We start from the raw sequence: 72,089 nt of genomic DNA on the forward strand, positions 1-72,089 counted from the left end.
ATGTTTAGGTTATGGTTATGTTTATGGGTATTAATGTATGTTCATAAACAATGTGGATGCTTGATGTGTTGTAGATGGGGCTTATGATGGTTTGAGGCCCCTAGGAACATGTATGCTTGTGTATGTGTGTTGTAGAATAGGTTTGAGGCATGTTTGGAAGGTTGGGAGGCGAAATGTGCAAAAGGAGCCAAGTTTCTGCCCTTTGGCAGAAACCAGGTTCGGCAGCCGAAGGACTTTCGGCCGCCGAACATGGCTGGGGAGGCAGCCTTTCGGCTGCCGAAGCCTGCCCCCGAAAGGAGACTTTCGTCTCTGTCTGGCAGTTTCGGCCGCCGAAAGTGCCGCCGAACATGCATGAGTTTCGTCTCTGTCTGGGAGTTTCGGCCGCCGAAGGTGCCGCCGAACCTGCCTGACTTTCGACTCTGGAGGGACTTTCGGCCGCTGAACCTGCCGCCGAAAGTGCCCTGTCCAGGCCTTCTTTTCATGTTTTTCTATGGTTGTTTCATGATGTTTTAGGGGGGTTTTTGGGGAGTAGTTTATAGTTATGTTCAGGTGTGTTTGGTCCCTCATTTGAGTCCACCTGTGTAGGTTCGGACCCGAGGAACCGAGGACCCTAGCAGTGAGTTCAGCTGCTTCGGTGTTGTCAGAGTCAGCCAGAGGTGAGTGGAACTAAACTTAATCTTTTAAATTGAGAAATTAAATATTTTATCATGTTTCATGCATCATGATTATGCAATAGGATGATTGCATTAGTTTTCACGAATATGCCGCATTGCATCGATTGTTGTTGATGTGGGTGAATATTGGATGACCCAATTAGTCCATGACAGGAAGACCAGGACCCCATTCTACGGCCTGGCACAGAGTAAGAAAAGACCAGGACCCCATTCTACGGCCTGGCATGGTTATGGGACTCGAAGACCAGGAGCCCAGAGGAGGCCCTAGGGCAATGGTAAGTAATGTATGTTATGACAGGAAGACCAGGACCCCATGCTACGGCCTGGCACAGAGTTAGCTTGGACTAATTGGTGACAAGTTCACCCAACCCTTATGTGAATTGTCTGTGTTATGATGCATTTCATAGAGCATAGTGTTAATATGTTTTATGGTTCTACTCACTGGGCTTTTAGCTCACCCCTCTTCCTTTACCCCCAGGCTTGCAGGTACAGGATAGAGCAGAAGTCCGGATAGAGTAAAGAAGTCATGTTTATGTAATAGTTAGCAATGGACATGATCAAATTGTAATGTAATGTTTTAATCAGTATAGATGATGTTTATGGATGTTAGAGGTGTGCTTGACCATAGATTGTTGTTATCCCTTTTTATACATGATCTTAGAGATTTTTATGATGTTTATGTAAACCAACTCAGCATATGTTATGCCATGGGGGCACTGATGATGTAATACCCGGCTAGATTCAGACATCGGAATTCCTACCGTCCAGGGGAGTTCGAGGATGATAGTCCAGTGTAGGTAAAAAGGGATCAAAAGAGAAGAAGCCAGTATAGTAAAGAAGAAGAAAAGCGGGCAAGGATCAGAGTGCGCAGCAAAATCGTAGAATAGTTTAGAGAAACAGAGAAGCATGCCCGTTATCTACGAAATGTTGTAGATTTTCAGAGAACATGGCATAGAGGTCAAGTTCTGTAAGCTGAGTGCAATTTCAGGGCATGTCTGTTTCATTGTGATGTGTCACAATATAACATCGAAAGTAAGTAGAGAGAGAGAACGTGATAGCCAAGTCATCTAGCATTTCCGTAGAGTTATAAAGCCGAGAAGCATCAAAGAGAAAGGAAGATCCGTAGTCAGATGAAAGATTCAAGTCAGTTGTTGTGTACTGACAGAAGTGATAAGTAAAGAGAAGTAAAGGTTAGTATAACCAGAAGAGTGTGAATAAGCTGAGAAAAGGCAAAGAAAAGAAAAGTTAGTAGTCATATGAAAGAGTCAGGTCGTTTGTGTACAAGCAAGAGTGGTAAACACTCAGTGTAGACACAGCTTAAGCAGTGAAGGGTCAGCAAAGTCAGACAGTATAGCCAACCCGGGAGTTTTACTCCAGGGGTATCTGTGTCTCTTCGTAGAGACCGATGGTAGGCTTTCTTCTTGTTTCCCTGTATGTTTATTGTTGTTGTTTTAACATTCGAGGACGAATGTTTTTAAAGGAGGGAAGAATGTAATACCCGGCTAGATTCAGACATCGGAATTCCTACCGTCCGGGGGAGTTCGAGGATGTCAGAGGTCTCTGGAAGGGTAAGAGAAAGTTTTCTAACATATTTTCAAGTGTTTTAAAGGTTTAGCGTAGAAAAGGATTGAGTTTTGAAGAGATATGGCCAAGGAGGCATTTTGCCATGTTCGGCCCCCTAAGGTTAAGTTCGACCGCCTAAAGTTCCCTAGTTTCGGCCCCCGAAGGTTAAGTTCGGCCGCCGAAGGTTGCATAGTTTTGCATGCGATTCGGCAGCCGAACCTGAGGCGGTTGCTCATCTATAAGGGCACCGAGTGGCAGAAAAAGGAGGAGGTTTCTTCTCTCCTTCTGACCTAGGTGAGGTCTTGATCTCCTTAAAGTATTTTCATGGTTTTTCTTCAAATCTTTCACGGTTGTAATGAGTTTTACCCTTGTTTTGAAGAGTTGTGAGCTTTAAACGAGGTTTTGGAGTTTGAAGCTTTTGAAGCTTGGTTTCTCCATATCTTTGAGTTTGGATCATCTTAGCCTTTGTTCTTCAAGAGGTAAGTGTTGATCCATGGTTCTTATGATGTTTTTATGAGTTTTGTAAAGGGAAAAGGGAGCTAGGCATGAGTTTGCATGAGATGTGCATCATAGGGTTTATGAATCCTTTATGTTTGATGTGTGTCTTGTGAGCTTGTTTGTTGGAGTTTAAAGTTATTTGAAGCTCCCTTAGGCTTGTTGAAGTGTTTATGCATGTTTTAGAAGGGTTAAATGCATGTGTTGAGGTCTGAACAGGTGATGGAGGGACTGACAGGCGTCCTTGTGCACGAAACTGAGTTCTGGCTAAACTCAGGTTCGGCCCCCGAAAGTCCAAGTTAGGCCGCCGAACATGCCTGACTTTCGTCTCTGGAGGAGACATTCGGCCGCCGAAAGTGCTGCCGAAGGTGCCCTGTCCAGCCTTCCTTTGCTTGTTTTGCATGCATGTTTTGTGATGTTTTAGAGGGTTTTTGGAGAGATGTTCATAGTTATGTTAGAGTATGTTTGGTACCTCATTTGAGTCCTCCACTGTAGGATTGGACCCGAGGAACCAAGGTGTTTAGCAGTAGTAGCTGTTTCAGAGGTAGAGATAGCCCAGAGTTAGCCAAGCAGTGGCTACAGGTGAGTGGAACTAAACTGAATATTTTATTTTGAGAAATGACACGATTCTAGCATGATCCATGCATCATAAACTGCCATGTTATGTATTAGGTTGTGTTGCATTAGAATTCACGAATATGATGCATTGCATATGTTGTTGTTCCTGTGGATGAATGTTGGATGATCCTTAGCCCTTGACAGAGAGCAGATACAGAGTTATGGCATGAGATAGCCATACCAGGTCGCCCCTGGATAGTCCAGGTCGCTCCTGGTACTATGAGTGAGACAGCTGGGCTGTCAAATCAGAGTTAAGTGTAGACCAGGTGAGACCTCGTCTCCTTGGCACAGTTGGTCATGTTATGATATCAGAGAGATAAGTGTAGACCAGGTGATGACATAGTCTCCTTGGCACAGTTGGCATTATTATAACATGTAGTTAAGGGTTATTGGTGACAAATTCATCCTTGAGATGATATGTTTGTGATGTGATGCATTTCATGAGAGCATGTAATGAATGAACTGTTTTTATTGTCCCTCCTCACTGGGCTCTAGAGCTCATCCCACTCCCTTAACCCCAGTTTTGCAGGTTCTGAGATAACTATGGGAAGTCAAAGTCAGCAAGAGTACAGAGGAAAGTTATGCATGAATGTATGTTTGTAATAGCATAGTGGACATGATGTAATTAAAAGATTAGTTGTAATGTAATGTATAGATATGTACTATCGTATACTGGATAGACTTGTGCTTTTCCTAGTATTATTGCTATAGTGTGATGTATGATTAATCCCTTGTACATGAATCCTGTTTTACGTTTCTTGTTGAGAAATGTGTGAGTTAGGCTTAATGTATAGCTTTGATGTGATACCAGTGGATTGTGTTACAGAGTAAAAGGGTTTCACTCCCTTGATCCACAGCAGATAGTAGTCCCTGGTATAGGCCCTGAGGGCCATTTCAGATTGATATATCTGAGTAGCAGTAGTTAAGCCTACAAAGTTTTACAGGATTGTTGAGTATCGTTGTATCATGTATGGGATTTATCAGGTACACAGAGAGTATAGTCGGCTTGCTACGGGTCCCGGCGGCCTTAAGCCGATCTGGATCCTAGTGCCAGTAATGGTTCGGGCCGTTACAGAGGGGTACCGGTTTCCGGGTCGTTACAGATGAGATCCCACAGAGGGATCAATGTTATGATTATGTTATGTATAGTGCATGCACAGGTTGAGTTGGTGTATGAATGGAAAGAAAAGTTTTAATTTTTATGTATGTTGGCGATCATGTATGGGATTATACAGGTTTACAGGTTACATGTCAAGCTTGCTACGGGTCCCGGCGGCCTTAAGCCGATCTGGATCCTAGCGCCGGTAGCGGTCCGATTTTCGGGTCGTTACAGCAGTCAACAAGCACAAGTTCAATAGCTGAACCTGGATTGTTCTGCAAAAGGAACTCCATTTGCCATACTCCTACAGCCTCCAAAACTCAATCAAACCCATACATGGAAACCAAAAATATGCAACATCAACTTGGAAGGCTCAAAACAACTCAAACAACTCCAGAACATCAACATGCATCCCTAAAACACAAGATCTCATTCTCATATAAAAGAATCAACTCAAATTCTAAAACCAACACATTATTATCAAAGAAAATTCTTAACCTCCACATGTAATACCAAAAATAGTCTCATATCTAAACATTCTTCTTTAAAAAGCTAAGATTCAATTGTTTTAAACTCCACCTTTGAAAGATCCAAAAGAAAACTTATAGAAGTTATGGATGAAGGGCTTGAACTTTTTAAATATGAATCGAATCTCCAAATCTTCAAAAGAAACAAGTTTTAAATTCTTAAATATAGTTGATTATTCATAAATAGAGATTGTAAAAATTTGAATAAAGTGACACGACTTATAGAAGTTGTCATAAATATAGTTGATTATTCCCCTTTCCTTATTTATTGGCTCTAAGATTTCGGATTTTCATAAAGATTCCGTTGAAAATTAAGCTAGTATTACACTACAGTTGATCATAATTTGTATTTTGCGCCCAAAAAATGTTATTGATGGTATGAATGATGTACTATTGAAACTGTATATTAGAAATGAGCTTTTAATTGTTATGACATATGTGCACCCTTCAAAGGTGCTTAGGCCTGATGGGTTACCACTCTTGTTTAATTAAAAAGAGAAATTAACTATTTAGTTCCTGTAGTATAGCAAAACTCACTAATTGGTCCTTCTATTTTAAGAAATGCATTAAAATGTCTCCGACGTTTTAAATCAACGTTTTAAAAATTCTACTAATTAGTTACTCCATTAATTTTAGCAGTTAAATAATGCAAAAAAGTCTAAAATACCCCTGATACGAAGGGACTAATTAGTAAACTTTTTAAAAACATGAGAAACTAACTAATAAATTTTTCAAAACTATAGGGACTAAACAGTAAAATATTTAATAGATAAAATTAATAAAGTAATTAATTAATAAATTTTTTAAAATGTCAGGATATTTTAATGTATTTTTTAAAATAGAATGATTAACTAATGAATTTTATCATATTATAGGAACTAAGTAATAATATTTTTTTATAAAAAATATAGGCAAGTGGTTGATTCTAATGTGGTGTCTCTGGTGTGTAATATCCTCGAAGGCGGTCGAATTTCAGAAGGTTTGAATGATACTCATATTTACTTAGATTCCCAAGATGAAGCATTTTCAAGTAGTGAGTGATTATAGAACAATTAGCCTTTGTAGTGTTGTGTTATTGGAAATCGTTTGAAAGGGACGTTTGGCCTTATCGAGGATGAAGCATAAGGAACTTTTGCTCCACATAAACTAAATACGGACAATGTATTGATTACTTTTGAGGTTTCCATACATGAAGACAATAGGCCTTACTTGTAAATTGTTAATGTCTTTGAAATTGGATATGGTTAGAGCCTATGGTAGGGTGGAATGGTCTTTGGTGGAAGCAATATTGCTTAAGCTGGGTTTTGCTACTTTGTGGTTTTCTGTAGTAATGAAGTGTAGTACAATCTCGTATTCCATTTTAATCAATGCCAACCCGTTGGACCTTTTAATCCTACTAGAGGTTTAAGGTAGGGATCCCCCATCCCTTTGTTTATTTCTGTTGTGTACTAAAGTTTTTTCTGGCTTATTACACGAGGCTATCTGGTCAAGGTTAGTGCATGGTGTGACGATTTGTAGGGGAGCCCAAAAATTTCTCAACTTGTGTTTACCGGCGAAAATATTTTTTTAATTCAAGCTTCCACTTCTAAGTTTGCTATTTTTCTTCTAATCTTCAACGAAATGAATCACATTCTAGGTAAAGGGTAAATTTGCGTATCAGCGGTATGTTTCAATGCAAATGTATATGAGGAGCTAAAATCGTCTATAGCAGGCTTACTGGATGTGAAAGTAATGAATAAGTATATATAATCCCTCCGTTTGGAATCAAGAATTTTATAAGAATTTAATTGAATTCTTTTTTTATAAAATTTTTATTTGAAATAAAAGAGTTCAGAATTTTTTATTTTAAAAAATTTTTATCACGCATAGAGATAAAATTATGAATGATTTTGTAACAATTCATTTGAATTCATTTTTTCTTTACAAAATTATTCGTACCAAGTGAGAAAAATATGTATTTAGATCTACCTATTAGAGGGAAGCCTAAGAAAGCGGTTTTTAATAAAATTAAAGACAAGCTTTGAGCTTGGCTGTAGGGTCTGAAGGAAAAGTTGTTCACAGATGCTGATGATGATCTTCTAATTAAAATTATTTCTCAAGCAATTCCTACTTATGTGATGCAGTATTTTCAGTTATCTTCTTCTTCTTGTGATGAATTGAGACGTAGGACAACAACCTATGGAGAAGAAAATGCATTTGCGTTCCTAGTAGCAGTTGTGTCGTTTTAAAGTGGAAGAATGATTGGGTCTTTGGGACTTTGAGATTTTTAATAAAGTATTGTTAGCTAAGCAGGGTAGAAGGCTTATTCAATACCTTTGTTCCTTGCTTGCTAAATTGCTCTAAGCCCGCTATTATCCTCATTCACATTTTTTAGAGGCAACACTGGGGTCTATCCTAAATGGTTTGCATTGTTTTGATCTGTTCAGAGTGGCTATGTCCTTGAATAATGATCATGGTGTTGGCTCTTCTTCACCTCCTTCTATAGATGTACGAGTGAGGAGATCAATTTGGAATTGCCATGGGTTTTGCATGTTACAGGTTTCTCTTTTAAAAGTTGGTGGTAATAAATTATTGAGAGAGGCTTGATGACAGACATGGTTTGCATGGCTTTGATCTGTTAGAATATATGGAGGGCGTGAAACGGTTCAGTTTTTGGTAGCTAACCTTTTAATTTGTATGCTGTAATTTGTCATGTCTGGTCAACTAGCCACGTGCCATCAACATTTGGGTGAGGCAGTGAACAGTAGCATGCAATCTCCATAGCTTTCTCCTATGGCTTGGGAACTTCCCTTAAAGCTTACTAATGAATACTGATGCAGGTGTAGTTCGTGCTGGTTTGATTGGTCTGAGTGTGGTGTGGCAGAGCAGTGATAGTTCGTGCTGGTTTCATTCTTATGGATTGTTTTAATTGGCTTGTTCCTTATCTAGTTTGTCTTGGCGTTTTACTCGTAGAATTGCTAATTCTGTGGCTCACGCTCTTGTTAAAGGATGTTCACATAGGAGGGTGGTGTACTATTTGGATTGAAGAGGTTCCAGCTGATGATGTTTGCCTCGTTAGTCCTTCATGATGGAACTTTCTCTTCTCGATTTTAATGAAACTCTCTTTTATCAAAAAAAAAAAAAAAAAGAAAAAATCTCATCATTTTTTACTTTGTTAATTGTTTGAATTTTTATAATATCTCTATTTTTTTAATTAAAATTCTATTTATTTTATTAAAAAATATTTTTTTATAATTTTTTATGTTTGAAATACTAAAAAAATTAGCTATTAAAAAATATTTGAAATGCACTTTTTCATGCAATTAAATATATCTATTAGTATGTGCTAATAGAAAATAAGGAAAAACAATTAAAAATATTAATCTCTCTATTCTATAATTTTTATCACTTTATTTTTTATATGAATTAAAAAATAATTATTTTCATTAAAAATAAAATTTTTTTAATAATTTTCTAATTGTACTCATATTTAATATAAAATAAAGAAATTAAATTTATTGAAATAATAAGATCATTATTAATATTATATGATTTGAATTAAATACTAAAAAATATTTAAATTTTCATTTAGAAAAAAAATAATTAACGATGGATTGTGTTAAAAGTAAAATAAAATTAAATAGAGTTATAATAGTTTATTTATATGTTAAATATAATATTAAAAAATAAAATAGAGAATATTTTAAAATAATTAAAAATAAAAAATAGATAAAAATTATGAAATGAAGAGAGTATTAAATTAAATCTCTAAACATTCTCATTTATCTATAAAACAATAGTTTGTCTTGTTAAAAATGCTAAATTTGCTTTAAATTGTTCAAAAATGTTAAAATTTATTTTTTTATTTAAATTTATCTTTAAATTATTATTAAAAATCTCAATAAAATAGTTAGAATTTTAATATGTGAATTTTTTCAGTTTGTTTTATTTTAATTTAATTTATTTAAATTTTTAATGATAATTTAGATGTTTAATTGAAAATTTAAATTTAATATTTTTGACTCTTATATATAATTGAGAGAAAAATTTTAGTTTTTTGCATAGCACCTAATGGTGCAATAAACATCCATTAATTTTTTTGTGCATATTTCAAAAAATAAAAGTATGCATGTCCTCTTTAATTAGTCATGATATTTTCTCATAATAAATATAATTAATTAATTTAAAAATAAAAAAATATTATTTAATATGTTAAAACTATTTAAATATTTAAAATTTAAAAAAATATCTGACTTAATATTTCAATATATAATCTATTAGTTAATATTTCTTTATCACAAATGTCCCGATCTAACATTACACACATAGTTGTAATCCGACGAAACATTCAGTTTTAAATTGTTTCAAAAAATAAAAAATTAAATTTACTTTTCATAAATCAAATAAAAATAAAATAATTATTAAATTAAACCGAACAAAATTAAAATATTTTTTCTAATTTGATTCAGTTAACTGGATATTTTAATTTTATATATATATATTTTTTTACAAAATCTCAAATTTTAGATGGACTATCCAACAAGCATTAGTAAAAGAAATTGTACATAATCATTGTTGAAACAACCTAAACAATCAAAGTTTGTACACCCATGTTTCTAATTTTCTATAACCAAATGCAAATTAACCACATTAAATATGTAATTTATACCTAAATCAATGTTTTCAGATTCAGTACGATCATTAAACCTCTAAAAATAGAGAATTAAAAATTTATAAATTAAAAATTTAAGATTTAACCGTGATCGAATTGAGATTGAGCGAGGCGGTACTTAGATGGCTTTCCTTCCATGAGTGGAATGAAGCGGTGACTTTGCTTTTTGTTTGGGTTGCATTTCACTTTCTAGTACCCTAGGTGAGGTAGTCATCCCTATCTAAAAGGATCGTCTTCTCATTTCTTTTCGTTAGCTCCTCCCAGCTAAGGGTAGATTTGCTTGTGTTTGGAACTCACCATTTAGTCTCTTCCCTCGCCTTCTACAGTTGCATGTTACCTCCCTTAACTCTAGATGCAATCATCGTCTCGAACCAAAGAACGAATCCTCACTTCTCTTTGATGGTGCTTTCTCTATTTTAATTTAATTTTTATTTTTATTTTACTAGTTTTGAAGCTTTGGTGGTTGAATTTTTTTTTTTGGGTCAGTTGGTAGTTGCAGATAGAGTTGTAATATTAATTATTGTTTAAACGTCTGTGTATTTTCATTTTAATTTAATTTTTTTATTTTAATTTAATTGATTTAATTTTTATATTTTGATATAATTTTAATTAATTTATAAATTTAATAGACATGCCATGTATTATTATTATCATTTTAATTATAAACTAATGACACTTAAAAAGAAAATATTTTTGAACCTGTAATAATCATCGTTCTATATATATATATATATATATATGTATTGCGTTAAAGTCCTTCAAATTCAGTAAAATCTATAACTTCATCCCTATTTTTTAACAGTAAATAATTTAGTTTCTAAATTTTTATTAATTAAAAAATGTCTTACTAAATTTATTGTTATTCAATTAATTTAGATTAGCAAGGTGCAAGGTGGATAAGGGGCTATGGACAACACAAATGAGAGGCGTTAGTTTATTAGTGTTGCAGTGGGTTTGTCGTGGGTTTCTTGCCATGGGTTGCAACAGCCTGAGATTGAAATATCTCATGGTATGTGATTTTTGATAGTTGTAAAATTTAGAATGAATAATGGGTTACATACATCTGCATCTGATGATAAGATTTTCTTTTCTTCAAGTATTAATATTTCTTATTTATTATATAGAGGATGGAAGACAATTAATCCATTCTAAGGGTATTTTTTACAACCTTCGGTCAACTAACGGCAATCTATCACTTCTCTTAACTAAAGAAGGAATTTATTGGATGAAAATTAAATTTTAAAACTAATTTGTTATCGAAACTTTAATGAAGAACCGATCACAGTGATTTTTCTGTAAATTATCCAAAAAACAAATCCTATATTTTGGACAAATGCCTTAAGAAGTGAGCATTATCTATCAATAATTCAAGCATCTAGCTTCCATCAAATGAATCCTAGATCTATTTTGATATGTAAATAACTACATAATGAAACTCTCATAAATTATTTTTCTTTTTATATGATATCTCATAAATTTACCATCACATTATAGTCTTAACAGTTCACCAGCGCTTTTCATCTAGCTTGATTTAACCTAAAAATAAAGAGAATCAAGAAATTAAACTTCTTAATTTTTTATCTAAATAAAAAAAATAAAGCAAAAAAATCACTAAATTGAGCCTTTTCTATTTTTGATATAAATCAAGAAATCAAGAAATGTAGCAATTTTTTGACCAACTGTCCTTAAGTTGAAACTTTTGAATTAACTTGGACAAAAAATAAAATAAAATAAAACGAGTTAAATGAACATCCATAATTAGTGCGTAAATGAGATTAAACATTTAGCAAAAAAAAAAAAAAAATGAAATGATTAGATATGGGAACAAGCATACAGCTTTAACTTGAAAATGGGTAAAAATCTAAACTATCCATAAACCCCACCATACTAACCATACAGGAGAAAAATCGAGAATAAAATGGAGATTTATCTTGAAACTCTTACAATAAAGCCAGTCAAAAACCCCTGACAAAATTGGAAATGCACAAGCATGAATGATGGGTATACCTCAACCCTACTAAATTAATATGGTAGTTGTTTGTTAATTCATTAATGATGGGTATTTATCAACCCTACTAACCTAATAAATACGGTAGTTGTTTGTTAAATTTTGAACCAATACCGCAAGCAATTAAAGACTACTCCGAATTCACAGCTTTTGTAGTTCAATGAATGTCATGCACAAGACACGTCCCAAACTTGAGGAACCATTCGGGTTACATGCTATGCACAGAGAAATCAAACTGAAGACATCATTCGTTACCCCAGCAGCAGCACATAGATTCTTATTCATGTAACATCTGTCCCACCTGACACCTAGTATTCAAGTGAGCAAACCAGTAACGGTTGAGGAAATTAAAATGGTTGATAATGTAGAGAATGTGTTGCTATTCAACCTTTGTTGAAAAGTCTATATATAGAGCACAAGCCACTAGCTTTTTCTTCCATGTAAAGCTAATATTTTGGCTCTTTTATATCACTATAATTTGCTTGTTTTCTATTTCGGGTTGAGAGTTCAAATGGAGTTTCATCTCCCAGACATCCTTGTTTTTCTCGCTGTAAGCATCTGAATCTTCCTCTAGATTAATACAGGATAAGATCATTTCTCGTTTCTTAAGTATGTTTTGATAGTAATACAATCCTACTTATTTATCATACAAGAATATTATAAGAAAGTTCATACTTACCTCTTCCTGCAGATTGCGCTAGTGACATGTCATGCCGCCTCACCACCTGAGGAATACTGGAACTCAGTTCTGCCTAACACGCCAATGCCAAAAGCTGTCAAAGATCTTCTACAGCCAGGTCAGTACTCAAGATCTCAGACTATTCTTTACTCGGTTTCATCAGAAACAGAACTCCTATCAAGTATGCTTCACAGTCCATAATCAATACAGAATAAACATTTGGAGACGTTGGATTGGTCTCTTGAAGATGTCAACTTAACTCACTGAATATCACTTTAATTTCTAAATATTCATAAAGTATGTACATGTTTGTAAGGATGATGATGTCTGTCAAGTTACAAGCACAACAATATTACAGCAACAGCAATAATTGTGTCGTTTCATCGAGTTCAAAGATCTTGATCAACACACAAGTTGATTAATATCCTAGCTGCAAAAATGAATCTAGTCTCTTTTTCTAAGCTCCTCTAACTAACGTAGCTAATCGCAGACTTCATGGACCAAAAAGGCACTTCCGTCATTGTAGGGAAGGGAGGGGTAAATGTTGATGCAGGGAAGGGAAAGCCGGGAGGAACTACTGTTAATGTAGGGAAGGGCGGAGTAAATGTTAATTCAGGAAAAGGAAAACCCAGCGGCACTTCTGTAAACGTTGGGAAGGGTGGAGTAAATGTAAACACAGGGAAAGGAAAACCGGGTACTACTGTTAATGTGGGAGGTAAAGGCGTTGGTGTTAACACTGGAAAGCCTGGGAAGAGAACCAATGTAAGTGTTGGCAAAGGTGGAGTAACTGTTAACACTGGACACAAGGGAAAGCCTGTATATGTTGGAGTAAAACCAGGGCCAGACCCATTCGCCTACAATTATGCTGCCACCGAAAATCAACTTCATGATGACCCAAACGTGGCTCTATTTTTCATGGAAAAGGACATGTATCCCGGCAAAACCATGAACTTGCACTTTACCAAAAACACAAACCCAACAACTTTCTTACCACGTCAAATTGCCAATTCACTACCCTTTTCATCGAACAAGTTACCAGAAATTTTTAACCAGTTTTCAGTAAAAGAGGGATCAATGGAAGCTGAGATAATGAAGAATACAATCAGAGAGTGTGAAGAACCTGGAATTAAAGGAGAGGAGAAACATTGTGCAACTTCACTAGAGTCAATGATTGACTTCAGCACTCACATGCTTGGAAAGAATGTTCAGGCAATATCCACAGAGGTGGAAAACCAAACTCAGTTGCAGAAATATATAATTACAGCTGGAGCAAAGAAGATGGCGGGTGACAAATCTGTGGTGTGCCACAGGCAGAACTATGCGTATGCTGTCTTTTATTGCCATTCAACACAAACCACAAAGGCTTACATGGTTTCCTTAGAGGGTGCTGACGGAACAAAGGCTCAAGCAGTAGCAATCTGCCATACAGATACATCAGCTTGGAACCCAAAGCATTTGGCCTTCCAGGTGCTCAAAGTAAAGCCAGGAACAGTTCCTGTTTGCCATTTCCTTCCTCAGGACCACGTTGTTTGGGTTCCCAACTAGACGCCTGCAGAAATATTATACAGTTAGTCCCATCTTCAGTCATGACAGTTTATTGTAACTAAATGCCCACTGTATTTGGTTCTACATACTTCAGAACTTTTTACATAGCAGTGTTCGGTAATAAATAAAATCTCCTGTTCCATCTTCCTAAGCTCAACTATAGGATGGGAATTTGACCAGAGTCCCTACCCACAAAAAGATTACATGAGATGTAATGGTGAAAACACTAACCATATGAAAGAATAACCAGCAGAAATTGCCCTCCGTGATCTAAATGATCAACTAATGGTGAAACACACAAGGATTACCATGGGATCATATGTGCTGTTCCTTTTGGAAACAAAAATTGAACCCCCTAACAACGGAAGATATATAAATTCAGACATATATAGAGAGAGAGAGCATTAACACCGATTTACTATTTAAAGTCCTAAAGTAGGCTCTGAAAGATTATCAAACCCGTAACATCACTGACCTTTAAACTCTTCATTCAAGGACCATCTTCCTTAAGAATCAAGCACAAGAACTTCCATTTTACATTGACCGACCTCGAAAGGCTTCAAAGAACCCCATGTTCTTCCAACCTTTAGTTTGACTTGCAAAGGAACTGGAAAACATATAGTACAATACATGTTAACACGTACCATCAAAATATAGGGATATGTAAGTACACAATAATACATACCAAGAAGAGATGCAGCACTTTCCATGCTAATTTGTAACAATGATGCAGCTTCCTCTATCACAGAGGGATCTGTTTCCAAGACTAATTCATCATGTACCTGGACATTAATCAGAAAGAGTAACCATAAATTTCAGTCAAAAGATATTATTCAGAGATTACAGTCAGCATCAAACTTAGCTGCACTAGAAGGCTACACAAATAAGAGCAACAAGTATGTATCATATTTCTAATGTAGTATTTATTTAATTCCACAAGTTTTTGAGTTGTCCAACCAGAAAAGAATAAGACTAAGAATTAAAGCAATTTTCTCAGGTAACCTGCAGAAGAATTCGGCACCGCTGCTTCAGCATGTGAAACTTAGTTGCAAGTGAAGAGCTAGATTCAGGGCAATCAACTCCGACAATCACAGAGTATATATTTATCATTGCAATCTTAATTATATCAGCAGCAGATCCCTGCCAAAAAACAACTGTCAGAGCAAAAGTTTTACTCCCTCAGTCCCATAATTTGTCTACTTTACTTTTTCACACATATTAAGAAAGACAATTTTTTTTATTAACTTTCCAAATATACAAATCTTAAACACATTAATTTATATTAAATTTTATTAAATATTAAGAGATGTTTTGAGAGATCTCTTGAAAATAAAATAAAATTAAATAGGATTATAATAATCAATTTATATGTGATCATAGTATAAAAAAAGAAAGTGGACAATAATTTTAGAACAACTAAAAAAGAAAAGGTGGATAAAAATTATGGGACGGAGGGAGTATTACTTATGTGGACCTCTTACCAACCAAAACTAATTATACCTGACAGATAGAATTAACTGCTTGTCTTTGAGCTTTTGATTTTTCTTTACTGTTGCCATATTTTATTTTTGACAAGAAGCGCTTTCTTCCCATGAGGGTCTCCACATAACTGGATCAGAACAAATTAGATACAGCAGGAGTTCAGAACAAAATTGAACAGTCCACATCATTATCAAGTTAATTGACATTAATTAACATGTAGTCTAAACCCTCTTAGGTTCTGAAGAAGTTAGCTTCCACGAATCATAAAACATCAAAAGAAACTATGATTTGAGAAAAAGGGCAACATCCATGTTGAAAATAGATAAAAATATATATTCAATAATATAGAATGGAAGAACATCTTAACACATTTCATATTAACAATACATCACTTGTTCCAAAGAGAGAATAAGAGTGTGATAATGTCGTAATACAGAACAAGTAAAGAAGGAAAGACAATATAATGAACCAAGAATGTAAGTTCTAGGATATTATGCAATCAATAAGAACCAAGAAATAATGTATTAATAAAAGAAAACCAACAAAAAAACAATGTAAAACTTTTTGAAGAAAATACAAATTAAACCACTGATACAAAAAAATGAAAAAAAAAAAAAAAGGATACATAATCTGGATTAAAGTTTATAATTTAGCAAGGGAAATTTGTGAATGTCAAATACCCCTGATTCTATTTATGATACTTCCAATTCTAATGCTAATCAAATTTAATAAAAGAAGTAAAAATAGTGCAAATTTTAAGTTCTAGCCACCAAAATACAGTTTTAAGTACAAGAAAAATAAAATTAGGCTGATTACTTTAACAAAGTTCCACCAAAACTCTAATTTGGTTTCCTGTCACAACCAACAGTGCGAAACCAAGAAAAAGAAACTGATTCACAGTGTGTGAAAATTTTCATTTGGTTCTGTAAAATTAGAAGGAAGATTGGATAAATTAGCTTAATTACTCTCAAGCTTGTGATGGGTTAAACACAGATTACAGGAAAAAAAAACTAAATAGAAGAATCTAAACTAGATAGGATAGTTATTTTACGGGCAATATTTAGGCATATAACAAATATTTCTAATTACTAAGTGATTTCCTAATCTTTTGTAATTTCCTAATTAAGTCATATTACTGTTTATAGTGCTTAATTCAATAGGTTCAATTCTTTTATTTTGTTCTCTTTAAACATTATCTTTTTCAAATTAAAGCAATAATTAAAAAGATATTCTGAAAAAACATGTGACCTTTTTATGATTATCTATTATACTATCCATTCATCATGGTTGTGGTCGCAAAGCAACATATACTGCTAATGGTGGCACCACTGCCACATTGGATAGTTATTTCTTGTAATAAAAAAGAAAAGTACAATTTTCTTAACAGTTTTTTTAAATTTTAAGTTAATAGAAAGTAAAAATTGGTTTTGTATTCTAAAAGAGCTCAAATGGATGAGCAATAATGGCGAGCCATACAACAGAAGATAGCCTTCTTCTTGTAACAATTCTCACCATGGAAGTGATTCCACTATCAGTCAATAGAAAAATTCAAACTCAAGACTTATTTTCATAGACAAAAAATTAGTGCTCAAGATAAAGTTTGTTTTTTATTTTTCCAACCATCACCCATTACAATTCTAATCTCTCTATTAGTAAATTTTACTCAAAATCATCCACCAATTAAGATAAGATTATTTTCTTATTTTTCTTGTCAAGATAAAAGGTAGAGTTACCTTAAGTTTTATTATTATTATTATAAACTAACAATGATTTTATTTAACTAATCTATATAATGTACACTTACCATAAAATTCAATAGATACTTTTATAAAATCATATAAATCACAATTTAGAAAAAATAAACCTATAATAGAAAAAATAAACCTATAATTTTATTAATACAAATAAAATTTTTATTCTTAATACAGTTGTATAAAATCTTAAACCATGATCCTGTGGATAAGATTTTGAATTCTAACTTTATATTATAAAATATATAAAAGAGCCTAATATATTTTAAATTCATTTGTACAAAACGAAGTTTACTTATATATATATATATAGTTTTACATTCTTGGACAAAAAAGAATAGAAATTTTGTTTCTTGTTAAATTCTGTATATAATCTAGAATATATTTATAATAAATAAATACATATGTTTTTGCATTCCTTTAAAAAATTAATTTAAGAGTTCAGCAAAACTCTAAGCACTTGCACAAAAAGAGGGGAAAAAAAAAGTCATCTCAATTTCAAAGGAGGCTACACCTTGAGCTTAGTGTCCTTGATGTCTTTATAATTATACTTCTGTTTTAAATTTTTTTAAAAAAAAGAACAGAAACACACGTATATATACACAATTGCATAAGCTTTCAAATTTCAAATAATTATTAACAAGATAAATATTATTCATTAAAAAATGCAAAAGAAAAGTGTACTCTATTAGGCTTCATTCAAATATGCTTATGTTTAAAATGGTCGAGCATTTGAATTTGTGTTTCAACTGAAAAATTATAAAATTTCAACATGATATTAAACTCAAGTACCTCATCATTTGAAAAATCACAGCTTTGTAAATATAGCCTCAATGTCATGTCATAATTAATCACCACAACAATATTCGTATGAAATGAATTCAATTTAAAATAAAAATAATAATAAAGTATCATTGTTACTGAGTTGACAACGCATGAAATTACAATTTTTTTCTTCTAATTTTATTTCTAATTATCAAGCTTGGCCACAAGCATTGCTGGTAATCTTATAGCTTATAGCTTATTTTGGAGAGGTAAACTTATTAGATAGGTACATAGATAATTTAACTATCTAAATTTATTTAATAAAAAAATATTGACATTGTTGATGCATATAGTTTAATTGAATTCTTCGTAACATATTCTTCGTCTTTGATTAATATATAACAATAATAAATCTATCTAAATCTATCCTCTATATTTTCTACAACGTGTGTGTGTTCACCTAAAAACCCATATACACTCCTATTCTGCACTATAATCAATTTAAAATTTTCAAATAAGCCCCATTAATAAAAACAATCACAAACCTAAACCTACAAGGAAATTTTAGCCTTAAAAATCATCATAGTACAAGTAAATCTCAATCCTAAACATAAAATGATATTAATATTGTTGAATCCCACATCGATTGTGGAAAGGGTAATGTGCCCCTTATATGAGCCATAGGCACTCCTCCCTTTGAGCTAGCTTTTGGACTGAGTTAGACCTAACACAAATTTAACATGACATCAGAGTCTCTCCATCCGATGTTGGCCGTTCTATAAATATGTCACGTACCAGTAGCTATCTTTTCAAGTGAGTTAGACCTAACCCAAATTTAGCACGGTATCAGAGTCTCTCCATTCGATGTTGGGCCTCCAATAAATATGTCACGCACCAGTAAAATTATGAGCGTGAGGGGATGTGTTGAATCCCACATCGATTGTGGAAAGGGTAATGTACCCCTTGTATGGGGGCATAGACACTCCTCCCCTTGAGAGTTAGGTCTGACCCAAATTTAACAAATATAAAATACTCCCGTGGCATATGAGTCCTTTTAGCTTTTACAACAACAACGAAGCCCTAACTAGTTTGAGTTATGTATATCCTTTTTGCCATCTAGCTCTATTTGAAACTAAATCAGCATCAATATCCACAAACTGTATACCTTTCAATACTACTTCCCTCCGTTTCTTTTAGGTCTCCATTTTTCCCTTCTCACTCATTCCACCTTTAACTTATCACATTTCTGCACTAAGGCATTCAATTCTTGAACATGACAAAACCATCTCAATCAACATTATCTTCTTGTTTTTCTCCAATTTGTCCTACATTGCACCCTCCAAAGAATGTGGTCACTCCTAATCTTATCCATTTTGCTTTTTTTTTTTTAATTTAGCTGATAAAAAATTTTGATTTAATAAAGTATCTCATATTTTCTCATTTTTATAAGCATGTTCAATAAATACATTTTATTACTAAATATAGCCAAGACTTTGAGCAAATATTTAAAAAGGAACGGACGTTATAAATTATTATTAGCATATAATATAACAACAACAACAACAATGATGATAATAAATAATATGACATAAGTATAAGAGAAAAAATACAAGATGCAAGTGCAACACATGCTTCAAAAACTAGTACCAAACTACCAATAGAAGTAAGTAAAGGGTAATTCAATAAGACACATATAGCCTTAGTGCCTTACCCATTTCTACGGCAGGAACCAACTGCTTCAAGGAGCCACAAAGCAACGCCAGGAAAAGAACCTTTGAAGCTTTTAATTTTTTCTGCAGCTTCCTCTGAACTGCAATTCAGCTGTTCTGCAAGAGTGTTGGCACCCATTCCATAAAGGATTCCGTACACCAATCTTTTCGTCTGATCTCTCTCATCTGATGCAACAGAATCTTCTGGCTTCCCAGTCCATCTTGCTGCCATCATGGTGAAAACATCACCATGTGGATTACTGAGGAGTTCAATTAATGAGGCATCTTTAGAGAAGTGAGCCATCAGGCGCAATTCTATTTGAGAATAATCTGCTGTTAACAGTAGCCAATTGTCCTACAATGAGAATTAGGGCAACTTAGACTATTCGATTTCCTCCAAAAAAGGGGGGAAAAAAAGATGCTAATGTACAGAACAGATAATCCACGAAAGGCTCACAAGGTTAATCTTAAATGAAGAAATGCTATTCTAGCTTGCAGTCTCTAGAGACCTTAGAAAAGGCACTATCCAATAATTCCTGTTTTTCCAGATACAATCGGTTTTCTTTTCGATTTGAAATTGAGATATATAGTATGTGCTTAAACAAATAAATTCATGTCAAAACCATCTAGCAAGTCACAAGACAAATGACCATTACCTGAGTAGGAACAAAGAAGTCACGAGCATTTATTTTATAATGATTACAATCATCATCACGTCCATTTTCATCCACACCCATGCTGAATTCAACCATATGCTCAACACACTGCATAAATCGAAAAATAGTATACAACACTGAAAAACTAGAAAACACTATAAGAATAATAATTTAACATTAGAAAGAAAAGTAGTAGACATAACAGCAACCTGAAGATTAGGTTCTTCCATTGAAAGCCGTCCAGTTGATGTAGATGTCTGGAGCCAGTGACCATGTAGTGTGTACTTCTGTGTCCTCATAGATATCCTAGCCAGTGAGCATATCGAACCCAGTGTACAGTTTAAAAGCTTTGCTAATGTCCGGTGCTCTTTAATGACTTGAATAATAGGATGCTCATTTCTGAAAAGAACCAAATTCTCTTAATGTACTCAGATTACAGTTACCATGAACTGTTAAGACACAATATTATATTGACATTGCAAAATACATAAACAAACTGTGGGAAAGAGGCAACAATGAACCCAGTAGGTATCTTTTAAACAAGGTCCAAGGGCTTGCAAATGACATTACATCAAGAAAAAACGCGCTGGACAACATTCCATCAAACTGTAGAATCAAGTAAATGCAAAAGCATAACATCAACTCCACTAGCTGCACCTCCATTACATATAACATGTATAAATTTAAATACAACACATCTCATACAGTAACATTCTGTAAGATATGAAATATACCGAGTCAACAAGCAAACTCCATAAACATTTAAGCATTCAGATGTTAGCAATTGAATGAATTTTGATGTTAAGGGTGCATTTGGAGGAGGCATAATGATTGCATCCTACTCTGGTTGATTAATCCTGTGTCAAAGACTCCTTCCAAGTTAACATTTCCTCATTTGACAATTAGCAAAATTTTGCATAAAGAAATTTCATTCATTCACTTCAGCGAACGAAATTGCAAGATGTATTTTGGTATAGATTTCAAGTTAAGTTAATTACAAAAGGAGGAAAGATACCGTCTATACCTTAACAAATCCAAACAATGTTTGTCAGTACTTGGATGCAGTTTCCCTTTACCATGCCCTTCTGGTATGGGCAGCTTCAAGTGCCCATACAGCACATTTGCAATATCTGCTGCTGTATACAGTGAGAATGTCATGCCAGCCAGTTCATAGGCCTTCTTCTCGAGACTCCTTAGCTTTCTCCCCAGCACTTTACGAGCTTGAAGGCATCCTTCCATGTCAACACCTATCCCGCAAAGCTCCATTTCAGCAAGAACATTAACCTAACACACACATATGAACAATAATGTAGCAGTCAAAATATCAAGTCTCCAAGGAATTATGTAGCAAAACTAGAGCTGGACCAGTATAATTATTAGGGATGATAGAATTTCAAGTGTCCAGTTCTAAATATAGGAGGAAGAATGAGAAATATTACCAATGGGATCTCAATATTGTTAAGCGGTTCAAAAAGTCCCTCAGAAACAAGTAACTTCCAAAGAACAGCGCACAGAGCTCGTGTTTGTGCAACACGACGACAGCAACCATTATGAGCAGCTCTACGCATCTGATTCTTCCACCTTCCATTCCGATTAGCAGCTGCAACAGCCTCACTGGGTAACCTTCTCTTGACTTCCTGCACCATCATTATAACAACTTAAGCAATCCAATCAATGCCAATACCTAAAAATGATGGACAATGATTTAAAAATTTGATCACTTGACCTTACAAAAATGGCATACTAAAATTTCAAGTTTTTTGTAAGGACTTTTAGACTACCTTCTCCAAGTTTGGATTAGAGCTTCTCTCCTCATCAGGCCAAAGAACCCATGCCACAACACACATGTCAATTCCTTCTTTAATATTAATTGGGGACAACAAGAAGTGTGAACTATCCAGGAGTTCAAGATCCAAACTTTTAGAAAGATTCATGCAGCCAAAACTCTGAATGGAAACTGCAGCTTTCTTGAGCACCTGAATCTGAATTTTCAGATTCCAAGTGAATTTTTTGACCTCTCTCTTCCCCATTATTTCACCAATCCGGATCCATCTATGCCTAACTATCTCTAACCAATTCTCATCGAGTAGAGCATTCCTATGGTTCTCAGTCCACAGGAGATCTTTCGGAAGATTGACATAGTACACAGGAGAGTTTTCCCAACAGATGGCCATACCATGTATTTCAAAGGGTGTGATGGAATTTACTTCAGATCTTTTATTGTAATGGAGGTCAAAATAGAATTCTTGGGCAGTGTCCCAGAGAGCCAAGAAAGAATCAAATCCACCAGGAGTATTACTTGCATTAATAGGGCCCTTCTCCCAGGCGCTATCCATGTTGCCACCACATAAACTCTCTCTACTACACTGTTCATGTACATCAGAATGAATATTTATGCCATGTATTTCAGTGCCATCACCATCTTGTCCTGACTTTACAGATAGGACCACAACTTCATTTGGGTTATGGTCGCTAGTAGTATGGTTGTGGTTATGGTTACTAGTAGAATCCAGCTCAGTACCAAGGGTCAAAGACTTTTCAAAGGGCATTATAGAATTTGCAAAACCACAGTTCTGTTGCACCAGATCAGAGGATTTTACCTCTACTGGAGCCACCAAGTCAACATCTTTTGTTTCCATCAACTTGATCCCACTTTCCAAAGTGACTTTAGCAGAATTCTTTCCACCTTCTATGCACAGGACAGGTGAAACATGGTCTCTTTGTTCTAAACAAAGAAAGCTATTAGTGGTGTCATCTCCAGATAATTTACTTGTATTACCTTGCTCAACCACATTTATAGAAGCATTCAGTAATGAGGGTTGAGAAAACTGTGGGACACTGAGCCCAAGAGATCTAAAAGCTGAGAAAGCAGCAGCCCTTGCCTCTTCAGCTTTATCAAGGACAATTTTTCGAGCTCCATTCTTAATTTTCTTCGCAACTCCCAATTGTATGCGTCTCTGCGCTGAACCCTCTACAATCATTTTATTGAAATGTTAATTTGATGATTAAATTTCAAATCTTTCATACATGCAGTACATAGAAAAAGTACATGTGAAAGGCAATACGGAGGGAAATGCAGGACAAAGAACCATCACATAGAAGCCATAGGATATGAACTATGAACCCTAAGACTTGATGTGGAGTTGGGACCATAATGAACAAACAGCATGGGTATACCAAGCAAATCCACCATATTAAATAAGAAACAAAAATTTATTACGTTCCTAGCAATTCTTCAGATATGAAATTTAAGCAGTCATAATATAGCATTCATCTACCACTGGGATCAACACAACTGAAGCTATATGCCTAAAATTCTAACAAAAGTCACCTTGAGCAGCCCATGATGTGGATTCAAAAAGTGCTCTAACTATTTCAGAAATAGAAGCTTCAGCAATCGCGAGGGGTGTACGCAACCCTGCTTTATACAATGATCTTGCTCGAGAACCCTAAAAAAGAGCATATGGACATAGAAAGTAAAGACAAACATCAATGTCAATGGCATGTCATGCAACCACTCGGACTTTTAGCAAAGCCAAACAGTAAAAGAGGAGATGCACTTAGTTACCTTAACATATGGAATAGTGGTAAGCTCCACAATCTCTGCTCTCACTCCAAAAGAAACACGATTTTGGAACTTTGCAACCAAGCCTTCCAAATCATACCATCCAAGTCTTTCACAAAACAAAGAAACCATGGAAGCAAACCTTCCAGAATTTTCTTGTAAGGCTTGAACCATGCCTCTAGCAACCTTGAAAGCTTCACAAACCTCAGCTACAGGTGTTTCCTTTATCCAAGTATTTGACATGTATTAAGCAATGCAGGGAAAACAAGAACTCAAATCTATAGCAATAACAGGTAGCTGTAGTACCGAAGACATCAAGAATAATATTTAAATTATCATGTGGATATATAAGATGACATAGAACCACAAAGAACAACCATAATAAACTCTCAAATTTAATTAATTCCTTAATTATCAATGATACTAACAATAATAATTTCTACTAAAATACCTAAATTACATAGGTCATAGTAGACTATTAAAAGTTCCAAAATTGAAATATGTAATTGGGAATAAGAACCAACACTAACTAGGAAATTCTAAACAAAAGGATCCATAAGTAACTAAAATATTGTTTCCTAATTAAATTTCCTAAATAAGAGAAACCTAAACTTCCTAATCATAACTAAAGATTAAAAATCAAATAAAAATAATTTTTAAATATGAGTTTCCTTAATTGCATCAACGTCCTCCGATTGGAGAGAACTCAACCTCCACTTTTATAGCATAGAAGAATCATGAACTAAATTTGGAGATCTAGTAGCTATCTTTTTCGTTAGTAGCAATAAGATTGAAAAATGAATTGTTTCTTTCCTTCGCATCTCCAAGAACATTTTTCTGATGGAAAGGTTCTTCACTCCATTATGAAAAAAACAAATTGATGAATTTACACTTTCCATTGTCTTCTTATGGGTTTTTTTTCTATTTTCCTAGAATAGCTTCCTCAAACATTTCTGGCTCCATCTTATCAGGTTCTTTCTCTAGAATAGGTACATTAAAATTTCCCAACTCAATCTTATTTTCTTGGATTCAAGATAGTCTCAACTATCAAAAATTGGATTCTTCATGTAGAAAGATAAGGAAGAACTAGTGCTGCCTGAAATTGAAACAAAAATGAGCAGAATTTTTTAGTGGGAAGAAGGAAAGGAAGCCCAGTATTTTAAGGCACTGACACCATGTTAAAAGATAAGGAAGAAATTGCTGAAGCAGAAGCTTAACAATTTCTTCCTTATCTTTTAACATGGTATCAAAGCCATAAAATGTTGGGCTTCCTTTCTTCCCACTCAAAAATTCTGCTAATTTTTGTTTCAATTTCAGGTGGCACTAGCAGTATCTTCCTTCTTATTCTTTGTTAGTGGTGCTGTTTCTACTTGAAACTGCACCTCATCCTTGTTTTCTTCAAATCACTGTAACCAGCTGCAGCTCTCTTCAAATCAAAGCCTTAAAAATTCTGGGTTGTCTTAAAAAATCTGGGTTGTCTTTTCCTACTTTATGTTTCTCGTCAAAGCTATGGGGTTTGAGTCCCAAAAGCTATTTCACTTCTTCTGGGTTTGAGTCTCCAATTGTCGGTTTTAGACCCAAGCTATTCATCTTCTTATCATTCTTATGATTTGAGAACCAGGGGTTGAAGTTCCATTCCTCTCCTTCATTAGGGCCAAGGCAACTGTTGAAGTCCATACTCTCTCCTCTTTCTCCCTCATTAAAGCCAAGAATCAAAATCCTACTATAGAACAAATGATTGAAATGTCTACTATTTTTACCATTTTTCTCCTCCGTTTCTCAAGAAAAGAAACAGATCCAAGTTATAAAAAAAATTTTAAAAAAAGAATAATGGAACAGACATGAAAAAAAGACTCAAGAAGACCACTTCCATCTTCCAGAAGATGTTTTTGCAATTGGAAGACCAGCAGCTTTTTGACTTTACTTGCTTAACCTGTTGAAGTGTTTTTGAGGATGTTCTTTAGGTCTTGTATGTGCTGGAAATTGACCCTTACGGTGTATTTGTCTTTAAATTTCGGCTGACATAAAATCAGGTGGTTAAGGGAATGGTGTGATTTTCAAAGGCAAAAAGAATAGATATAGCACCAGATTATTTTTCTACAAATTCCACCACTATAGGAAAGAAAAGCTAATGTTGCTCGCAAATTACAGTGTTGTGGGACAGAAAATGTGGTACTGCTTGTTGACCTTGCCCTTCTATTTCTCATTCCTGCAAGAGTTACCCCTTTTTTGTTTGTGTCCTTGTTAGAAATGGCTGCCCAACTTAAGATTCAAGGTAAGTTGGTTCAGGGGTTGTCTTAAATGTGGTAATTGCAAAGCGACTGTACTTCACTATAAAAGTTGTTTCCATGAAAACTATAAACACTAATTCATAACTCTAAAACCGTGTTGCAGGACTCCAAGAAATCATCAAGACACGATCAGTTGAATGCATTTGGTGGATGAAAAATAGCCACGTGTCCAAGAGAGATTGAGAGGGAATAAGAAATCTCAGTTGAGCTATCTCTGATAACAAATTGGTATTGAACTGCAAAGAACAATTTAAGGGACATAATATACTTTACAATCTAAATTGATTCAGCATTTATAGACTATAACTAGTCCTTCTACTACTAGGGTTGACAATCTTGATATAGAAAAATACTAAACTAACCTAATTAGGAATATACAACCAACGCTAAGTAGGAAATTCCTAAATAATTAAAATACCACTGCCGAATTAAATTTTTTAAATAAGCAAACTTGAAAAATTCCTAATTAGAATACAAAATATGAACGAAAGATGCTCATTTTACAAAATAAAAATTAAATAAAAATAATTCCTGATTTTGAATTTCCTTGCTGCATCATAAGCATTATATGAGTTAAATTTATCTCTTTTGGACGGAAAAAAAAGCCATAAGCACTCGTGTTAAAATATGGACATAATGGCATTACAAATTGATGCATATACTTCAAATAAATGTGCAAAAAAAATTCTCTAAAGCACAAATAAGACGTTAAGTTGTAAATTTTCAGTACTGATCAAAAAAGAAGAAAGGAAGAAAAGCAAAAAAGTGTGAAACCTGGACCAGTCTTGATAGGATAAGAGCAACATAAAATCGTCTGCAAACTCGAAGTGATTGCTCCTCTGAAATCACATTGTTGTTTGAATTCCTATGTCGAGTTTCTAACTTTCCATGCAACTCTTTCATATTCTTGGTAGGCCTGTTCAATGTGCGCATAGGTGCTCCATGTGCCATACGCATCAAAAATGGTTCCAAAACTCCAACTCGATTTCCAACAGACTTCCATCCAGAAAAATGTGAAATGAAAAATACAAGTGAGATTCTTTTAACAAAGACACAAACCATTAAAACTATATACGACAGCCCGACATAAGAATCAAAAGAAAAATGTGAATAAGGGAAGAGAGAGATATGATCTCAATATTGTAGTATTTTGTAGTTTGGTCCAATATTCCTTTCTTCTTTTCTTTTTGAGGGGAAGAGAAGGGGCTAGGACATGTTCAACCATACCAATAATAGCTAGGCATACAGCAAGGCAACATTAATTGTGTCTATAATTTTTAATATATGATTTTTTTCTCTTTTAAAATACTATTGCTAATCTAAATTTTAACAAGTTGATATACCAAAAAGTCCAAAAATTTATTGATGCGAAAAAGTTGTATATATATTCAATCAAAGGATTGAGCTCTTTTGGCATCTAAACCTTTTTATAACTGTGATAATTTGATGAGTCATGAGATAGGTTGCCGTTGAACAACATCCATGTGACAGAAAGTTGAAATTTTGTAGGATGTTGGAGCAGACTTCGGGAATTCTAGAAGAAACTCAGTTTCAAATGCTAAACACACTTCATTTGGTATACAAGACTACAAGCCTAGATGTATCTCTTATGGACCGCAATGCATTATTTGCAGTAAACAGACCCTAAAAGGTCAGCACTCCACACACATGTGTGTGCACGTATACATACAAACACACACACAAGGATAATTGAATTTGGGAAATATGTTGATTTAACTTTAATTGCAAAATTAGGAAGATTATATTTCCACCATATAGAAAATATTAGTAGTAATTCAATCACTAGAAGCTCTATTAGGAATTAATATTTTATTTTATTTGGAAATTTTCATTTTTTAGGATTCTTAAATTTTACTATAAATACAAGTGTTATGTACATATTATAGTAACTTGAATTATTATGATATTAATGAAAATTGAGAATTAATAGAGTTTCTAGACAATTTGTTTCCCTTCCTTCTTGTTCTACAAATATTTTACCTTATCAAGAGGAGACAGCTCCATGAACCTCTCATAATACAGTTCCCAATCTGGCTCAACTTCAACATTGATTGGCGTGACTAAATACACAAGATGCAAGTCAGATGCAAGCACAAATCCTTCTCTTGCTCTGGAAAGGTCATCCAGCACAATCTAAATGAAAAAATCAAAAAAAGATGATCATTGCAAGCACAGGCTCATATAAATTGGTTTAGCCAGAGATGTAAGGGAGAATGAGAGAATCAACTGGAGAACCAAGCAAATAATTAGAAAAAAAAGAACACTAAAGCAAATAAATAAATAAAGAGGAGAGGGGAAAAAAGGAGGAAAACCACTGGATTGAAACTAAATAAGACATGAAAATAAAAAATCACAAATCTTTACCAGTGATTCTTCAGGACAAAGAGAACTACCAAAAGCTGCACGTCCAAGTGGTGTGGTGCTATATAACTTCGTATCATCACTCCATTCAAGAAATTTTCTGTGGCACAACCACCGAAGAGAATCCTGCGCTGATTTCACAACATCTCTGAATGGTTTAGTAGAATTTAAAAGAGTGCATCTAACATATCGATGAATATCATTAGCAGTTTGAACAATTCCACCAGCCACAACTTCCAAAATTGCATGAGTCATTCCATTTTTATCTTCAGAGAGACAAGACTGCAAAGGTGGACAGCTTTCATTAAGCAATCCCATAATTCTTTTGAGTTCTTCAGGTTTGCAAATAAGTATCTGGATATGAAAAAACAAATAATTGTTACTGATATTCTGAAATAAATTTATACCACAGTCAAAATAAGTTTCAAGTGGAAAGAGAAAAAAAATTGAGAGGGGCGCGATAATACGTTAGGTGTGAGCTATATAATGAGCATGCGCCTCCGTCGCATAATTTTTGTCCACTTTACTTTTTCATACATATTAAGAAATATAATTTTTTATTAACTTTACCGTTATACCCATCTTAAATATATTAAACTTTATTAAATATTAAGAGATATTTTAAGAGGTTTCTTGGAATTAAGACAAAATTAAATAAGGTTATAATAGTCAATTTATATGTTATCATAGTCTAAAAAAGGAAAGTGGATAATAATTTTGGGACAACCAAAAAAGAAAAATTGGACAAAAATTATAGGACGGAGGAAATTCAACAAGTAAGAACTAAGATGATATCGCAGGAAAAAGCATCAAAAAGAAAATGAAACATACACTTTCTCCTTTAGTGTCAATTCCAGTCCGACCAGCCCGACCTGCCATCTGTCTGTACCTTGTCCCATCAATAAAATCACGACCTATCCTAGGCTGTCGAAAAATGACCCTCCTGGCAGGGAGGTTAACTCCAGCAGCTAAAGTAGAAGTAGCAGTTAAGACGCGTAGAAGGCCTTTGCGGTAGCAACTTTCTATAATTTCTCTTTCCTCAACCTGTAAGAAATCAATAGACCAGCCCAATCCTTCAAAAGTATATAAAATAAGTCAATGAAAGAAAATATGTACTCTAAATAACAAAGTATAAAATGCATGTATGTGGTCAGCAGGAGTAAGAAACATACTAATCAACTTATGTCAAAATATTGAAAATAAACCCTACACAAACAACAAATCGGAAACCAGGGAATATGAGTAAGAAGCCATACTGTGAGGCCAGCATGATGATATGCAACACCAGAAGGAAAAGTTTCTTCTAATGTAGGATCCAACCCCACAGGGCATCTTCTCAATGCATCAATAGCTGAAGAAATATCAAGAAAATCACTACTATTCTGAATGTTAACAGTAAATTGCTTCAAGAACTTTGAAATGTGCTTGGCAGTCGATTCACATCCTTTTCGGCTTGAGCAAAATATTAACACTGAATGACCCTCTTGAACAACCTGATAAAACGTGAAAATAACTCAAAGTGATTCAACTTTCAAATAATTCCTGGTTATGGATTCATTTGAATAAGAAAGCAGCTACTCCTACCTCATTGCACAGTTCCACAATATGGTCTGGATCTTTACCACCAAGGTCAGCTGCTCTTGGAATTGTTCTGACAATATCCATTTTCTTGTCATAAATAGTGTTGCCAACTTTAATAAATTCCTCTAGTGGAACAGGTCGGAAATCTGTCTGGTATAATGCTGCCTGCACATCAATTTGCCGAAAATAAGCTGATACTGCATTTGAAAGCAATTCATAAATATAATATAATAATGCATTATATGTAAAGAAATACACATACAATGCCTAAACTTTTGCAGGGGAACATATTTATCCACCCACAATAGACTCACCCAACCCAAGGCTGAAAAAGCCACACAATAAAAAGTTCAGCTTGATTAGAAAAACTCCTCATGATACCACTTACTTGAAGCCAATCAGCAACTGCTGCCACATTTGGCATGGTTGCACTCATCCCAACAATTTGTAGACCATGAGCAGGATCACCCTTACTGCTTGTACCTGAGCTTTCCCCACTGCTAGATTCTGAATTGCCTTCACCAGAAGCATAACGAAGCTTTGTCAGCAAAAGTTCCAAAAGATAACCCCTACTCTGATCACCAACCTGTAAACAAACATAAGCCTCAAAATTGTCTATATGACATTCGTCCAAAGCATGCAAATCTAAACAAGTGACATTTAGAAGTAATACCAAAAGTTATTTAACATTTATACGTACAATATGCAAAATATACAAATTTTACAAGGAGCACATATTCAAAATACCATGTGCAGTTCATCTATCACAATGATTCCAATTTCTGATAAACGGCCCTCTTCCAGCAGTCTATTTATTAATGAGTTTGCTTTCTCTATTGTGCAAACAGCTACAGAAGTATCTTTAGGAAGTGTTCCACCACCTTGGTTTCCATAGTAACTCCGGACATGCTTACCAAGTGGTTCCAAAAGGCTCTCCAGATGTTCAGCCTGGAATAATTAGGACAGAGATCAAATGTGCATGGTATTGACGCAAGTAGTAACCAACCTACAAGTAATAGCATATACTAATACCAGGATGGGAAAAATTCAAATACCTTTTCTGCACAAATTGATACATAAGGAAGTACAAGAAGTGCAATTTTCCCAGTAATTATGACCCGTCTTAGCATCAAAATTTCTGCAACAAAACTTTTACCAGCACTGTGGCAAAGGAAACAAGATTAAGCTGCTACCAACAGAAACCTAATAATAAAAGGGAAAACTTCTACAATCAACACAATATTTGAGAAGCAATATCACTGGTGCAAGAGAAATAAAGCAAGTTTAAAAATACCTAGTAGATGCACAGTACACAAGATTCCTTCTTTGTAAAACTCCATCCACGTTAAGACAGTCTACCTGGAAAATTAAACATATGAATACCTCATGCATCTGGCTAACAACATACTGCACATAAGAACACTTGATGAAGAAACTTGAATATGATACTGTTGACTGATGTTAGTATCTTACATTAACTCAGGATCATATTCAAGGTTTAATTATCATTATTTATGTTGTGGCAGTATTAGTTCCTATTATATAGGCTTTATTTCTTGTATTAGTGCAGTAATATTTTTAATTTCCTAGTTTATAAGTATTTTATAGAAAGACATGCGTGTCATTTATGGTATGAGATAATGTTTCTCTTACAATTTCTGTTTTGTTCTCTCGTTTCTTCGTTTACAACATGTTGTCAAAGCTATTGTCTCTTTCAGGTTTGAACTCTTGCTGTTTTTCAGCCAACAAGGGGAACTGAATGTAGATAGTAGTCCATCATCTCTTTTTAAGGTTTGACTACACGCTCTTTCAGCCAACAAAAGACAGTTGAAATCTACCTCAATTAGCTAAGCATGACAGTAACTAAAGCAAGATTTGTTAGTGTCAAAAGAAAAAAAAAATTCTTTACAGCGTGATAACAAGGTTTCCACTTTCCATTAGCATTACATCAAGTATTCTGGGCCTCTAGCAATAATAGTTCCTATTTTATACGTTTTATTTCCTGTACTAGGTTGTATTTTTAACTTATTATTTTATAGGTCTTGTATAAATAGATAGGGGCATAAATTCCAGAAATAATTGAGAGAATGTTTCTCTTCCTATTTCTATGTTGCTTTTCAGTTTACCATCGATATTGATTCCTACAAACAAAATAGAATTGAAATGACTAATAAGAGCACACCATAAATAACCTACGATCATGATTAAGGCCAACATAAGAATTCATATTAAATTTTGAGCATTATAAAAAGTAACATGAGAATATAAAATGGTTTTAAATAGCAGTAGGAGCCACCTTGGCAGTCATGATCTTGGGCAACATGAACAGGCTTGTAATGCATAACACAATGCTAACAGCTAAGCGCTATTCAATTTTTAAAAAAAAATTTGTAAAATTCATGGAATGGAAGATATTGGCATAAACAAGCAAAACTAAGATCACAAATTTGATAAACATAAATACATCAAATAAATACATTAATCTATCATTCTTAAATATCATTATATTAATTAATTTATAACCAAAATAATTATTTATATAGTAAATAACTAACTCTATAATCACCAAAAAATTAAGTTTTTAATTGTTAAAAACAGATTTTTATTTAAAAAATTACAGCATATCTTTTACAATTTTTTTAACTTACCTATTCACAAAATACATTATATTGAAGTAAGAATTTTTTATTAAACAAAAGATTAAATTTAAAATTAAGTTTTTAAATTACTATTAAATTTAAAAGATTCAAATATGTTAAGATATTTTCTGTAACTAGTCTAGATTTGTAGTGATTGTGTGCATAATTAGGAATATAATTCTGTGATATGATTAGACTGTAATTAGGGAATTAATTTATTCTTGTAAGTAGTATATATACCCCAATTGGCTTGAGGGGAATAATCAAGCATTTTTCTCTCAAAGTTGCAGCCCTCTTCTTCTTTTTTTCATGGTACCAGAGCCAAGAAATTTGGTTCAGCTGTAGCTATGAGTGGCAGATCTGCCACATTCTTTTGGAGACTTTCTGAAAAACCAGTTAGTCTCACAACCTAGCCCACTATTCTCGCCAGCTTCCAATCGGTGACCCAATGAAGAGCTGCCACCAGAACCAGCTCCACACACCTCCACGTGCCACCCAAGCTGTCTGACTCCGAGACACACGCCGGCGCGTGAACTGCTCTCTGATGACTTTTTCACACCGGCGACTCCAGACCACTCGGTCTGGTCACCTGCCCAGCTATTCTTCACATGTCCCTTGTGAACAGTAGCTTTGGATATACTGTTCACGGTCACAGATTCTCTTTTTTACAAATTGTCCCCATGACCCAATCAAATATTGGTCATTATGGTAATTCTTTTGCTTATCTAACCAAGTCTTTACCCATTGGTTCATGGATCCTCGACTCTGGTGCTTCTAATCACATATATGGTAATCCCAATCTTTTCTCTACTCTTGTTTCACCTTCTACACCATCTAAAGTCACATTAGCTAATGATTCACAAACTCAAGTTAAAGGGATCGGTAACGTATATTTCCTTCCTTCTATCCCCTTAGCTAATGTTTTATTTACCCCTGAATATCCATACAACTTAATATCTGTTAGCAAATCGACTAAAGATCTTCATTGTTCAATCATCTTTACTGCTGAATTTGTGGTTGTGCAGGACCGGAGTACTGAGAAGATAATTGAAGCAAGATATAAGTCAAAAGGATTGTATTATTTTTTCTCTTCTAACTCTCCAACTGTTTTATGTCTACCACTTCCACTGAACTCATTAATAGTCGTTGGAGACATTTAAGTCTGAACAAGTTACAAAAATTGGTTCCTAGTCTCTCTTCCTTGCCTTCTTTAGAATGTGAGTCTTATCAACTTGGAAAGCAAACTCGAGCTTTTTTTCCCAAGCAAGTCAATAATAGATCCACTTCTATGTTTGACATTATTCATTCAAATATTTAGATTTCAAGATGGGTTAGTACAACTCTGGGATTTCAAGATTTTGTTACCTTCATTGATGACTATTCTCGTTGCACTTGGCTTTTTCTAATGAAGAATCGTTCTAAGTTATTCTCTATTTTTCAGAAGTCTTATACTGAAATTCATAATTAAATTGGTGTTCGTATTAAGATATTGTGAAATGATAATGCAAGAGAATATTTGTCTTTCTCATTCACTCATTTATTGTCTACTCAAGATATTACTCATTAAACTTCTTACTCTCATAACCCACAACAAAATGGAGTTGCGGAGCGAAAAAATCGACATTTGATTGAAACAGCCTGCACTTTACTCCTATATCACAATGTTTCATTGCATTTTTAGGGGGAACCTGTTCTTACTGCCTGTTACATGATTAAACGAATGTCTTCCTCTATTTTGCAGCATTAAAGTCCTCATTTGGTTCTATTTTCTAACCAGAGTTCTACCCAGTTGTCTCTACGTGTTTTCGAATGTATAGATGTACATGCTTTGCTTATGATTGTACCCCTGGCAAAGACAAACTCCAGCCCAAATCACATTTACTATTCACGACTTCAAAAATGTTACAAATGCTATAACCCTACTACAAACAGATATTTTGTATATGCAGATGTCACCTTTTTTTAAACCTCTTCTTACTTTTCTTCTAGTCCAGCACACAAAACCTTTGTTTCTAGAATTTTGCCTATACTTCCGACTCTTATTTCTCCTTTGCCTCAAGCGTGTCCATCTCCCACTTCTATGCAACCTCTTCAGGTCTACACACATCAGCCTCACCCGCATCAGCCTCACCCACATCAGCCTCACCCATCTGCTAGCAGCAATGACATTTCTCTCCCTGATACAAGTATTTCTAATGACTCACCTCCGTTCCATCATCACCTACTTCGGGCATGCCTTCAGCAGCAACAGCTACTCTTCCTCTTGCTCTTAAAAAAAGGTATTTACTCTTCTCGAAATCCTCATCTCATTTATAATTTTATGAATTACTATCGTTTATCTCCTTTTTATTACATTTTTGTTTACCCAAAACAGTTAAAAAAGCATTGGATCATCCTCGTTGGTGTAATGTCATGGTTGAGGAAACGACTGCTTTTCATAACAACGGAACTTATACCACCCGGCAAGTCTATTGTTAGTTGTCGATGGGTTTACACAGTTAAGGATGAAACTTGGGAACTAGTATCCTTACCACTTGGCAAGTCTACCGTTGGTTGTCGATGGGTTTACACAGTTAAGATGGGACCTGATGGCAAAATTGATAGTCTTAAAGCTCGTCTTGTAGCTAAAGGTTTAGGCTTGATTACAGTGGTACTTTCTCTTCAGTAGCCAAAATAGCTTCTATTCGCCTCCTTATCTCATTGGCTGTAATTAATCACTAGACCCCTCATCAACTGGACATTAAAAATGTCTTTCTTTATGGAGAGCACGCCGAAAAAGTTTACATGGAGCAACCTCCAAGGTTTGTTGCTCAGAGAGAGTCAAACTACTCTTTGCATGGACTAAAACAGTCTCCAAGAGCATGGTTTGGACGATTCAGCACTGTAGTACAGTTTGGAATGTCTCAAAGTAATTCTGATCATTCCGTATTTTTTCATCATAGTGGTGATAGATGCATCTACTTGGTGGTCTATGTTGATGATTTTGTCAGGAAATGATCACGATGAAATCTCTCAGCTTAAACAACATTTGTTCAGTCATTTTCAAACTAAAGACCTGGGGAAATTGAAATATTTCTTGGAGATTGAAGTGACACAATCGAAAACAAGTATTGCAATTTCTCAATGGAAATATGATTTGGATATATTGGAAGAAATAGGCATATTAGACTGTAGACATGTGGAAACTCCCATGGATCCAAATGTCAAACTTATTCCTGAATAGAGCGAGCCACTTAAAGATCCTCCTAGATACAAAAGATTAGTCGGCAAACTTAATTATCTCACTATCGCGCAATCAAATATTTCTTTTGCTATAATTGTGATTAGTCAATTTCTTCAAACCCCCTACAATAGTTACTGGGATGCAGTCATTCGCATTCTTAGATACATCCAGGACAAGATCTACTCTGTGAGGACAGGGTCACTCACAAATTGTTGGTTATTCTGATGCAGATTGGACAGGTTCTCAGATTGGACAGATTCTCCTTCAGATAAACGATCTACTTCAAAATATTGTATTATGATTGGAGGAAATCTTATATCCTAAAAAAGTAAAAAACGATATGGTTGCAAGATCAAGTGGAGAAGCAGAATATCGAGTTATGGCTTTGGCAACATGCAAACTCATTTGGTTGAAGCAACTCCTTCACGAATTGAAATATGGCGATGCTGGCCAAATGAAGATGATATGTGATAATCAAGCTGCTCTCCATATTGGATCAAATCAAATCCAGTTTCTCATGAGAGGACGAAGCATATAGAGGTGGATTGCCATTTTATTAGGCAAAAGATTTAAGTCATGATGCATTTCTACTAGCTTTGTCAACTAGCTGATGTTTTTATAAAATCTCTTCAGATTCACAAATGGAATATATTTGTAACAAGCTTGGAGCATATGACATGTACGCTCCGGCTTGAGGGAGATCGTTGAGATACTTTCTGTAAATAGCCTAGATTTGTAGTGATTGTATGTATAATTAGGGATATAATTGTGTGATATGATTGGGATATGATTAGGCTATAATTAGAAAATTAATTTATTCTTGTAAGTAGTATATATACTCCAATTGGTTTAAGAGGAATAATCAAGCATTTTTCTCTCAAAGTTTCTACTTTCTTGTTCTTTTTTATTTCATCAGCGTTTTCAAAATGTATTGTTACTGTTGACCAACATAAAAGGTTACTAATCAGCAAAATTCAGATTTTTGAGATACTAATTAGGCTTAATTACAGGACTTGATTTTAGAAATTTTATTCTTATTGTAAATATTCCTATTTTAGATTCATTTTTTGTGTATAAATACTCAAACCTTATAAAGATCAATTCAATTGAAATAGAAACAAAAATTCCTCCCAAAATTCTTCATGGTATCAGAGCTTTGCCACCTTAATTGGCATAAGTTTTAAACCTGTCACAAAAAAATTAGGTTTAACTAATAGGTCATGGTTTCAAAGCTTTGCCACCTTAATTGGCATAAGTTTCAAACCTGACACAAAAAAATTAGGTTTAACTAATAGGTCAAGCTTCTAGGCAACTATATCAAGAGAGTTGTTCGACACCACCCATCCCAAAGGAAAGCCTATCCAATTCTAGCCTATTCTCGTCGTCATCATCTAGTTACGCGTAAAACCGGAAAGAGAATTGGCGATAGTAGACTGCACGATGGCTTATATATATTGGAGAGAATCTGAGTTTGAATTCATCTCGGACTCTTTTTGGAAGAAATCTGGATATAAAGCAGGAAATCTTACCGCGGCATCGACGGTTAGAACACCTATCCTTTTTTATTTTAGAGAAACTTTATCCTAATTCCTTTTCCAAAGCTCAGTGTGATTCTTTAGTTTGTAATGCTTGTGAGTACGCTAAGCATACAAGAACCTTTTATCCCTTAAGTAACAATAGGAGTATGATCCATTTTGTGACCATCCATTCTGACGTTTGGGGACTTACTCAAACGGTCTCACTATCTGGTAATCGTTGGTTTATTACTTTTATTGATTACGCATTCGTATGACTTGGGTTTATTTGATAGAGGCAAAGAGTGATGTGTTTTCTTGCTTTTAATCTTTTCACAAGATGGTTTATAGTCAATTTGATGCTAAGATAAAAGTTTTGAGAACTGATAATGGCACAAAGTACATGGATAGACGTTTTTTTTGCTTATCTGGAGTCTAATGGGATACTATATCAAACTAGTTGTCCTTATACTAGTACCCAAAATAGTATTGCTGAAACGAAAATAGGAATCCGTTGAAAGTAGCCAAATCTCTTTTTTTCACCGTGAATCTTCCAAAAATATATTGGAGAGATGCAGTCTTAGCTACAGCTTTTCTCATTAATAAAATGTCTCTCAAAGCTCTTTCCTTTAAAAACCCTTTAGAGGTGCTACAAGGAAAAAATGCTTATATTATTCCACCAAAGGTGTTTGTATGCACATGTTTTGTTCATACTAGGACAAGTGGAAAGCTTGATCGGAGGGCTATTAAATGTGTGTTTATTGAGTACTCTCTCACACAGAAGAGTTACAAATGTTACCATTCTCCATCTACAAAATACTTTGTCAGTATGGATGTTACGTCCAGAGACTAAACCTTACTTCAATACTACCCCATCACCTATTCAGAGGGAAGACAATGAGAGAGGAGATGGTTCCTAATCCTATACTCTAGAACGTTTTACTCTAGAGGGTAACTACTATACAAGGACAGGGAGAGATTATTGGTGACCAAATTGGCGTTTGGATAAACCAAATTTAAGGAGATATTCAAGAAGAGACAAAACAAAAGGACTCAATGTCATGAATCTTCCTCTTCTCTATCTGGTGAGTCATCCCTAAATCTTGAACCCATTGATGATCTAAATAAACCAATTGCTCAAAGAAAAGGAGTTAATTCTTGCACAAAGCACTCTATTCTTAACTTTCTCTTATGATTCTTTGTCTCTATCTTGTAGAGCCTTTACCTTGTGTATTTTCAGTGTCTATCCCACAGGATTAGAAGGAAGCTCTCAAAGATTCTAATTGGAAGGGAGCAATGATTGAAAAAATGAAACCCTTGACTAAAAATGAGAGCTGGGAGTTGATGTCTCTTCCACCAGAAAAAAAAAAATCAAAATAGGTGTTCATTGTGAAATACAAAGCAGATGGATCAATTGAAAGATTAAAGGCCAGACAAGATGCCAAGGGATACACTCAAACCTATGGAGTGGATTACCAAGACACATTTGCCTCTGTTGCCAAAATGAACTCAATCTGAGTATTGCTATCTTGCACCACTTATCTTGACTGGGACCTACAGCAATTTGATGTGAAAAATATATTCCTCCACGGATACTTAGAGGAGAAAGTATATATGAAAATCTCTTTTGGACTTTGCTGATAAAAAAACAGAAAAAAAAAAGGTTTGCAGACTAAAAAAGGCTTTGTATGCATTAAAACGGTCACCCAAAGCTTAGTTTGATTGATTCAGCAGAGCTATGATTTTCTTTGGCTATCAACAGATATCCTATTTATCAGACATCGGTAAAATTACTCTTCTCATAGTTTATGTTGATGACATAACAATGACAAGGGATGAGACTGAAGAAATGACTCGGCCAAAAAAGTTTTTGGCTAAGAAGTTTGAAATTAAAGATCCAAGAAAATTTCAATATTTTCTGAGAATTGAGATTGTCATATCAAAGAAAGGTATCTTTATTTATCAGAGAAAATACATTATGAATCTTTTGGAAGAAACTGATATATTAGGTTGCAAACCAACAGAAACTTCCATTGAGAGCAATCATAAGCTACAAGTAAGGATTGGTGAATCAAGAAATATTGACAGGTATCACAGGTTGATACGTAGACTTATTTATCTTTTACATACTCGACCAGACATAGTATATGCAATCAGCTTAGTCAATCAGTTTATGCATGATCCTTACGAGTCTCACATGCAAGCTGTTTTTCAAATTTTGCTCTTGGAAATGATCTCCTATTCTCTAAGCACGGTCATGTATGAATGCATTCACAAATACAGATTGAACTGGATCCCTTAATGGTAGGAGGTCGACTTGTGATTACTGCGCACTTATGGGTTTACTTATGGGAGGAAACCTTGTCACTTGGAGAAGGAAAAAGCAAAGTGTTGTTGCTCGATCAAGTGCTGAGGCAGAATATAGAGTAAAGGCACAAGGTGTTTGTGAACTCCTATAGTCGCAGAGATTGTTGGAAGAATTGAAACTGTTGGAGAGGAAAAAAATTCCTCTTGCACTGTCACAACAAAACTGCTATCAGTATAGCTCACAATCCAATGATCGAATGAAGCACATAAAGATTAATATGAGAAATTAATAAATGGTGTCTTGAGATTAGATCATGTGACTTCTGGTGAACAGTCAGCTGATGTATTTACCAAAAGGCTCAGCAAGAAGACCTGTCACACCTTGGTTTGCAAGTTGGACATGTGTGATATCTATGCACCAACTTGAGGGAGAATGTTGACGAACATAGAAGGTTTCTAATTAGGAGGATTCAGATCATTGGGATCCTAATTAGGCTTGATTATAGGAATTTTATTCTTATCGTAAATATTCCTAATTTAGGTTAATTCTTTGTATATAAATACTCAAACCTTGTAAAGATTAATTTAATTGGAATAGAATAAAAAAATTTCTCCCAATATTCTTCAGTTATATTTCCTTTTCCCAAGTCTAATATTATACTTAATGTAGGATTTGGAGAATTTCTGAGTGTGCATTTGTATCTCTCATTATCTTTATAAATAATTTATATGTCTATTTATACGCAAAGAATTGCACCCAAAAAGGAAGAAAATAATTACAAGATAAATTCCCACAATTAAGCCCCTAATTTATGCAAACAAATCAGACCTAAATCAGCAACTACATAAACCAACACTTAACGTTAGCAAAAATAATGAAGTTTAAAAACTTTATTTGATGTTGTACAATAACTAATAATGCATTTTAATAAAACAGCAAATAATGAAAAAAAATAAAAAAAAAGGGGGGAAAAGACTCACTTTTTACAAGAACCATCTGTGGAATAGAGATATTTATGATGATTCTTAACTTGTGATTTGTAGAAGTAGAAGGAGAAATTTGTGTAAGATTTTGAGAGAATATAATAGAAACAATGTTGTAGATAGCTGAAACAGTTGAAAAATAGATAGCTGAAACAGTTGAAAAACAAAAGAAAGGAATAAAACAGCGTGTGTGCATGACTTTTAGCAAATTCATTATAGAGGGTAACGGCCAAAGATGTTACTTTGTGGTAAATAATAGCTGTTACCATTACATAATGGTAGCAACAGTCATTACCCATACAACTTGCAAGATGCATTTAAATAATTGGGTCGCAAGAAAGACTACTCAAAAACATATAAATAATAGCCACTGCTATTTGAAACTGTGGTATATGAGGAGAAGAATTCTGCCTACTAAACCATAACATAATTCCAAATTTCCAACAAAGCAAGCATATTTTTTTTACAACTCTACTCCACCTAGGGCATAGTCCTATGCTAAGAACTTAACAATTACATCCTCTTCTACCATCTCCGCAGCGGTAATTGTGGGAAAGAATACGAAAGAGGGAAAAATCAACATGAGCATATGAACAGAAGAATTTTGCTAATTTAACCAAACCTTAATTCCAAATTTCTAACTAAATAGGAATGTATGAATTTTTTATAAATCTACCCCACCTAAGGCTTAGTCCTTTATTAACTATTAAGTACTTCACAATAATGTCTTCGTACATCATCTCTACCAAAGAATTTTTAGGAAAGATATGAAGACAGAAAATCAACATTAATTAATCAAGTTATACATCAACTTACATAATAAAAAATATACAGTTTAGTTATATGTGTCAGCTTGAAGATAGTTAATTATAGGGGCCAAAATAAAATAGCCAACAAACCAATTAAAAGAGGGAGAAAAAAGGAATCAGGAATTCTTGTCTTCTAGCTAAGAAGTTTCAATCCAAAACAGAGACACCTTAAACTTGATGAAAGAAACTTTTCTTTTGCTTTTCCTTTTCAAGTACCAATATCAAGCAATTTGCTATATCACCATTTTCATATACCAGAAAGGCAAGCCAAAAGGTCATAAATTCAAAATACCTGCCAAGGATACAGTTTTGAAATTCCTCTCCTTTTGTATATGCTGCATACTTCAGAAGGAAGCCAATTGCCAAGATCTAATCGGTCTTTGAGCAGCTCAAAACTTGAAGGAGTACCAACATCACCACAATTATTATTAGCCACAGAATTCCCAACTTCTTGAACTAGTGAACTTGATGTTAGGTTGTGAGTGTCTTGATTTCTCAAATCTGCTTCACTTTTGGTCACTGCATGAACAGACGTAGTTCCTTGTACTTCATGTATCTCTTCCTTTGTCTGTGTTTCATTATAAGTTGTCATTTTAACCACTTTGGGGCTTTTGATATTTGCAGAACCACATTCAGATTGTTCACCACTCTTGTGCACATTTGCCTTATTTGTAGAGAAGCAAGGGGAACTTGCATCCAAGTTCTTGTCCTCAAACAAAAAGTCAAGATGCTTGACAGGCAAGGGAGACACTTCTTTAGTAGATATGCTCACATATGTCCCATTTAAGTGAAGAGAATGACCATTTTGCATCTGCCGATATTTGCTGCTTGCTTCATCCAGAACTTGCCTTGACTTGTCACCACAACTTCCTTTGATGAGGTCTTCAACAGTAAGGGCAAGAGGATTACCATCTTCAGCAAATAAACAATCAGCAATTTGAATTGCTTCATTCCAGAATGCTTCTCCTGGTGAAAACATGGAGCTTCCACGCATTGACCTAGGGGTTTCACGAGCACATGCCCGTACAATTGATGAACCAGGTGTACAGCATTCAGTCATATCAACAATTGAGTTAGACGCTCTTGTGCATTTTCTCAAGCTTGCTGCAAGCTGAGTGGGATCATTGCCATAAGTAACCCACCAAAAGAAGATGAGGGGAAAAAAACAAAAGCAAATTATTACACTCAAAACTAAATATGTAGAAACCTAGGTCCTATATTATAGAGTTTTGGACCCTAATTACATTAGGACTACAAATCCTAAACAATACTAATGAAAATTTCTTCATAAAAACAAACTTAGAAACGTAATAATATTAAACTTAATAGAATTATTAAATAATAAATTTTAGACCTATACCATTCTAAATTTCCAAACTCTACAATGAATACAATCCTAAGTATTTAGGCTTAATCAAACTCCAATACTGCACCAATATGTATATGTTCATGTATAATAGTTTAAACCAGTCTTCTTACCCCTCCAGATGCATTAGTAAAAGGCATTTCAGCTTGCACAATAGAAGCAGATTGTTTGTTTTCTGTCTTTTTCTTGATAGAGGTAGCAGTTTCACCTCCTGAATGGGATACTATGCTTATGCAATGCCTCTTCTTTGATGCCATACCTTCATCAGTCACCAACTGTTGACCACCAGGTCTCTTGTGGTCATTCAACTTTGGCTTAGATGGCGATGTTGCAGTTGACTGGAGTTCACTGCACAAGAAATTACTCCAAAGTAAACTTCACAAAGCAATAAAAAGAAAACGTCCTACTTCCCAAAACAGCCTTCTAAAAAATGAAGGTATACAGGAACCCTTAAAATGCAGTACCTACAGTACAAAGACAAAAAGTCATTTGCAAACTTTTTTATTTCCAAGTTTTCTGCACTATGGTTAGAAACAGAGGAACCTTCAGCAAGGCCTTCAAATGCAATATTGCCTTCATTTGAGGAACCATGAGATGTTTCCTTCTTAACTGTTTCAACACCTTTAGAAGTTTGAGACTCCATTTTAGCTAATGAAGAAAGATCCTTATTTTCCTCTTTGGAAATATTGTTGATCTCCAGCGACAGATTTCTCTTGACTGCATCTTGCCTGGCCAACAAACCACAAGCCGTGGATGAAAGCTTGGCATCATGGTTAGGGTCTTGTGAATTCACCAAGTAATTATCCAAAGTGCCCTTTGCACTGGGAGACCCTTCTTCTGCTATCCTTGCATGTTTCTCAACTCTCCCATGCTTCAAACCAGGAGATATAGAATTCCTCTTTTTTGAAGCAAAAAACTGGATTCCGTGCATATTCACAAGAAAAAACACGTTAAAATGTGTTAGCTGCACAGAGTATCACGCTTCAGCAACAATAGTCCCAATTTAACTAATTGGATCAAAAACTGACTATTTATCAAAATGATTATGTTTGCTTGAATGGAAAGAAAAATAAAGCAAATCTTAATCGCTTACTATAAAGAAAATTGAAAATCAGATGCAAAATTCTCGATTGCTTCCAAATGCCATAGATTTGAGTTTCATAGATCTTTTTCAACAGGATTAATGTCATCGATACATATCTATATGTGCGCAAGCGTGGGAAGATAGTATCAAATTTGATTCGAAATTTCAAATTTGAAATATGGATATGAAATGAACGTTGTGAAGTTCTGGGTCTTGGGAGTGTAAAAATTCAGACCTGATCGATCCGTGTCCGAGGCGAATCAGACGCCATGGACGGATGAATGAGAGCTCTCCGCGAATCCGCGAACCCTAATTCTTTTCTCGCGGTGGAGTCTTCGAGTGTTCGCTGACACGAAGTCGCGAACCGTTCAAATTCTTACAACGAGCGCCAACTGACCTCGCAGGTGTATCTCATTTCCATTATGTCGGAGGGTCACTAATAATTAAAAGAAAATTGTATTTTCAAATAAAATTTATATTTTAATTTGTAATAAAAAAGTTTTATATTTTAAGTTATTAGTAGATTGAGGTTTTTATTCATATACAGTTAAATATTGTCGATAAATTATAATTTATTTTTTAATACTTAATAAAAATTATATTTTAGACTTTGTTTATTTTATAGAAAATATTTTAAAAAATATTTTTTAATTAAAAAAATAAATTATTTTAAGAAAAATGATTCAAAAATAAAGTTATTTTTTTGCATATTGTCATCTTTAGATTATTAAGTTTGTTTAATTAATAAAATAATTTTTTTTAATTTAAATTTTATATTTTTAATTAAAATTAATTCATAATCCTTATATTTATAAATTAATCTCTTTATTTATTAAATTTTATATTTTATATATGAAAAATAATAAAATAAAAATAAGATAGAAAATATAATATCTCTTTTTTCTTTTAATTAATAAAAAAATAATTGAAAAAAATTAGATTAGAGAAAACTCTTTTAAATTTTAATTTGTATGCAATATTAAAAATATAATGAAATTCATATAGTAATTTTCATAAATTGTTAAAACTACTTAAAAAAAGTTATTTTTCCCCAAAAAAAAGCTTAATGTTACATTTAATAAAGAAAAATATTTTTCATAAGTATCCAAATTATCAGAAAATATGAATTGAGATTTAAACTTTAAATTTTTCTTTTATTTATTTTTTAGTCCATTCAGTCATTTCAATCGACTTTAATTTTAATTAATTTTTATAATTTGTATAAAAAGAGTTTATGCATTAGCTGATCCAAATGCTTACCATTGGAAAGAAAAATTCCTAACCGGATTACCTAATTTATTTTCAACAAAAGTAAAAGAAACAATAGAACAAAGATTTGGACATATTTCGTATGATGATTTAACATATGGAGATTTAATAACTTGTGTAAATTTAACAGGATTAAGATTATGTAGAGATATAAAATTACAAAATAAATTAAAAACAGAAAACAGACAATCAAGAAAAGAATTAGGGAACTGGTGCGAACAATTTGGTTTTGGAAGCACAAAAAAACCAAAACAAAAGAAATATAAGTCTTTTAGGACAGATAAAATTTATAAGAAATCTAATTATTATCAATATGAAAATAAAAATAACAAACAAATAAATAACAAAAAACAATTTAGGAAAAGAAATTATAATTATAGAAAAACCAGGTCAAAAGATAAAATAACATGTTATTTATGTAATCAAAAAGGACATTTTGCTAAAGAATGCCCTGCAAGAAAAAAGATACATGAATTAGGCTTAGAATTAAAAATTGATAATATTGAACAATTATTAGACAAAATAGATCAGATTAGTCTATCCTCATCAGAATTCGATGATGAGTATAGTAGTAACCATTCCTCAGAAATAATAGGAAATAGTGAGCATAATTGCAAAGGAGAAATATGTGTTTGTAATAATAAAATAAATATGTTAACAGAATATAACCAAATATTAGAGCAAATAGAACAAGTGCAAGATTCTAATATAAAAAGAAAATTTTTCAAAAAATTAACAAAAATAATAAATGAAGAAATGAAACAAGGAACAGAATCACCAACAACTTTTGAAGAAATAGAACAAATGTTTAAACATAAGAAACCAATAAAAACAATCTCTTCTATGGATTTATAGTCAGAAATAAAACAATTAAAATTAGAAGTAAGACAATTAAAACTTAGGTGTGATCAATTAGAACAAAATCAAAGCTTGGAAAAAATTAAAATAAAATCAGAAGATACAGAAGATATTGTTTCAGATAACGAAAGTGACAAAGAATTAAAATTTAATAATATTACTAGAATTAAATTTCAAAAATGGTATGTTAAAATTGCTTTAACAATTAAAGATTTTAAAATAGAAACAATAGCTATGTTAGATTCAGGTGCAGATATGAATTGTATAGACCAAGGAATAATTCCTAGCAAATATTTTCATAAAACTAAACAAATCCTATCAGCAGCAAATTCTACTAAAGTAAAAATAGAATATAAAATACCTAGTGCACATATTTGTAATAATAATATTTGTTTTAAAACAAGCTTTATGTTAATAAAAAATCTTAATACCCAAATAATACTGGAAAATCCTTTTTTACAAATGTTATATCCTTTTAAAGTAACACAATTAGGATTAGAAACCAACATTCTAGGACAAGATATTATATTCAAATTCATATCCCCAATTACACATCATGATATAAATTTATTCCAACAAATAAATGTAAGCAAAATAAATAATATAGAAAATCAAATAAAATTCTTAAAAGAAGATTTGCATTCTAAAAAAATTGATGAACAATTAGATAAGCCAAATATACAACAGCAAATAAAAAACATACAAGAAAAATTTGAAAAAGATTTATGTTCTGATTTACCTACAGCTTTTTGGAATAGAAAAACATATAGTAACATTACCTTATGAACCAGACTTTAGAGAACAAGATATTCCAACAAGAGCAAGACCCATACAAATGAACCAAGAAATGTTAGAATATTGCAAAAAAGAAATTCAAGATTTATTAACAAAAAATTTAATTAGACCGAGCAAATCTCTCTGGTCTTGTGCAGCCTTTTATGTCATAAAAAATGCAGAATTAGAAAGAGGAGCACCCAGATTAGTCATAAATTACAAACCTTTGAATAAAGTTTTAAGATGGATTAGGTATCCTATACCTAATAAACAAGATTTATTAAACAGATTATATAAAGCAGAAATATTTTCAAAATTTGACATGAAATCAGGATTTTGGCAAGTCCAGATAGCAGAACAAGATAAATATAAAACGGCTTTTACTGAACCATTTGGACAATATGAATGGAACATCATGCCTTTTGGGTTAAAAAATGCACCCAGTGAATTTCAAAAAATAATGAATGACATTTTTACCCCATATGATTTTATCATTACATATATAGATGATGTTTTAATTTTTAGTCAGGATATTTCTCAATATATTAAGCATTTACAAATTTTTTATAATGCCATAAAAAGAAATGGACTAGTATTATCTAAACCAAAGATGAAAATATTTCAAACAAAAGTTAGATTTTTAGGACATGAAATTTATCAAAATACAATAGTACCAATTCAAAGAAGTATAGAGTTTGCAGAAAAATTCCCAGATGAGATTAAAAACAAAAATCAATTACAAAGGTTTTTAGGATCTCTAAACTACATTTCTGATTTCTATCCAAAATTAAGAATTTTTTGCAAACCACTATATAATAGGTTAAAAACAAATCCTAAACCATGGAGTGAAGAACATACAAAAATAGTTCAGAAAATTAAAAAATATGTAAAGAATTTACCATGTTTAAATATTTGTAATCCAAATTTTCCAAAAATAGTCGAAACAGACGCTTCTGATTTAGGATATGGAGGTATACTTAAACAAAAGATAAATGATAAAGATTGTATCATAAGATATTATTCAGGCTTTTGGAATCCAACACAAGAAAAATATTCTACAATAAAAAAAGAAATTTTAGCCATAGTATTATGCGTTACTAAATTTCAAAGTGATTTACTAAACCAAAAGTTTACTATTAGAGTAGATTGTAAAGCAGCTAAAGATGTGTTAACAAAAGATGTAAAAAATTTAGCAGCCAAACATATATTTGCAAGATGGCAAGCTTTTTTATCTATATTTGATTTTGATATTACTCATATTAAAGGTACTAATAATTCTATTGCAGATTTCCTGACTCGAGAATTCTTACAAGGCAGATAATGGAAAAAGGGAAAGATACTGAAAAGATATCTTTGAGATCTCAGACAAATATTACTAAAACCAATTTGACAAATTTACAATTATTTACTTCGGGACAATCGTCTGTTCCTAGACCAATTTTTACTAGTACTGCAAGTATTATGCAGAGACCAATGAATCCGATTTCAAGTGCTCTGGTTATGCAACCAAGTTACCCAAGACCCAGATCACCAAGGCCCAACTTTACTTCTCTTAACAAATTCAGTCCATTACAATCCCCCACAAGATTAATAGAACCAGTAACACCATCCACCTTTAAGCAAGCTGTTACAGGCCCATCTACTCCAAGCCCAATAACTTCACAAGAATCAGCCCAATCAGAATATAAATATAAACCCATTGAAGACTATGTACTTACAATAGAACCTGAATATTGGGCCCAAAATCCCAATTTAAATGTCTATCAGTTCTGTGAATCCATTTTTCCCAAAACCCATTATTATATTCCAGACAATTTCCATAAATCTCAGAAATATTATGAAGCCACCCTCATCAACACAAACTCCATACTTATTCACAATAATTTTGATCCACAATTTCCTAACAAGCTGAGGTATTGCAAGGTACGTATATTAAAAATATGGACAATCTCAGATTGGGGACAAGAGCCCCATAAGACAAAAGAAATGACTTTGACCAATGGACAAATGAGACAAATTGTTAAATATAATTATTATGATTATCAAAATGCTTGGGAAAGAACATTCCTAAAGCAAAATGACCAATTATCTGTCTCTTTCTTTTTCTTCTTTTCTGACAATTTTATGTATCCTATACCATATTGGTTCCATCAATGGTGGAACAAATTTGGTATAAGCAAAGATATTATTCCAGAAAAAATCCAAATTGCACAAGACCAATTCTTTAAGAAAAACCAGTTACCAGATACTATTAATTGTTCTCCCAAATGGCTAATTTATTGCCATTACTTCCATATACCATGGATCCTTATGATCTAATACCAAATAACAGACCAATCTATTGACAATTTCTAAATACTAGTCCTTATCAGAAAATATAAAATCAAATGGTGGACCAAGACTGATCTACAAGCTTGTGGCTCAAAAGCCATAGAACAATTCTTTCTAAAACATCATGAATATTGCAATACTGCCAATCTATGCCTATCCACTATAACCAAACACGAAACCTTTTTGGCAAAGAAACAACAAATAATGTCTCAAATGGATGCATGTACTTCAGAAGAAGAATATGGAAAATTATTGGAAGAGTTAAAAGAGACAAGGAGTTCTACAGCATCACCAATTGATCTCTCTGATGAAAATGATGACTTCTTTACTCAAGTGGAGATGTGACTGATAAAGCTGACAAAGGACACATAGCACAACCGACAAATGACTCAGCTATGCACTGGCCGACATGACAGTGACACAAAGCACAAACCGACAAATGACTCAGCAAAGCATTCAACAATACTGACCGACAAAAGAAAAAAGCATAACAGATGATAGATATGTGACTCATCAAAGCAACAGACAAATGACAGCTCAAAAGGAAAAGCATTAAACTTATTTGAAGAAAAAATTGAAGTCCGAATCTATAAATAGAGCTATGCATTTCATTGTAAGGGCATCGAAAAATTTCTCTGAATTTCTCTTCATGTTCTTCATGATTCACTACCAAAAATTTATTTGTATTTCTTCTACAAATTGTAAGGAGACCATAGTTTACTACAACTTGGTCGTAGCAGTGTAATTGTATTCTAAATTAATACAAAGTGAGTATTTGTATTTACATTCTGTATTATATATGAACTAATACTTAATAAGTCCGTATTGACGGCAATATTCTTTCTCTCTTCTTACTCCACTCTGACTTAACTTTGGGCCATCCAAGTTAAGGTTGCAGGAACCCTAGCCACTTAAAAATATTTGTCATCAAATAAGTATGCTCTGTGGTTGCAGCCTTGGCTGATCATCCACATCAGAAATTGTGTTGATGTATTAAAATTTGGAAAATAAAATGTATGTATGCTTGTATAACTGTATAATTGTACTGTTATGTTGTTATTTAGTATTGTTTATTTAGTATTGTTTAAATCAATGAAAAAGTAGGTTTCATTATAAAAACAAGGCTATGTATACAAGATATTGCTATAAAATTAATAAAAATGTTTCATTTTTAAATTATTTTAATATGTAATATTACGTTTATTCTGTCCGTTTTTTAGTGAATTATATTTTTTATTTATATTTTATTATATAAATTATGTATAAATAATAAATTAAAAATTAATTGAGTTAATTCTATATTAAATTTTTTCATACCTAATATTATAATTTTAATATCTTATTATAAAATATACATTAGGCTAAATAAATGCTCATTCTAGTAATTATGGATTTGTCAAATTTAATAGTAATTTATACTTATTAGTTTAATTTAACAAAATTTATAACACAGACAAATGATTTATTAAAAAGTAAGCATCTAATATTATTATATAAAATTAATTAAAAATAATAAATTATTTTTTTATAAAAATAGTATAAAAAATATATTAAACTTTAATAGAATAGAAAATCCTAGTATCATCTTATTTAGAAATTATTTTGATATAATAAATAGTAATTGAAAGAGTATCTTAATTCATTATTTAATTTGATTATAAAATTTTTTTGTTTTCGCCCTTTTTTTGTATTTTATATATTTTTTTATAATAAATAACAGAACAATTAAAAAATGATAAAAAAAATATTATAATTATAATTTTTTTTCATGAAAAAAAGGGAAAGAGCATTTTAAACTCAATTTAATTTTTATTTTCTTTAAATTCAATGATTATTATATTGGGCTCTTCTCTAATTAGAACCAATATAATTATTTACATGACCCATAGATTATTTATTAAAATAATAACAAATCTCCCACTTGGTCTATGTGCTCAATATAAATTGAACCTATTATATTGTGCATAATTATAAATGAAATTATTAAATTACGACTATCACAAGTCTCTCTTCAATATATCACAGAATAAATTTAGCTCATAATAACTTTAATTGAGAAATATAATAACTATAAAAATATTATTGTTATCACACTAAACCATATTTGTATACTAACTATGGTGTGTATAATAATAAAATAAACAAAACACAACTTTAATTGAATTCCTAAATATCATAATAATATTAGCGGAATGACTATATGTATATATATATATATATTCGAATATCATGCTAACAATGACTTATTTGTAATACCCATCCTTTCAACATGGCCAATAAAGGTTTTGGACGATAAGACTTTAGTTAACGGATCCACTACCATTAGATCAGTACCAATATGCTCAATTGACACTTTATATTTTTGCTCTTCTTTCACATACAGGTACTTTAAATCCACGTGCTTTGCACCCTTAGAATACTTGTTGTTTTTAGAGAAGAAAATAGTTGTAAAATTATCACAATAAATTCTTAGTGGTCTAGTTATATTATCGATAATGCCTAGACTTAGACAAAGTTCTGCAAGCACAATGCGTGAACTGTAGCCTAAAAAAAGACCACAAATGCGACCTCGATTGTGGAAGTAGCAATGATAGACTGCTTTTCACTTTTCCATAAAACTGGTAAAACTGCTCCACCAGCTAAGAGAAACATATAACCAAATGTAGAGTTTCTTGAATCTACACAATCGGCATAATCTGAATCCGAGTATCCCTCCACTTCGAGATGTTTTGTTTTTCTGTACGTGAATATATAATCCTTAGTGCATTGTAAATATCTAAACACTTTCTTTGCAGCTTTCCTGTAACGACCCGAAAATCGGACCGCTACCGGCGCTAGGATCCAGATCGGCTTAAGGCCGCCGGGACCCGTAGCAAGCCTGACATGAAACCTGTAAACCTGTTTAATCCCATACATGATCAACAATCATACATAAAAATTAAAACTTTTCTTTCATACATTCTATCATACGCCAAACTCAACCTGTGCATGCACTGAACATATACATAATCATATCTTGACCCCTCTGTGGGATCTCATCAATGCCCCCAATGGGTGGCATAACATGGGTTGAGTTGGCTAAACATAGTCATCAATAAAGCTCTAGGATCATGTAATAAAAAGGGATTACAACATCCATAGGGTCAAGCACAACTTCTAATCCTCAATATCATTACATTACACATTTATACATCATTATACAGTTTGTCATGTCCACATTCTAACTATTACATACATATGACTTTACTCTTCTTGACTTCTCTGTCTAGCCCGTACCTGCAAATCCTAGGGGATTAGGGAAAATGAGTGAGCTACAAGAGCCCAGTGAGCAGAATAATAGAAAACAATATTTAAAATCTCATGCCATCATGTAATGCAACACATCACAACTAATCACATCCCTTCGGCTGCCGAACCTGGTTTCTCCCAAATGGGCAGAAACTTGGTTCAAACGAACCTCTTGCCTCCCAAAACCTCAAATCATGCATAGACTTGTTCTAAAACATGCCTACTTAAGATACATCACACCTAGGGGTCTCAAACTATCAAATACCCCAACTACAACACTTCAAACACACAAAAATCAACATACATTGCTCAAAATCATCATCAAACCCATAAACTCAACTTATAGCCTAAACATGCATTCTAACCCATAGATCTTGCATAAAACTTATTTAAAACATATATTGAGCTTAAGATCGGCTCTTACCTCTTGAAGATCGGGAGAGAGACGACCTAGAACTCGAAGGTGAGAGAAGTTGGATTCTTGAACCTCCAAGCTCCAAAACTTTGCTCAAAAGCTCAAATCTTCAAAACAAAGCAAAAGCTTGTGAAAAACTTGAAAGATTTGAAGGGAAAAACTCAAAGATGGTGAGGAATGGCGGAAGGACTCACCTTGGCCGAAAATGGGGAAAAGCTCGCCCGTTTTCGGCTAAGGGACCCTTTTATAGTGGCTGGCCAGGCCACGTTCGGGGGCCGAAAGTGCTTCCGCATGCATGCCATGTTCGGCGGCCGAACTTGACTTTCGGCGGCCGAACCTGGACTTCCTTCACTCATGCTTTCGGGGGCCTAACGTGCCTCCAAAACGCATGCATGTTCGGCGGCCGAACTTTGAGTTTCGGCGGCCGAACCTGAGTTTCCTCCAAAGGTGTTTTCATTCAAAAACTCATTAAATCTTCATACTTAAAACCATGAAATATCTTAAAACATTTTATGAAAACATGTTTCTACCCTACTAGAGGCTTCTGACATCCGAGATTCCACCGGTCGGTAGGAATTTCGATACCGGAGTCTAGCCGGGTATTACATTCTCCCCCCCTTAAGAACATTCGTCCCCGAATGTACCTCAACTAGCACACATAGCATGACATAAAACATAACATACATACATAGCACATAAACACAAAGAGACCTAACCTTAAAAGAGATGAGGGTACTGCTGGAGCATGGACTCCCGTGTCTCCCAAGTGCATTCTTCCAAGTTGTGGTGGTTCCACAGGACTTTCACCATCGGGATTTCCTTGTTTCTTAGCTTTCTGATCTGGGTGTCTATGATCCGCACTGGCTGTTCAACATAAGTGAGATCCTCTTGGACCTCCACATCAGGCTCTCTAAGAACCTTGCTCGGATCCGACACAAACTTTCTTAACATTGAAACGTGGAAAACCGGATGGATTCTTTCCATTGAAGCAGGCAAATCTAGCTTGTACGACACATTCCCAATCTTTTGCAAGATTTCAAAGGGTCCGATGTATCGCGGGGCTAGTTTACCTTTCTTCCCAAAGCGAACCACTCCTTTCATTGGAGACACCTTAAGCAATACCAGATCCCCCTCCTGAAACTCTACCTGTCTCCTGCGGACGTCTGCATAGCTCTTTTGTCTGCTGGCAGCAGTCTTGATTCTCTCTCTGATTATGGGTACCACCCTGCTGGTAATCTCTACTAACTCAGGCCCTGCTAAGGCCTTTTCTCCAACTTCCTCCCAGCAAACAGGTGATCTGCACTTCCTTCCGTATAAAGCTTCATATGGAGCCATTCCGATGCTAGCATGATGGCTGTTATTGTAGGCAAACTCCACCAAAGGTAGATGCTGCCTCCAAGAACCGCCAAAGTCCAGCACACACATTCTGAGCATATCCTCTATGGTCTGGATGGTCCTTTCTGATTGTCCGTCCGTCTGTGGGTGGAAGGCAGTACTGAAATCCAACCTAGTACCCATGGCATTCTGCAGACTCCGCCAAAACCTGGAGGTGAACTGGGGCCCTCTATCTGACACTATAGAAACAGGAACCCCATGCAGCCTGACGATCTCATCCACATACACCTGCGCCAACTTGTCCACAGAGTAGCCACTCCTGACAGGGATGAAGTGAGCAGATTTGGTGAGTCTGTCCACAATCACCCATATGGAGTCCAATCTGTTGGACGCCGCCGGTAACCCTACTACGAAGTCCATAGCTATATTTTCCCATTTCCATTCTGGAATAGGTAGCGGGTTAAGCATTCCAGCCGGCTTCTGATCTTCCAGTTTCACCCTCTGACACACTTCGCAGGCTGACACAAACTGTGCCACTTCTTTCTTCATAGCTGGCCACCAATAAATCTTCTTTAGATCTTGATACATCTTGGTGGCTCCGGGGTGAATGCTGTATCTTGCACTATGAGCCTCCCTCATAATGTCTCCTTTTAGCCCTATGTCAGCTGGTACACATAGTCTGCTCCCATAGCGGAGGATCCCCTTGCTGTCAAATCTGAACTCACTGTCTTTGCCTGACTGAACAGTCCTGGCAATCTTCACTAACTCTGGGTCCTCATGCTGTTTCTGAGCCACCTGCTCCAGAAAAACGGGTGCTACTCTCATCTGGGCCACCAAGGCACCTGTACCAGACAACTCCATCTGTAGACCTTCCTCAATAAGCTTGTAGAACTCCTTCACCACTGGCCTCCTCTCTGCCGATATGTGGGATAAACTACCTAGTGACTTCCGGCTTAGGGCGTCTGCCACGACATTCGCCTTACCCGGATGATACTGAATCTTGCAATCATAGTCACTCAGCAGCTCCACCCATCTCCTCTGTCTCAAGTTCAAATCTCTTTGACTCAGGATGTACTGCAGGCTTTTATGATATGTGAAGATCTCACATTTTACCCCATAGAGGTAATGCCTCCACATCTTGAGTGCAAAGATTACTGCTGCCATCCCAAGGTCATGCGTGGGGTAATTCAACTCATGCTTCTTCAGCTGCCTAGAAGCATAAGCAATCACCCTCTCATTCTGCATCAGCACACAACCCAGTCCCACACGGGACGCATCACAAAAGACTGTAAAGTCCTCATCACTAGATGGCAGAGCTAAAACTGGTGCTGAAGTCAACCTCTTCTTAAGCTCTTCAAAACTCTCTTCGCACTGGTCGGTCCACAGAAATTTCCGATTCTTCCTGGTTAACCTGGTCAGAGGAGCTGCTATCTTTGAGAAGTCCTGAACGAACCTCCTGTAGTAACCTGCCAAACCCAAGAAACTTCTAATCTCTGTCACTGAAGTGGGTCTAGGCCAGTTAGCCACAGTTTCTGTCTTCTTGGGGTCCACCTCAATCCCATTCTCTGACACTACATGCCCCAAGAACGAAATGCTCCTCACCCAGAACTCACATTTAGAGAACTTGGCATACAAGCCATGTTCCCTCAAAGTCTGCAAGACCAACCGCAGATGATGGGCATGCTCCTCTGCATTCCTGGAGTACACCAAGATATCATCTATGAAGACAATAACGAAGTGATCCAGGTATTGGCTAAATACTCTGTTCATGAGATCCATGAATGCTGCAGGGGCGTTGGTTAACCCGAATGGCATCACAAGGAACTCAAAATGCCCATATCTGGTCCTGAAAGCTGTCTTTGGCACATCCTCCTCCCTTATCCTTAGCTGATGGTACCCCGATCTCATATCTATTTTGGAGAAACAACCTGCTCCTGCTAACTGGTCGAATAGATCATCGATCCTTGGCAAAGGGTACCTATTCTTGGTAGTGACTTTGTTCAACTGCCTGTAGTCGATACAAAGTCTAAGGGATCCATCCTTCTTTCTCACAAACAAGACCGGAGCACCCCAAGGTGAGGTACTCTGTCGGATGAAACCCTTTTCTACCAGCTCTTGCAACTGTTCTTTCAACTCCTTTAACTCGGCTGGGGCCATCCTGTAGGGAGGGATAGAGATCGGTCTAGTTCCAGGCACCAACTCTATCTCGAACTCTATCTCCCTAGCAGGTGGTAAACCTGGAAGCTCATCCGGAAAGACATCCTGAAACTCTCTGACAACTGGCACCGAGGCCGGCTCCCTGACCTGACTGTCTAGCTCTCTCACATGAGCTAAGTACCCCTGACATCCCTTCCTAAGCAACCTACGAGCCTGAAGAGCTGATATCAGACCTCTAGGCGTGCCCCTCTTGTCTCCTCTGAAGACGACCTCTGACCCGTTCTTATCTCTGAACCTGACTACCTTGTCCCTGCAGTCCAAGGTAGCACCATGGGTAGATAGCCAATCCATCCCTAGAATGACGTCAAAGTCTGTCAAATCTAGAACCACAAGGTCGGCGGAGAGGCATCTTCCCTCAATAAAACTGGACTGTACTGGCAGACTGACACTGCCACCGACGGGTCACACTTGGGTCCACTGACCCATAGGGACACTCTAACCCAGAGACTATCAGACCCAACCTCTCAACGGCTCTCGGAGCAATAAATGAATGAGATGCACCCGGGTCCATTAATGCATACACATCAGAACACCCAATGACGAGATTACCTGACACCACGGTGTTGGATGTGTTAGCCTCCTGCTGAGTCATGGTGAAGATCCTGGCTGGAGCTGATGGACCTTCACCTCGGGAACCAGAAGAAGAGGCTGCCCTTCTCCCTCTACCTCTGCCACTGCCCTGAGTTGTGGCTGGAACTGCTGGCTGTGCCACACTACCAGAAGCTGTCTGCTGGGGCTGGCCCATAAAAGGCGCTCTAGGACACTCCCGAGCTATGTGTCCCTCCTGACCACATCTAAAACATGTATTAGTCCCAGCTCGACACACTCCCCTGTGCGGTCTTCCACATCTCTGACATTTTGTACCATCTAAGCCTGAGCTCGAGCCACCGCCAAATCGCAGACCGGATTTCAACTTGTTCCAAAACTTATTCTTCTTCGGCTTCCTGGTGGTGTTATCCCACCTCTTCTTACCTGAGCTCTGAGAAGAGAAACCTGGTCCTCCTCTGCCTGGGGTCTTAACCCCTGAAGACTGGGTCACTGACTGCTTCACTGACCCCTCAACTATAGCACTTGCTTCCATTCTTCAAGCCATATCCACCACAGTGTGGAAACTTTCCCTCTCAGCTGACTGAATCAACGAGGAGTACCTGGAATGCAGCTTCATAACATACCTCTTGGCTTTCTTCGTATCTGTATCTAGAGCTTGCCCTGAAAAAGGCAATAGCTCTAAGAATTTATCCGTGAACTCCTCTACACCCATGTGCTCTGACTGCCTCAGTTGCTCAAACTCAATCATCTTCAGTTCTCTAGAACTGTCTGGAAAAGCCCATCCAGCGAACTCATTCGCAAATTCTTCCCAAGTCATACCGCCTAGTCTAGGGTCCACATAACACTTGAACCATTCCCGTGCCTTCTTGCACTTTAAAGTGAACCCTGCCATCTGAATGGCCCTGCTGTCACTTGCCCCTAGCTCATCAGTTATTGTCTTCACTACTCTCAGATACTCAAAGGGGTCATCCCCTGACTTGTATTTGGGAGCATCTAGCTTGAGGTAATCTGTCATCTTTACCTTGCTCCCACTGGCTGAGCTAGGTCTAGGAGGTTGAGTAACTGGGGCTGCTGGTTCTGTAGGTGGTGGAGGTGGAGGTGCAGCATTCCCCGAGGTGGGGTTTGCCGGGTTTGGATAGAAGGGTGAGGGTGGATAAGCTGGGTACTGTGGGTAAGGTGGATAGAAAGGTGGATAAGGCATGTAGGTAGGGTAAGGGTTAAAGCTGGAAAAATCCGATGTACCTCCCATCGGATGCCCTGAACCCTGTGGGAAGGGTGGATAATGGGGTGGAAAACCGTACCCCGAGGCCTGAACGCCTCCCTGAGACTCCCCTGTCCCTTCTTCCTCCATGCTCACATCCAGGTTCCCATCCCTCCTCTGATTCTCTTCCATAACCTCCCTCACATCTGAAGAACTTCCTCCTCTATCAGTCCCCCTTCTGCTAGCATCAAAAGACCTTCTAGGGTCCCTTGACACTCTTTCTCTGTTGGCTCCACAAGACATTGCCCTAGGCAATGTGGGAGGATGGGCGCTCGCGCCCTCATCCTCAGGTGGCACTCCAGTCAATCGTGCAGATCGACGAGTTCCTCTCATCCTGTTTTTTGAAAAACAGTACTCATCATACAAACATTAGCATCATATGGTTCATGTGGGCACACATGAACCCTCATCACATACATCACATAGCATAGCATATCATTAGTGCACATGCACAAAGTCATGGCAATTCACATCATCATGTAAGACAGGACTACACATCCTATCCTAGTGGACATCACCTTTCCTATTGTGCTTGACCTTCTATAACATCTATGAGCCCGACACTCTAGGTCCGACCATATGAACCTAGGGCTCTGATACCATTCTGTAACGACCCGAAAATCGGACCGCTACCGGCGCTAGGATCCAGATCGGCTTAAGACCGCCGGGACCCGTAGCAAGCCTGACATATAACCTGTAAACCTGTATAATCCCATACATGATCAACAGCATGCATAAAAATTTAAACTTTTCTTTCATTCATTTCTCATACACCAAACTCAACCTGTGCATGCACTAAAACATAATCATAAACTTGACCCCTCTGTGGGATCTCATCAATGCCCCAATGGGCGATATACATGCGTTGAGTTGGCTAACATCTGTATCATCAAATATCTAAGATCATGCATCAACAAGGGATTACAATACTCATAGGGTCAAGCACATCTATAACCTCAATATACCTCATTACATAACATACTGTAATCTCTTACATTACATCATAGTACAATTGTCATGTCCACAATCTAACTATTACAAACACATACTTCAAAACTCTGGCTATCCTCCTGGTCTACCCTGTACCTGCACACCTGGGGTTAGGGGAGAGGGGTGAGCTACAAAGCCCAGTGAGCAGAATAGTGAAAACATATATTAAAATTTCATGCTTACATGAAATGCAACACATCACAAACATATCACATAAGGATGGTATTGTCACCAATAGTCCTCTACATAGTCCAACTGTGCCGGGACGTAGAATGGGTACAACTGGTCTTTCCCTTATCATAACATATCATAACATACCAATGTGCCAGGGACGTAGCATGGGTACAACCTGGACTTTCTCTTACATCGTGCCAGGGACGTAGAATGGGTACAACCTGGACTTCCATACTATATTATGCCGTAACATCATCATGCCATATGAGGACTAAAGGATCATCCAATAACCAATCCACATCAACATCATAAATGCAATGCAACATATTCGTGAATACTAATGCAAACAACCTACTAATATCTCATGGCATTCATGATGCATGGATCATGCTCAAAATTCATATTTCATTTATTTTAAAACTTAAGGTTTATTCCACTCACCTCTGGCTAGCTCTGATAAACTCTGTAGCAGCTGGCTCACTGCTGGGGTCCTCGGTTCCTCGAGTCCGAACCTACACAGGTGGACTCCAATGAGGGACCAAACATACATAAACATAACTCTAATATACTCCCCAAAAACCCCCTAAAACATCATGAAATAATCATAGAAATACATGCATGAAATGGCTGAACAGGGCACTTTCGGCGGCAGGTTCGGCGGCCGAAAGTCCCTCCAGAGCCGAAAGTCAGGCACTTTCGGCGGCACCTTCGGCGGCCGAAAGTCCCAGACAGATCCGAAAGTCCTCTTTCGGGGGCAAGTTTCGGCAGCCGAATGCTGCCTCCACAAGGGGGTTCGGCGGCCGAAACTCCCTTCAGCTGCCGAACCTGGTTTCTCCCAAATGGGCAGAAACTTGGTTCAAACGAACCTCTTGCCTCCCAAAACCTCAAATCATGCATAAACTTGTTCTAAAACATGCCTACTTAAGATACATCACACCTAGGGGTCTCAAACTATCAAATACCCCAACTACAACACTTCAAACACACAAAAATCAACATACATTGCTCAAAATCATCATCAAACCCATAAACTCAACTTATAGCCTAAACATGCATTCTAACCCATAGATCTTGCATAAAACTTATTTAAAACATATATTGAGCTTAAGATCGGCTCTTACCTCTTGAAGATCGGGAGAGAGACGACCTAGAACTCGAAGGTGAGAGAAGTTGGATTCTTGAACCTCCAAGCTCCAAAACTTTGCTCAAAAGCTCAAATCTTCAAAACAAAGCAAAAGCTTGTGAAAAACTTGAAAGATTTGAAGGGAAAAACTCAAAGATGGTGAGGAATGGCGGAAGGACTCACCTTGGCCGAAAATGGGGAAAAGCTCGCCCGTTTTCGGCTAAGGGACCCTTTTATAGTGGCTGGCCAGGCCACATTCGGGGGCCGAAAGTGCTTCCGCATGCATGCCATGTTCGGCGGCCGAACTTGACTTTCGGCGGCCGAACCTGGACTTCCTTCACTCATGCTTTCGGGGGCCTAAAGTGCCTCCAAAACGTATGCATGTTCGGCGGCCGAACTTTGAGTTTCGGCGGCCGAACCTGAGTTTCCTCCAAAGGTGTTTTCATTCAAAAACTCATTAAATCTTCATACTTAAAACCATGAAATATCTTAAAACATTTTATGAAAACATGTTTCTACCCTACTAGAGGCTTCCGACATCCGAGATTCCACCGGTCGGTAGGAATTTCGATACCGGAGTCTAGCCGGGTATTACCTTTTGAGTTCTTGAACCTCAAAGCTCCAAAACTTGCTCAAAACTTGGAAATCTTCAAAACAAGATGAAAACTTGTGAAAATCATGAAAGATTTGTAGGAAAGAACTCAAGGATGATGAGGAATGGCAGAAAGACTCACCTTGGCCGAAAATAAGGAAAAGCTCGCCCGTTTTCGGCTAAGGGACCCGTTTATAGTGGCTGGCCAGGCCACGTTCGGGGTCCGAATGTGCCTCCACATGCATGCCATGTTCGGCGGCCGAACTTGAGGTTCGGCGGCCGAACCTGGACTTTCCTCACTTATGCCTTCGGGGGCCTAAAGCACTCCCGAAGTGCATGCATGTTCGGCGGCCGAACTTTGAGTTTCGGCGGCTGAACCTGAGTTTCCTCCAAGGGTGTTTTTATTCAAAAACTCATTTCCTCTTTACTTAAAATCATCAAAAACATTAAAAACATTTTATGAAAACATGGTTTCTACCCTACTAGAGGCTTCCGACATCCGAGATATATAGCTCATCCAAATTATGCAAATATACATACATTGGCTCCTAGGGGCTTCAAACTACCTAAAACCCCAACTACAACACACAACAACAACACAAATCCAACATACATTGCTCAAAACATAACATTAACTCAAAAACCTAACTATGAGCTAAACATGCATTCTACCCCATATATCTTGCATAAAACTTACTTTAAACATGAAATGAGCTTAAGATCGGCTCTTACCTCTTGAAGATCGAGAGAGAGACGTCCTAAACTCGGAGGTGGGAGATTTTGAGTTCTTGAACCTCAAAGCTCCAAAACTTGCTCAAAACTTGGAAATCTTCAAAACAAGATGAAAACTTGTGAAAATCATGAAAGATTTGTAGGAAAGAACTCAAGGATGATGAGGAATGGCGGAAAGACTCACCTTGGCCGAAAACGGGGAAAAGCTCGCCCGTTTTTGGCTAAGGGACCCTTTTATAGTGGCTGGCCAGGCCACGTTCGGGGGACGAATGTGCCTCCACATGCATGCCATGTTCGGCGGCCGAACTTGAGGTTCGGCGGCCGAACCTGGACTTTCCTCACTTATGCCTTCGGGGGCCTAAAGCACTCCCGAAGTGCATGCATGTTCGGCGGCCGAACTTTGAGTTTCGGCGGCAGAACCTGAGTTTCCTCCAAGGGTGTTTTTATTCAAAAACTCATTTCCTCTTTACTTAAAATCATGAAAAACATTAAAAATATTTTATGAAAACATGGTTTCTACCCTACTAGAGGCTTCCGACATCCAAGATATATAACTCATCCAAATCATGCAAATATACATACATTGGCTCCTAGGGGCTTCAAACTACCTAAAACCCCAACTACAACACACAACAACAACATAAATCCAACATACATTGCTCAAAACATAACATTAACTCAAAAACCTAACTATGAGCTAAACATGCATTCTACCCCATAGATCTTGCATAAAACTTACTTTAAACATGAAATGAGCTTAAGATCGGCTCTTACCTCTTGAAGATCGAGAGAGAGACGTCCTAAACTCGGAGGTGGGAGATTTTGAGTTCTTGAACCTCAAAACTCCAAAACTTGCTCAAAACTTGGAAATCTTCAAAACAAGATGAAAACTTGTGAAAATCATGAAAGATTTGTAGGAAAGAACTCAAGGATGATGAGGAATGGCGGAAAGACTCACCTTGGCCAAAAATGGGGAAAAGCTCGCCCGTTTTCGGCTAAGGGACCCTTTTATAGTGGCTGGCCAGGCCACGTTCGGGGGCCGAATGTGCCTCCACATGCATGCCATGTTCGGCGGCCGAATTTGAGGTTCGGCGGCCGAACCTGGACTTTCCTCACTTATGCCTTTGGGGGCCTAAAGCACTCCCGAAGTGCATGCATGTTCGGTGGCCGAACTTTGAGTTTCGGCGGCCGAACCTGAGTTTCCTCCAAGGGTGTTTTTATTTAAAAACTCATTTCCTCTTTACTTAAAATCATAAAAAACATTAAAAACATTTTAAGAGAACATGGTTTCTACCCTACTAGAGGCTTCCGACATCCGAGATTCCACCGGACGGTAGGAATTCCGATACTGGAGTCTAGCCGGGTATTACATTCTCCCCCCCTTAAGAACATTCGTCCCCGAATGTTCCTCAACTAACACATAGCATGGCATACACATAACATACATGAAACATACAAGAACTAACCTTAGAAAAGATAAGGGTATTGCTGGATTTGGATAGTAAGGTGGGGGTGGATACATTGGGTATTGTGAATATGGTGGGTAGTAGGGTGGGTATGGCATCTGTGTGGGGTAAGGGGTAAAGCTAGGGAAATCCGATGTACCTCCCATCGAATACCCGGGTTTTTGTGAGAAGTGTGGGTAGTGGGGTGGCTGAACAAATCCCGAGGCCTGAGTGCCTCCTTGGGACTCTCCCATTCCCTCTTCTGACATACTAACTCCCAAACTGCCATCCCTTCTCTGCTCTACATCCATGTCATCCCCCATGTCCTCTGACGCTCCTCCCTGAACTGTCCCTCTGGCTGATCTGCTTCTACCTAGATCCAAAGACCTTCTAGGGTCTCTTACTGTTCTGTCCCTGTTGGACCTGCTTGACATTGCCCTAGGCAATGTAGGAGGACGGGCGCTCATGCCCTCATCCTCAGGTGGCACTCCAGTCAATCGTGCAGATCGACGAGTTCCTCTCATCCTGTTTTTCTGAAAGGCAGCACATCTCATAAACATTAGCATCATATGGTTCATGTGGGCACACATGAACCCTCATCACATACATATCATTCATATCATTAATGCACATGCGTACTATCATGGCATCTCACATCATCATATAAGACAGGACTCCACATCCTATCCTAGTGGACATGACCTTCCTATTGTGCTTGACCTTCTATAACATCTATGAGCCCGACACTCTAGGTCCGACCATATGAACCTAGGGCTCTGATACCATTCTGTAACGACCCGAAAATCGGACCGCTACCGGCGCTAGGACCCAGATCGGCTTAAGGCCGCCGGGACCCGTAGCAAGCCTGACATGAAACCTGTAAACCTGTTTAATCCCATACATGATCAACAATCATACATAAAAATTAAAAATTTTCTTTCATACATTCTCTCATACGCCAAACTCAACCTGTGCATGCACTGAACAAATACATAATCATATCTTGACCCCTCTGTGGGATCTCATCAATGCCCCCAATGGGTGGCATAACGTGGGTTGAGTTGGCTAAACATAGTCATCAATAAAGCTCTAGGATCATGTAATAAAAAGGGATTACAACATCCATAGGGTCAAGCACAACTTCTAATCCTCAATATCATTACATTACACATCTATACATCATTATACAGTTTGTCATGTCCACATTCTAACTATTACATACATATGACTTTACTCTTCTTGACTTCTCTGTCTAGCCCGTACCTGCAAATCCTGGGGGATTAGGGAAAAGGGGTGAGCTACAAGAGCCCAGTGAGCAGAATAATAGAAAACAATATTTAAAATCTCATGCCATCATGTAATGCAACACATCACAACTAATCACATCTCGGATGGTATTGTCACCAATAGTCCTCTACATTCCAAAGTGCTGGGACGTAAAATGGGTACAACCGGTCTTTCTCTTAACATAACATATCATGCATACCAATGTGCCAAGGACGTAGAATGGGTACAACCTGGACTTTCTCTTACATAGTGCCAGGAACGTAGAATGGGTACAACCTGGACTTCCATACCATATCATGCCGTAGCATCATCATACCATATGAGGACTAAAGGATCATTCAATAACCAATCCACATCAACATCAGAAATGCAATGCAACATATTCGTGATTTCTAATGCAAACAACCTAATTCATCACATGGCATTCATAATGCATGAACATGCTCAACTTTATAATTCATTTGCTTTAAAAACATAAAGGTTTATTCTACTCACCTCTGGCTAGCTCTGACAAAGACTGATGCAGTTAACTCACTGCTGGGGTCCTCGGTTCCTCGGGTCCGAACCTACACAGGTGGACTCAAATGAGGGACCAAACAACTAGAACATAACTCTAAAAACATCCCCCAAAAACCCCCTAAAACACCTCAAACAATCATGCAAAAACATGCAAAGGAAGGCTGAACAGGGCAGGTTCGGCGGCACCTTTGGCGGCCGAAAGTCCCAGACAGAGACGAAAGTCTCTTTTCAGGGGCAACTTCGGCAGCCGAAAGGCCTGCCTTCCTAGCCATGTTCGGCGGCCGAAAGTTCCTTCGGCTGCCGAACCTGGTTTCTGCCAAAGGGCAGAAACTTGGCTCCTCTATGCACATTTACCTCCCAAATCTTTCAACATGCATATAGCTCATCCAAATCATGCAAATATACATACATTGGCTCCTAGGGGCTTCAAACTACCTAAAACCCCAACTACAACACACAACAACAACACAAATCCAACATACATTGCTCAAAACATAACATTAACTCAAAAACCTAACTATGAGCTAAACATGCATTCTACCCCATAGATCTTGCATAAAACTTACTTTAAACATGAAATGAGCTTAAGATCGGCTCTTACCTCTTGAAGATCGAGAGAGAGACGTCCTAAACTCGGAGGTGGGAGATTTTGAGTTCTTGAACCTCAAAACTCCAAAACTTGCTCAAAACTTGGAAATCTTCAAAACAAGATGAAAACTTGTGAAAATCATGAAAGATTTGTAGGAAAGAACTCAAGGATGATGAGGAATGGCGGAAAGACTCACCTTGGCCAAAAATGGGGAAAAGCTCGCCCGTTTTCGGCTAAGGGACCCTTTTATAGTGGCTGGCCAGGCCACGTTCGGGGGCCGAATGTGCCTCCACATGCATGCCAGGTTCGGCGGCCGAATTTGAGGTTCGGCGGCCGAACCTGGACTTTCCTCACTTATGCCTTTGGGGGCCTAAAGCACTCCCGAAGTGCATGCATGTTCGGTGGCCGAACTTTGAGTTTCGGCGGCCGAACCTGAGTTTCCTCCAAGGGTGTTTTTATTTAAAAACTCATTTCCTCTTTACTTAAAATCATAAAAAACATTAAAAACATTTTATGAAAACATGGTTTCTACCCTACTAGAGGCTTCCGACATCTGAGATTCCACCGGACGGTAGGAATTCCGATACAGGAGTCTAGCCGGGTATTACATTCTCCCCCCCTTAAGAACATTCATCCCCGAATGTTCCTCAACTAACACATAGCATGGCATACACATAACATACATGAAACATACAAGAACTAACCTTAGAAAAGATAAGGGTATTGCTGGATTTGGATAGTAAGGTGGGGGTGGATACATTGGGTATTGTGAATATGGTGGGTAGTAGGGTGGGTATGGCATCTGTGTGGGGTAAGGGGTAAAGCTAGGGTAATCCGATGTACCTCCCATCGAATACTCGGGATTTTGTGAGAAGTGTGGGTAGTGGGGTGGCTGAACAAATCCCGAGGCCTGAGTGCCTCCTTGGGACTCTCCCATTCCCTCTTCTGACATACTAACTCCCAAACTGCCATCCCTTCTCTGCTCTACATCCATGTCATCCCCCATGTCCTCTGACGCTCCTCCCTGAACTGTCCCTCTGGCTGATCTGCTTCTACCCAGATCCAAAGACCTTCTAGGGTCTCTTACTGTTCTGTCCCTGTTGGACCTGCTTGACATTGCCCTAGGCAATGTAGGAGGACGGGCGTTCATGCCCTCATCCTCAGGTGACACTCCAGTCAATCGTGCAGATCGACGAGTTCCTCTCATCCTGTTTTTCTGAAACGCAGCACATCTCATAAACATTAGCATCATATGGTTCATGTGGGCACACATGAACCCTCATCACATACATATCATTCATATCATTAATGCACATGCGTACTATCATGGCATCTCACATCATCATATAAGACAGGACTCCACATCCTATCCTAGTGGACATGACCTTCCTATTGTGCTTGACCTTCTATAACATCTATGAGCCCGACACTCTAGGTCCGACCATATGAACCTAGGGCTCTGATACCATTCTGTAACGACCCGAAAATCGGACCGCTACCGGCGCTAGGACCCAGATCGGCTTAAGGCCGCCGGGACCCGTAGCAAGCCTGACATGAAACCTGTAAACCTGTTTAATCCCATACATGATCAATAATCATACATAAAAATTAAAACTTTTCTTTCATACATTCTCTCATACGCCAAACTCAACCTGTGCATGCACTGAACATATACATAATCATATCTTGACCCCTCTGTGGGATCTCATCAATGCCCCCAATGGGTGGCATAACATGGGTTGAGTTGGCTAAACATAGTCATCAATAAAGCTCTAGGATCATGTAATAAAAAGGGATTACAACATCCATAGGGTCAAGCACAACTTCTAATCCTCAATATCATTACATTACACATCTATACATCATTATACAGTTTGTCATGTCCACATTCTAACTATTACATACATATGACTTTACTCTTCTTGACTTCTCTGTCTAGCCCGTACCTGCAAATCCTGGGGGATTAGGGAAAAGGGGTGAGCTACAAGAGCCCAGTGAGCAGAATAATAGAAAACAATATTTAAAATCTCATGCCATCATGTAATGCAACACATCACAACTAATCACATCTCGGATGGTATTGTCACCAATAGTCCTCTACATTCCAAAGTGCTGGGACGTAGAATGGGTACAACCGGTCTTTCTCTTAACATAACATATCATGCATACCAATGTGCCAAGGACGTAGAATGGGTACAACCTGGACTTTCTCTTACATAGTGCCAGGAACGTAGAATGGGTACAACCTGGACTTCCATACCATATCATGCCGTAGCATCATCATACCATATGAGGACTAAAGGATCATTCAATAACCAATCCACATCAACATCATAAATGCAATGCAACATATTCGTGATTTCTAATGCAAACAACCTAATTCATCACATGGCATTCATAATGCATGAACATGCTCAACTTTATAATTCATTTGCTTTAAAAACATAAAGGTTTATTCTACTCACCTCTGGCTAGCTCTGACAAAGACTGATGCAGTTAACTCACTGCTGGGGTCCTCGGTTCCTCGGGTCTGAACCTACACAGGTGGACTCAAATGAGGGACCAAACAACTAGAACATAACTCTAAAAACATCCCCCAAAAACCCCCTAAAACACCTCAAACAATCATGCAAAAACATGCAAAGGAAGGCTGAACAGGGCAGGTTCGGCGGCACCTTCGACGGCCGAAAGTCCCAGACAGAGACGAAAGTCTCTTTTCGGGGGCAACTTCGGCAGCCGAAAGGCCTGCCTTCCTAGCCATGTTCGGCGGCCGAAAGTTCCTTCGGCTGCCGAACCTGGTTTCTGCCAAAGGGCAGAAACTTGGCTCCTCTATGCACATTTGCCTCCAAAATCTTTCAACATGCATATAGCTCATCCAAATCATGCAAATATATATACATTGGCTCCTAGGGGCTTCAAACTACCTAAAACCCCAACTACAACACACAACAACAACACAAATCCAACATACATTGCTCAAAACATAACATTAACTCAAAAACCTAACTATGAGCTAAACATGCATTCTACCCCATAGATCTTGCATAAAACTTACTTTAAACATGAAATGAGCTTAAGATCGGCTCTTACCTCTTGAAGATCGAGAGAGAGACGTCCTAAACTCGGAGGTGGGAGATTTTGAGTTCTTGAACCTCAAAGCTCCAAAACTTGCTCAAAACTTGGAAATCTTCAAAACAAGATGAAAACTTGTGAAAATCATGAAAGATTTGTAGGAAAGAACTCAAGGATGATGAGGAATGGCGGAAAGACTCACCTTGGCAGAAAATGGGGAAAAGCTCGCCCGTTTTCGGCTAAGGGACCCTTTTATAGTGGCTGGCCAGGCCACGTTCGGGGGCCGAATGTGCCTCCGCATGCATGCAATGTTCGGCGGCCGAACTTGAGGTTCGGCGGCCGAACCTGGACTTTCCTCACTTATGCCTTCGGGGGCCTAAAGCACTCCCGAAGTGCATGCATGTTCGGCGGCCGAACTTTGAGTTTCGGCGGCCGAAGCTGAGTTTCCTCCAAGGGTGTTTTTATTCAAAAACTTATTTCCTCTTTACTTAAAATCATCAAAAACATTAAAAACATTTTATGAAAACATGGTTTCTACCCTACTAGAGGCTTCCGACATCCGAGATTCCACCGGACGGTAGGAATTCCGATACCGGAGTCTAGCCGGGTATTACATTTCCAATGGCTCATTCCAAGATTACTTTAATATCGTCCTAACATTCTCACAACAAAACTGATATCTAGTCGAGTACATGTTTGAACATACATTAAGCTCCTAGCTACTAACGCATAGGGGATAGATTCCATTTTCTTTTGTTCCAAATCATTCTTAAGACATTGCATTTGACTGAACTTGTCCCCTTTATGAATTGGAACTATTCTTGCGAAGCATTTCTCCATTCTAAATCTCTTTAATACTTTGTCAATAAGCTCTTTGAGACAATCCTAACAATTCTTGTGATTTATCACAGAATATTTCTATTCCTATTACATAGGATGCCTCACCCATATCTTTCATTTTAAATTTCTTAGAGATAAATCTTTTAACATCATGTAACAAACCAACATCATTTGCAACAAGAAGAATACTGTCAACATATATGACCAATATAATGAACTTGCTCTCACTGACCTTCATATAGATACATCGATTAATAGTGTTCTCTATAAAGCCGTATGACAAAATGGTATTATTAAACTTAAGATACCATTGTCGGGATAGTCAATGCCATCCTTTTGAGTTTAACCTTTGGCAACAAGTCTTATCTTATACGTCTCAATGTTGCCCTCAGAGTCTCATTTAGTTTTAAAGACCCATTTACAACCGACTTGTTTTGAGCTTTGGGCAACTCAACTAAGTCCCAAACTTTATTATCATCCATTGATTACATCTCTTCTTTCATAACATTGAACCACTTTTCAAAATTACTACATTCCATGGCTTTTGGAATGAGACTAGATTCTTATCAATGCTCAATTCATATTCATGTTCAAGTGAGTATACCACAAAATCATTTTAAATAGCTGGTCTTTTCTGCCTTGTTGACCTTGGTAATGCTATTTCTCATGGAATCACTTGCTCATTTGTGACTTGTTTATTGTTTGCCAATTCAATATTAACATTTTCATTTTGTGGGTTTGGAATGTTAGTTTGTTATTCAGTCATGTTGTTAAAATGTGATACAACAAGAACAATAACCAGAAGAAAAATACTAGGTGTAAGAGTTCCCACTTGAATAGGATTTCCAACCTAAGTCTCTTGAACATCCAGCTTACGTGGTTCGACACTCCTACTAGATTTATCATTTTCAATGAATCGAGCATTACCAGACTTAACAATTCTCGTACCATGCTTAGGAAAAGTAAAATCTGTAGCCTTTTGATTTTTTAGGATGGCTAATTAAATAACAACTAATGGTTATTGCATCAAGCTTCTTTTCATGTGGATTATATATCCTTACTTTTGCTGGACAACTCTAAATATGAAGATGTCTTAAACTAGGTTTCCTTCCTGTCCACAGTTCATAAGTAGTCTTAGGAACTGCTTTACTAGGAATCCTATTAAACAGATAAGTGGAAGTCTTTAATGCATGCATCCACAAAGATAAAAATACAGTATTATAACTGAACATACTCTTAAACATTTCCATAAGAGTACGATTTTGCCTTTCAGCTACACTATTTTGTTGAGGTGTACCAAGCATTATGTATTGTGCACAAATATCTCTATTTTCAAGGAACTTTGCAAATGGACCTGGACTTTATCCATTTTTATTAAATTTACCATAATATTCACCACCTCTATCAGATCTCACAACTTTCACTTTTCTATTTAGTTGTCTTTCTACCTCATTAATGAACACTTCCACAATGTTCACTGATTGACACTTTTCATGCAATAAATATAAATAACAATATTGTAATACCCGGTTAGACCCCAGCATCGGAATTCCTGCTTTCCAGCGGAATCTCGGATGTCGAAACTCTCTAGAAGGGTAAAATATGTTTTTCTAAAATGTTTTCATGTATTTTAAGGTTTTAAGTAAAAAAGAAATTGAGTTTTTGAAAGAAAAGCACCAAGGAAGGAAAGCCAGGTTCGGCCGCCGAACCTCATGTTCGGCCGTCGAACATGGTGAAGTTTAGGAAGCACCTTTGGCCCCCGAAGGTGGTCTGGCCAGCCACCTATAAAAGGCTCCATGTCCGAAAATGGGCGAGTTTTCTTCTCCATTTTCGGGCAAAGGTGAGTCCATACCCTTCCATGGTTAGTTTTGATGTTTTCCTTCAAAATCTTTCAAGCTTTTAACAAGCTTTCATCTTGTTTTGAAGTTTTTAAGCTCAAAATCGAAGTTGTGAAGCTTGGAGACCTCCAGAACTCGTTTTCCCTAAATCTCCAAGTTCGGTCACGCTTTCTCTCGATCTTCAAGAGGTAAGCGTCGATCCTCACCGTCTTTGATGTTTTAAGCAAGTGTTATGAAGGGTTATGGGATAAAGATGCATGATTAGGCTAGATGTAAAATGATAGGGTTTATGGTGGTTTAAGGTTAAATGCATGATTAAATGTATGCTAAATGTTGATGTGGTTGGGGTATAGGTTAGTTTTAAGCCCCTAAATGCTTAAGAATGTGTTTATGCATGTTTTTGCATGAGTTGGCTTGAGTTGTGAGGTTTGGTTGGCTGAATGTGTGTGAGAGGCTTGAGTTCTGCCATTCTGGAAGAACTCAAGTTCGGCTGCCGAAACCATGTTCGGCCGCCGAACCTGCCTGTGGAGATGGTTTGGCCGCCTAAACTTGCCTCCGAAAGTTCGGACTTTCGGCTCTGGAGTGGAGTTTCAGCCGCCGAACCCGCCACCTAAGGTTGGTGAC

The 72,089-nt window shown here is 36.4% G+C and overlaps 2 protein-coding genes across 3 annotated transcripts; one reads left to right on the forward strand and one right to left on the reverse strand.

Annotated features, from left to right (window-relative positions):
* The first annotated feature begins 12,024 nt into the window (after positions 1-12,024).
* Positions 12,025-14,010, forward strand: LOC110610785 (BURP domain protein RD22). The gene is made up of 3 exons (XM_021750859.2): positions 12,025-12,185; positions 12,327-12,432; positions 12,805-14,010. The coding sequence occupies exons 1-3, from the start codon at positions 12,147-12,149 to the stop codon at positions 13,857-13,859; spliced, it is 1,200 nt and encodes a 399-aa protein (XP_021606551.2). The 5' UTR covers positions 12,025-12,146; the 3' UTR covers positions 13,860-14,010.
* A 79-nt stretch (positions 14,011-14,089) lies between these two features.
* Positions 14,090-44,365, reverse strand: LOC110610783 (helicase and polymerase-containing protein TEBICHI). Of its 2 annotated transcripts, XM_043954767.1 has the most exons (27): positions 44,203-44,365; positions 43,348-43,799; positions 42,997-43,231; positions 41,810-42,628; positions 31,336-31,400; positions 31,097-31,202; positions 30,789-30,989; positions 30,430-30,627; positions 30,045-30,206; positions 29,717-29,953; positions 29,292-29,504; positions 28,464-28,814; positions 28,080-28,232; positions 26,853-27,074; positions 23,791-24,009; positions 23,554-23,671; positions 22,004-23,193; positions 21,662-21,859; positions 21,247-21,506; positions 20,432-20,621; positions 20,223-20,330; positions 19,569-19,921; positions 15,360-15,468; positions 14,862-14,999; positions 14,545-14,641; positions 14,335-14,466; positions 14,090-14,214 (listed from the first exon to the last, which is right to left on the reverse strand). In XM_043954767.1, the coding sequence occupies exons 1-26, from the start codon at positions 44,236-44,238 to the stop codon at positions 14,366-14,368; spliced, it is 6,531 nt and encodes a 2,176-aa protein (XP_043810702.1). In that variant the 5' UTR covers positions 44,239-44,365; the 3' UTR covers positions 14,090-14,214; positions 14,335-14,365. The 2 variants fall into 2 exon arrangements, with proteins under 2 accessions (XP_043810702.1, XP_021606550.2); XM_021750858.2 differs by lacking the exons at positions 14,090-14,214; positions 14,335-14,466; positions 14,545-14,641; positions 14,862-14,999; positions 15,360-15,468 and having other exon boundaries at positions 19,692-19,826.
* Between the last annotated feature and the right edge of the window lie 27,724 nt (positions 44,366-72,089).

Source organism: Manihot esculenta, chromosome 3, assembly GCF_001659605.2.
Source record: "Manihot esculenta cultivar AM560-2 chromosome 3, M.esculenta_v8, whole genome shotgun sequence".
Lineage (NCBI taxonomy): Eukaryota > Viridiplantae > Streptophyta > Magnoliopsida > Malpighiales > Euphorbiaceae > Manihot > Manihot esculenta.

What these genes read in the sequence shown, in the direction of transcription:
- LOC110610785 (XM_021750859.2), top strand. Translation starts at nt 12,147, where the DNA reads ATGGAGTTTCATCTCCCAGACATCCTTGTTTTTCTCGCT. An exon ending in ACATCCTTGTTTTTCTCGCT is followed by an intron (nt 12,186 to 12,326) that starts GTAAGCATCTGA and finishes CTCTTCCTGCAG; the next exon opens with ATTGCGCTAGTGACATGTCA. An exon ending in CAAAGATCTTCTACAGCCAG is followed by an intron (nt 12,433 to 12,804) that starts GTCAGTACTCAA and finishes AGCTAATCGCAG; the next exon opens with ACTTCATGGACCAAAAAGGC.
- LOC110610783 (XM_043954767.1), bottom strand. Translation starts at nt 44,238, where the DNA reads ATGGCGTCTGATTCGCCTCGGACACGGATCGATCAG. An exon ending in TGATAGATGAACTGCACATG is followed by an intron (nt 30,628 to 30,788) that starts GTATTTTGAATA and finishes GTTTGTTTACAG; the next exon opens with GTTGGTGATCAGAGTAGGGG. An exon ending in TCCTATCAAGACTGGTCCAG is followed by an intron (nt 24,010 to 26,852) that starts GTTTCACACTTT and finishes ACTTGGATAAAG; the next exon opens with GAAACACCTGTAGCTGAGGT.